General features: G+C 34.3%; 1 pseudogene; it reads left to right on the forward strand.

Moving 5' to 3' along the window:
• The first annotated feature begins 19,351 nt into the window (after positions 1–19,351).
• LOC149250519 (nematode resistance protein-like HSPRO2 pseudogene) lies at positions 19,352–19,873 on the forward strand (annotated as a pseudogene).
• Positions 19,874–72,089: the final 52,216 nt, after the last annotated feature.

Genomic DNA, 72,089 nt, shown 5'->3' on the forward strand with positions numbered 1-72,089 from the left:
TTCCCTAGATGATTATGTTGGATATTTGTGTTTAGATACTCCACAACTTTCTCTGTAACGCCTGGACAATATTGCGATTCCGACATGGAGTGTTGGGCTTCATTGGGGAATCACCCATTCCCCATGGTCATGCTATTTACCCATTGCGCCCTGATTGGTACTTGACTGGTTGGTGGATCGTTTTTCATCCTTTCCAGAATAAAATGTAATAGTTTTGAATAAGAAATCACTATGTTAATATCTAAAAACTATGATATGAATATTGCCAATGTATCTAGAAATTATAGTAGAAAATCTGTGAGGAGGTTATCCACCAACCATTGCATTTTGCAAAGTCTGCAATAAGACTTTTAAGTTATGGTCTAATCAAATAGTAAAAAAAAAAAATCCTAATAATATTGAAAAATAAATATTTTTTTTTCAAAATTTAACATTATAATCTGTTTGAATCTGCTGCGTGTAAGATTTTGCTACAACAGAAAGGCACCAAAATCAGCCACAAGTGTGCACAATGCTTTTAAAGGCTATCCAAAGTATATGCTAAAAACTTTTCCCTAATCATGGTAATACCTTCCTGTTGGTACTTTTTCTGCGATTCAAATAATAGGACATTATGGGCATTACCATTCCCTATAAGGCCTGGATATATTTTCTTATTTATGGCTCTGAAATTTGCCAATATTATACTTAAACTTCAATGGCTTTGTCATAAGCTTTCCAGTCTGAAATCAATGATTCAAATAAGATCTCAGACTCCATTGGATCGTCTAGGATTTTAGATTAAGCTAAAGATATATAGTCTGAATTCAGGCTAAACATCAGGCATCCATAAAAATACTGTTAGCAAAATGCAGTCAAAACATTAAGAATTTCACAAAACATTGTCCCCATGAATTTCAGTTAATTTTTCTTAACCATGGTAAACAAATTATGCACTCTACAATAATTTCTATAGGAAACTAAAGCGCAGAAAACTTAAAGCCACTCAAAATGGAACTCAGTAATTAATGCTAGAATCTATAAAAACGCATTGCATAAAATATCTGACAAAAACATAGTAAATTGACCGTCAAAACCTGTTACTACTACTTCTGCAAAGAAAAATCCACTACAAGGAAAACAACACACTGCTAACTGTTGCACTGAAAACTGAATTTACAGATCCATATGCTAGCCTTTCTCTTAAAGAACTAAGAAGGGCATGATTAGAGTTTTCAAGAATAAACCTATCGCATACATCTCAAGATCCACATGGGACTAGTTGAATTGCTCCAAGGAAGAAACTCAGGTTCCATTGAGATCTGTACTCTGGCTAACGGATAATCCAAAATTAGGAAAAATGCTATACATAAAACTGAGACTTTATCTAAACTTAGAAAAACACCTTATCTTTGAAACTAGAAATTGAGGAACCTGATCTTATCCTATCCTATCTATAGCAAGCACATGCATGTTTTCACGCACCCTCATTTCTGGAAGCCTAAAATTAGTGATGTAACCTCTAGCCTTCTTTGATGTTGCTCCCTCATCTATAGATTACCATACAGCTTGGAAGTAAAATATGTTTGAATCTGCTGCATGTAAGATTTTGATGCAACAAAAAGTCACCCAAATCAGCCACAAGTTTGCATAATTTTGTGGAAGGCTATCCAAAGTATATGCTCAAAAAATTTCCCTAATCATGGTAATACCTTCCCATTGGTACTTTTTCTGTGATACAAATAAGAGGACTTTATGGGCATTCCCATTCCCTGTAAGGCCTGGATATATTTGCTTATTCATGTCTCTAAAATTTTCCAATATTATACTTAAAATTCAATGGCTTTGTCATAAGTTTTCCAGTCTCAAATCAATTATCCAAATAAGATCTCGTACTATATTGGATCGTCCAGGATTTTAGATTAAGTTGAAGATCTATTTAGACTATATTAGACTAATCAATCTATTAATCTCTTAAGAAAGTTTAAAATTTGAGATCTAGGCATTGTTGATGGAATGGTTGCAAGGTACAAAAAAGAAAAAAGTCCCTATCCTAAGAAATTTACATTGAAATAAAGACCCTATTCACCATGACAGTGTTAAAATGCTTTGAGATAGCTTTAAAAAAAACTTATCCCCAATTAAAAACCTACCAATTGCATGTGTTAAACTGATTTTATAGAAAAAGAAAATCAAGTCATACTCCAAAAGCCAATTAACTTGTATTTCCTTGTTTGATGTACATTTGAAACAAACCTATTTGATTCAGTCATCACATTTGTGAATATCTTTTACATACATGTGACATTGAAATTGCATGCTCAAAAAACTTCCCTAATCATGGTAATAACTTCCCACTGGTACTTTTTCTGTGATACAAATAAGAGGAATTTATGGGCATTCCCATTCCATGTAAGCCCTGGATATATTTGCTTATTTATGGCTCTGAAATTTTCCAATATTATACTTAAACTTCAATGGCTTTGTCATAAGCTTTCCAGTCTGAAATCAATGATCCAAATAAGATCTCAAACTCCATTGGATCATCCAAGATTTTAGATTAAGCTGAAGATCTATATTATAAATTCAGGATAAACATCAAGCATCCATAAACATACTTTTAGAAAAATGTAGTCAAAACATTAAGCATTTCACAAAACATCGTCCCCATGAATTTCGGTTAATTTTTCTTAACCATGGTAAACATATTATGCACTCTACAATAATTTCTACAACAAACTAAAGAGCATAAAACTTAAAGCCACTCAAAATAGAACTCAGTAATTAATGCCAGAATCTATAAACATGTCCTGCAGAAAATATATGACAGAAACACAGTGAATTGACTGTCAAAACCTATTACTGCTACTTCTGGAAAGAAAAGTCCACTACAAGGCAAACAACAAACTGCTAACTGTTGTACTGAAAACTGAATTTACATATCCATATGCTAGCCTTTCTCTTATGGAACTGAGAAGGGCATGATTAGAGTTTTCAAAAACAAACCTATCGCATACATCTCAAGATCCACATGAGACTAGCTGAATTGCTACAAGGAAGAAACTCAAATTCCCTTGAGATCTTCACTCTGGCTAACAGATAATCCAAAATTAGGAAAACTGCTATACATAAAACTGAGACTTTATCTAAACTTAGAAAAACACCTTATCTTCAAAATTGGAAATTGAGGAACCTGATCTTAATCTGTCCTATCTATAGCAAGCACATGCATGTTTGCACGCACCCTCATTGTTGGAAGCCTAAAATTAGTGATGTAACCTCTAGCCTTATTTGATGTTGTGCCCTCATATACAGATCACCATATAGCTTGGAAGTAAAATCTGTTTGAATCTTCTACGTGTAAGATTCTGATGCAACAGAAAGGAACCCAAATTAGCCACAACTATGCACAATGCTGTGGAAGGCTATCTAAAGTATATGGTCAAAAGATTTCCCTAATCATTGTAATACCTTCCCATTGGTACTTTTTCTAGGATACAAATAAGAGGACTTTATGGGCATTCCCATTCCCTGTAAGGCCTGGATATATTTTCTTATTTATGGCTCTCAAATTTACCAATATTATAATTAAACTTCAATGGCTTTGTCATAATCTTTCCAGTCTGAAATCAATGATGCAAATAAGATCTCATACTCCATTGGATCGTTCAGGATTTTAGATTAAGCTGAAGATCTATTTAGGCTATATTAGACTAATCAAACTATTAATCTCTTACGAAAGTTTAAAATTTGAGATCTGGGCATTGTTGATGGAATAGTTGCAAGGTAAAAAAAGAAAAAAGTCCCTATCCTAAGAAATTTACACTAAAATAAAGACCCTATTCACCATGATAGTGTTAAAATGCATTGAGATAACTTTTAAAAAAACTTATCACCAATTAAAAACCTACCAATTACATGTGTTAAAAGGATTTTACACAGAAAAGAAAATCAAGTCATAATCCAAAAGTCAATTAACTTGTATTTCTTTGTTAGATGTACATTTGAAACAAACCTATTTGATTCAGTCATCACATCTGTGAATATCTTTTGTATACATGTGACATTGAAATTGCATCGTCAAAAAAATTCCCTAATCATGGTAATACCTTCCCATTGGTACCTTTTCTGGGATACAAATAAGAGGACTTTATGCGCATTCCCATTCCCTGTAAGCCCTGGATATATTTGCTTAATTATGGCTCTGAAATTTGCCAATATTATACTTAAACTTCAATGGCTTAGTCATAATCTTTCGAGTCTGAAATCAATGATCCAAGTAAGATCTTAGACTCCATTGGATCGTCCAGGATTTTAGATTAAGCTGAACATCTATATTCTGAATTCAGGGTAAACATCAGGCATCCATAAACATACTTTTAGCAAAATGCAGTGGAAACATTACGCATTTCACAAAACATTGTCCCCGTGAATTTCAGTTAATTTTTCTTAACCATGGTAAACAGATTCGATACTCTACAATAATTTCTACATGAAACTAAAGAGCAAAAAACTTAAAGCCACTCAAAATAGAACTCAATAATTAATACTAGAATCAATAAACACATGCTGCAGAAAATATATGACAGAAACAAAATAAATTGGCTGTCAAACCTGTTAGTGCTACTTCTGCAAAGAAAAATCCACTACAAGGCAAACAACAAACTACTAACTATTGTACTGAAAACTAAATTTACAGATCCATATGCTAGCCTTTCTCTTATAGAAATGAGAAGGGTATGATTAGAGTTTTCAAAAATAAACCTGTCGCATACATCTCAAGATCCACATGAGACTAGCTAAATTGCTCCAAGGAAGAAACTCAGATTCCCTTGAGATCTGCACTCTGGCTAACAGATTATCCGAAATTGGGAAAATTGTTATACATAAAACTGAGATGTTATCTAAACTTAGAAAAACGCCTTATCTTCAAAACTGGAAATTGAGAAACTTGATCTTATCCTATCCTATCTATAGCAAGCACATGCATGTTTGCATGCACCCTCATTGCTGGAAGCCTAAAATTAGTGATGTAACCTCTAGCCTTCTTTGATGTTGCGCCCTCATCTATAGATCACCATACACCTTGGAAGTAAAATCTATTTGAATCTGATGCATGTAAGATTCTTATGCAATAGAAAGGCACCCAAATCAACCACAATTGTGCACAATGTTGTGGAAGGCTATCCGAAGTATATGCTCAAAAAATTTCCCTAGTCATAGTAATGCCTTCCCATTGGTACTTTTTCTGGGATACAAATAAGAGGACTTTATGGGCATTCCCATTCCTTGTAAGGTCTGGATATACTTTCTTATTTATAGCTATGAAATTTGCCAATATTATAATTAAACTTTAATGCCTTTGTCATAATATTTCTAGTATGAAATTAGTGATCCAAATAAGATCTCATACTCCATTGGATCGTCCAGGATTTAGATTAAGCTGAAGATCTATTTAGACTATATCAAACTAATCAAATTATTAATCTCTTAAGAAAGTTTAAAATTTGAGATGTGGGCATTGTTGATGGAATGGTTGCAAGGTAAGAAAAAGGAAAAAAGTCCTTATCCTAAGAAATGTAGACTTAAATAAAGACCATATTCACCATGATAGTATTAAAATGCTTTGAGATAAATTTAAAAAAAAACTTATCCCCAATTAAAAACCTACCAATTGCATGTGTTAAAAGGATTTTATACAGAAAAGAAAATCAAGTCATAATCCAAAAGCCAATTAACTTGTATATCCTTATCCCCAATTAAAAACCTACCAATTGCATGTGTTAAAAGGATTTTATACATAAAAGAAAATCAAATCATAATCCAAAATCCAATTAACTTATATTTCCTTTTTTGATGTACATTTGAAACAAGCCTATTTGATTTAGTCATTACATCTTCGAATATCTTTTACATACATGTGACACTGAGATTGCATGCTCAAAAAATTTCCCTAATCATGGTAATACCTTCCCACTGGTAATTTTTCTGGAATACAAATAAGAGGACTTTATGGGCATTCCCATTCCATGTAAGGCTAGGATATATTTGCTTATTTATGGCTCTAAAATTTTCCAATATTATACTTAAACTTCAATGGCTTTGTCATAAGCTTTCCAGTCTGAAATCAATGATCCAAATAAGATCTTAGACTTCATTGGATCGTCCAAGATTTTAGATTAAGTTGAAGATATATATTCTAAATTCAGGATAAACATCATGCATCCATAAACATACTTTTAGCAAAATGCAGTCAAAACATTAATAATTTCACAAAACATTGTCCCCGTGAATTTCAGTTAATTTCAGGGAAAATTTTAAGAACCCCCCCTAAATTTATAAATATAATAAATGGGCAAATCTCTATGGTATATAGGAAAAATGGAAGGCGATTTTATCAATAATATAATATGTATATATAATTTTTTGGCGAATCTCTCACCAGGCATGGCGAATATTTTACTCAATTATAAAATCTTGTAAGATCTTGGCGAGTCTTTCACTAAATAATAAAACTTTGTAAAGTCCTAATGAATCTTAGCATAGGCTACATGCTGGTTTAATTCCCCCATTTAAATAGGCTACATTCCAGGTGAATACCATGGGTCAATACCATGTGCCATTTTGGTGAATACCATGGGTCAATACCATGTGCCATTTTTATTTTTATTAATTGTAATATTAGGGTTAATAATGGTTTTTTGCATGGTATTAATAACAATCTAGTCCATGGTATTTGTCCCATAGTATTTTTGCCATAGGTTTCACCTAAATATAACCCATTTTTTGAGTGTTCATAAATATAAGGTGACTTATGGAGTAAATATAAAAAAATGTTTTATTTGTTTACCATACCTCTCGTTTATTTATATTTTTATTAATTTACCATACCTCTTTTACAAATATGGTATTTGGCCCATAGGATTCACTTAAATAAAACCTCTTTCTTGAGCCTTCATAAGTAGAATGAGGGTTATGGACTAAATATAAAAAGAGGTTTTATTTATTTACGATACGTCTAGTTTATTTATATTTTTATTTATTTACCATACCTTTTGAGCAAGAATAAAAACCACTTTACCTATATTTTTATTTGTTTACACCCTTACATGTATATAAGGTGACTTATGGAGTAAATATAAAAAATGTTTTATTTATTTACCATACCTCTCATTTATTTATATTTTTATTAATTTACCATACTTGTTTTATGAATATGGTATTTGGCCCATAGGATTCACTTAAATAAAACCTATTCTTGAAAATGGGCGAATGGATTCACTTAAATAAAACCTATTCTTGAAAATGGGCGAATGGAAGGTTGTAAGGTTTAATTTCAAGGGCTAAATTTACCTTTTTCACCCTCTCCCTTAAAATAAGGTGGGCTATTTGAGGTGATTTGTAAAAATGTACTATGATACAAAATATTCGCCCACTAAAAATTTAAAACCCCTTAATTTCGCCAAAGGGCGAACATTCGCCCCTAAAATTATCCTTGGTTAATTTTTCTTAACCATGGTAAACAAATTATGCTCTGTACAGTAATTTCTACAGGAAACTAAAGAGAAAAAAACATAAAGCCACTCAAAACAGAACTCAGTAATTAATGCTAGAATCTATAAACACGCGTTGCAGAAAATATATGACATAAACAAAATAAATTGACTGTCAAAACCTGCTACTGCTACTTCTGCAAAGAAAAAACCACTACAAGGCAAATAACAAACTGCTAACTGTTGTACTGAAAACTGAATTTATAGATCCAAATGCTAGCCTTTCTCTTAGAGAACTAATAAGGGCATGATTAGAGTTTTCAAAAATAAACCTATCTCATACATCTCAAGATCCACATGAGACTAGCTGAATTGCTCCAAGGAAGAAACTCAGATTCCCTTAAGATCTGCAATCTGGCTAACAGATAATCCAAAATTAGGAAATCTGCTATACATAAAACTGAGACTTTATCTAAACTTAGAAAAACACCTTATCTTCAAAAATGGAAATTGAGGAACCTGATATTATCCTATCCTATCTATAGCAAGAACATGCATGTTTGCACACACCCTCATTGATGGAAGCCTAAAATTAGTGATGTAACCTCTAGCCTTCTTTGATGTTGCACCCTCATCTACAGATCACCATACAGCTTGGAAGTAAAATCTGTTTGAATGTGCTGCGTGTAAGATTCTGATGCAATAGAAAGGCACCCAAAGCAACCACAATTGTGCACAATGCTGCGAAGGCTATCCAAAGTATATGCTCAAAAAATTTCCCTAATCATGGTAATACTTTCCCACTAGTAATTTTTCTAGGATACAAATAAGAAGACTTTATGGGCATTCCCATTCCTTGTAAGGCTTGGATATATTTGATTATTTATGGCTCTCAAATTTGAAAATGCTATACTTAAACTTCGAAGGCTTTGCCATAAGCTTTCCAGTCTGAAATCAATGATCCACATAAGATCTCATACTCCAGTGGATCATCGAGGATTTTAGATTAAGCTGAAGATCTATTTAGACTATATTAGACTAATCAGACTATTAGTCTCTTAAGAAAGTTTAAAATTTGAGATCTCGACATTGTTAATGGAATGGTTGCAAGGTACAAAAAAGAAAAAAGTCCCTATCCTAAGAAATTTACACTGAAATAAAGACCCTATTCACCATGACAGTGTTAAAATTCTTTGAGATAGCTTTAAAAAAAAATTATCCCCAATTAAAAACCTACCAATTGCATGTGTTAAAAGGACTTTATATAGAAAACAAAATCAAGTCATAATCCAAAAGACAATTAACTTGTATTTCCTTGTTTGATGTACACTTGAAACAAACCTATTTGATTCAGTCACCACATCTGTGAATATCTTTTACATACATGTGACATTGAAATTGCATGCTCAAAAAATTTCCCAAATCATGGTAATACCTTCCCACTGGTACTTTTTCTGGGATACAAATAAGAGGAATTTATGGGCATTCCCATTCCCTGTAAGGCCTAGATATATTTTATTATTTATGGCTCTAAAATTTGCCAATACTATACTTAAACTTCAATGGCTTTGTCATAAGCTTTCCAGTCTAAAATCAATGATCCAAATAGGATCTCAGACTCCATTGGATCGTCTAGGATTTTAGATTAAGTTGAAGATCTATATTCTGACTTCAGGATAAACACTAGGCATCCATAAACATACTTTTAGAAAAATGCAGTGGAAACATTAAGCATTTCACAAAACATTGTCCCCATGAATTTCAATTAATTTTTCTTAACCATGGTAAACAGATTCTGCACTCTACAATAATTTCTATAGGAAACTAAAGAGAAAAAAACTTAAAGCCACTTAAAATAGAAAGCTTAAAGCCACTCAAAACAGAATTTAGTAATTAATTCTAGAATCTATAAACATGTGCTGCAGAAAATATATGACAGAAACACAGTAAATTGATTGTCAAAACCTGTTATTGCTACTTTTGCAAAGAAAAATCCACTACAAGGGAAACAAAAAACTGCTAACTATTGTAGTGAAAATTAAATTTATAGATCCATGTGCTAGCCTTTCTCTTATAGAACTGAGAAGGGAATGATTAGAGTTTTGAAAAATAAACCTATCGCATACATATCAAAATCCACATCAGACTAGCTGAATTGCTCCAAGGAAGAAACTCAGATTCCCTTGAGATCTGCACTCTCGCTAACAGATAATCCAAAATTAGGAAAACTGCTATACATAAAACTGAGACTTTATCTAAACTTAGAAAAACACCTTATCTTCAAAACTAGAAATTGAGGAACTTGATCTTATCCTATCCTATCTATAGCAATCACATGCATCTTTGCACGCACCCTCATTACTGGAAGCCTAAAATTAGTGATGTAACCTCTAGCCTTATTTGATGTTGCGCCCTCATCTATAGATCACTATACAGCTTGGAAGTAAAATTTGTTTGAATGTGCTGTGTGTAAGATTTTCATGCAACAGAAAGGCACCAAAATCAACCACAAGTGTGCACAATGTTGTGGAAGGCTATCCAAAGTATGTGCTCAAAAAATTTCCCGAATCATGGTAATACTTTCCCACTAGTACTTTTTCTGGGATACAAATAAGAGGACTTTATGGGCATTGCCATTGCCTATAAGGCCTGGATATATTTGCTTATTTATGGCTATGAAATTTTCCAATTTTATACTTAAACTTCAATGGCTTTGTCATAAGCTTTTCGGTATGAAATCAATGATCCAAATAAGATCTCATACTCCGTTGGATCATCGAGGATTTTAGATTAAGCTGAAGATCTATTTAGACTATATCAGACTAATCAAACTATTAATCTCTTAAGAAAGTTTAAAATTTGAGATCGGGGCATTGTTGATGGAATGGTTGCAAGGTAAAAAAAGAAAATGGTCCCTATCCTAAGAAATTTACACTGAAATAAAGACCCTATTCACCATGGTAGTGTTAAAATGCTTTGAGATAACTTTAAAACAAACTTATCCCCAATTAAAAACCTACCAATTGCATGTGTTAAAAGGATTTTATACAGAAAAGAAAATCAAGTCATAATCCAAAAGCCAATTAACTTGTATTTCCTTGTTTGATGTACATTTGAAACAAACATTTTTGATTCAGTCATCACATCTTCGAATATCTTTTACATACATGTGACATTGAAATTGAAATATTGTTTGGTTGTTCTGAAACTTTGTTTACCACCAATAATAAAACCGATACCACCTGAACACCAATATACACAATGAAAGGGGTAGTGTCAATCAGACAAGATGATCAATATTACAACACAATTGAATACGAGAAGGATCCTAAGTATACTTTAGTTGTGCAAACTAGAGATGCTCACCTTTTGAGATTAGGCAGTTCACGAGTATCAAAACTAAACTAACTTTTAGATAACAAGACTCTTTAAACCATCATCTTGGTTCTCTAGGAGGTAGACCTCAATTTCTCTTGGAGCTAGTTGTACCGAATTATTTTTTCATAACTTCTGGAGCTTTTTCTTAATCCAAAGAATTGGAGTTAGCAAGTCATAAGATATGCCCAAGAAAGTGCTCGTAATAAGGGAGGCAAGAGGAGAGACAATACCTGAAAAAGATGCACTCATATAGCGCTCAGTCTTCTTGTAGTCATTACCATCCATATAACATTGACCCATCCCAAATATGGCACCCTCCAAGGATGACTCCACCTATGCCCATAGAAAAATCAGATTGACAAGGAAAAAACAGAATGGTTTTACTAATGCGACCTGATGTTCTCCTAACACTCGAGAAAGTCAAATGGCTTTCAAAATTGGAAAGCATAGAAAGGGCTAGAGGAATGACCAAGAACATGCTCACAAAAATCCACACATTTGGCAAGAACTTGCAAATTAAAGTCGCTGCCCAGCTGGAGCTTTGCACCCAACCCAACCACAACACAACATTGTCCTTTGCCTCTGCATTGGTGATTCTCCCAACAATCCGTAATGCATATTATTGTGAGCAGTGAGCTACAAAACAAAGCGAGTATGAGAAGCCCCCACAATGACTGCCAGTCAACACAATTTCATATTAAAATTCCAATACCCAAATGGCCTCAATATATATCTGCAGCTGCTAGATCTCTCTCAACCTTCCAATGAGTTTTTTCAAGTTGAAACTCCATAATAGCTACAAATTTTTCAACTACCCTCTTTTCATTAGTTCTTGCATTCTGAAAGGCATCCTCGCGAGGTCTCCACTCTGAAAAGCACATGTAAATCCGCGTGAGGGCAAGGCCAATATCTGTTGCGTCACATTTCCCTAGAAGTAGCGACGAGCAAGGGCAAGTGCGAGATCTTCTGTTGCATTTCCCTCGAAGTAGCGGTAGCGCCGAACTAGGGCAAGGGCGAGGTCTCCACTCCAAGAAGCACCTGTAAAGCGGAGCGAGGGAAAGGGCGAGGTTTCCACTCCCATAAGAACCTAGAAAGCTGAGCGAGGGCAAGGGCGAGATCTGCTCGGTCACATTCTTATCATTTGTAATTAAATTTCTAACTAATTTAAAACTGTACTCTACCAGTCGAATCAATTAGATGGCTAAAATTATTTTAATCATCTAACTCTTAAATCAAAGGCTCAGAAATGTTCACTTAACCTAATAGGAAAGTTGATTTGAGAGGGGAATGCCTTACGACGTAATTATATTGTTAATAATGTTTAGGCGTTTAAACTTCAAATTTTTAATGTTAGTAGTTGATTCTTGGATGAATGTTGAAGTGGCTTGAATGATCAACTTCTCTTTCTTTATGATAACCCCAGATTTCGCTGATACTCCACGGACCATGCCTATTCTCTACCATCTACAACCTTTTGTCCCCGTGTCATTTAAATATATTTTTATTCATTTGATATGTTTAAATAATAGTTTGTTAGGCGCAGTGGTTAGGAGTTATTGGGATAATGTCACTTCAAATCTGGATTAGCTTTATTCAATATGCTTAGGGTTAATATAGCCAGGCATGTGATTTTTGTTGATAATACAACTATATCATCTTTAAAATAATAATTGTTTATTTTAGTTATAAATATATATTTTTTTAAATATTCCTCATCAACTTCGCTTTGTTTATGAATGATAAGCCGAGATTTAGCAAAACTTTCGCTGTACGATATCGTTTTCGCTAATTCTCCACACCTACTTTCTACCATCTATATGATCCCTATGTTTTTTAAAAATATTTTTATTCATTCGATCCGTTTAAAGAATAATTTGTTTGGCGCAGTGGTTAAGATTTATTGTGATAAGTTAGTATAGCAAGTCGTGATTTTTATTACTAATAACATTATATAATTTTTATTATAATAATATTTATATAGATCCCAAAAGAATAATATTTATATATTTTAATTATTAATATTTTTAAATATTTTTATAATTTTATGTAAAATTATTAAACTTACCCGATAAATAAACTATAAAAGAAAAATAAAAAAACAACACAGAAAGATACAACCATGAAGATTCTGATCCTCATAACCCTTCACTTCATCAAATCTAAACGAAAATCCATATCTTTATCCTTCGTATTTTGTGGATTTGCAAGCATTATATATGGATGATGGATCCTTGTGATCCTCGATGTCTTTTAATACAGGTAAATAGAATTATAAAACATTAATATGAGTAGAGTAGGGATTATTGTAAATGTATTTTTATTTTTTATTTTTAAATATTTATATTAGTATTATTTAATTATATTAAATATAATTTGATGGTTAAGTCTATAAAAGTATATACTATTTTTTTTGGTTTTGAACTTGTGATTTTTTAATGAGGAAATACATACTCTTAATCATTAGCTTTCTGAAGCTTATAAAAATAATATGAGTGCATGCCACTATTATGATAAATTTATTTTAATGTTGTATTTTTATATATTTAAAAAAATAAATATTTTTTTGTCTCATAATAAATTTGATATTAAAACAAGTGCTACATAGTAGCTAGTGCCTTTTCCATAGTTTAAATATATTTATATTAAACTAAAAATAAGGAATTCAAATTAGTGTTAAGGTTTAGAATCTAGTCAATTTTAGTTTTACTTAATTGTAATTCTGCATTGTGGGTGTGGAGAATCCTTTTTGTTGAGAAATTTGTCTAGAAAGCCTTACATTTTCTTAGGTACATTTTAAAGGATACTTGTTCTTGCTAGACATATCTAAAAAAGAATGGAAAAATATATTCAATAAAAAATGTAAATAATAAAAATGAAGTTACTTTATTTACTTAGTTATTTTTGTTTAACTATTTTAATTTATTATTAATAAAAAAATTACTAATTTTTTTTATTGATATTAAGAAAAATGATATATATATATATCTTATTGGATAAAATTCATATCAAATTTTGTAATAAACAATAAAATAAATAACTAAATAATATAAATAAGTGGTTTTTATTTTTAAAATAATTATATAATAATTAAATAAATATATATATTAATTTTTTAAGCTTTCAAAAAATTTTAATATATATTAAACAAAAATTTATAGTTAAAATCAATTTTCACTTAATTATTAATGGGTTTTTCCCATTATATGACAAAAAATATTTAATTCCACTAATAAAATTTTAAACATATTAACTAAAACGATTTATTAATTTTGAACTTATTAATTAATACTATTTATTGTCTTGATAAATAATCTCAATGGAAAACCATTATTTTAAGAATCTTCTTTAAGTGCTATATCCTAAAGCATTTGAATTAATTGTAGTATCGTATAATATTCTATGTTCTAGTTGTAGTATTGTACAATATTCTATCTTTTTAAATTTTTGGTTAATAATAACAATTAGGTTTAAAATATGAGGTGTAACATTTAGTTTTGGAGTGTGTGATTCTGTTTAGTATGTGAAACTAAAGAAAAACATATGTAAGGTTAGAATTAGGTTGTAATATTTAGTAATTTGAAAATAGAATAAATAGAATTTAAATAGCTGTGAAAATAAGGAAACTAAACTCCATTAACTACAAGTTTAGTAATTACAAATTTATAATATTTAGGTGTTTCAATAATTATTAAATGCATTAATATTATTATTACCTTATTTTGTGGACCACCCACCAAATTAAACTCTGATATAAAAGATTTAAATTTTGTTTATGTATAAAGATAAACTGTAACCATAACTCTTAATTCTAAAAATATATTATAAACATACCTTCATTTTAATCAGCTCTTCCCTCTGAAAAAATATATTATAAACATACCTTCATTTTAATCTTCTCTTTCAAGGGCGGGCGTGACTGTTGTGACATGACACTGATGGTCACAACACTGATCGGCCTCACCTTGCATAATAATGAATCTGATAGCCCACACCTTGCATAATAATAAAATGAATAGGTTCAAGGGTTATACAAAACAATTAAACCGACGAGGGTCGAGGACGAACAACCGAGGGCCGAGAATAAGTTTTGAGAGGGTCTCTCTTTGTACATGCCAACAAACAAATCAAGCCACGAAGGATAAAAAATTGACAACGACAATGATTAACTACTAGGTGTGGGTGAATGGAAACTGTAATCGTGTTCTAGCTTGTCAACCTTTAGCCTTCATTTAAGCCCACAAACAAAACCCTACAGTAAAAATTTCCTTCATGTTGTGAGCTCTCATGCACCATAGAAACTACAATTTGTAGAATTTAAAGGTCGCTAGCGCGGTCTATTGGACGGTTGTGAGATTTGTAGATCAAAACATCGAATAAAAAAAAATTGCATGGCGGGTTACAGATGACACGTATGTTGTGAACACGAGAATGATGGTTGGTGTTATGTAACATGTGGATGATGTAGTCGTTATATTCAGGCGGCGAAAGAATTGATTGAAATAAAATATCTCACCCATTTATTAATCGCGTCATTCATAAAACCACGATTATCGTTGGTAAATTTGTCGGATTTTTTATTATTTATGTATAGATGTAATAATGACAAAATAAGAACTTAGTCACTAGTTATGAAGTATGGCAGTTCTTATTTCCACCTCTATAGCAAAGTTAATACTATGTCCTTACACCCTGTGACAGTGGCAGACAGCCTTCTTAGACGCGCCCTTACATGTTCGACTATGGATCATGGCATGCATCGCTCTCCGGCTATTATAGGTCACGCAGCTCCGGCGACTCTGCCGTCTGCCGTGCTCCTACCCATCGACCCTGCCCGCCTCCACTTTGGCCTCCACTTTGGCCTATTGATGAGGCACATTTACCAACCTGAGGCACATTTACGGCATTTACAAATGGTACCAACCATCCTCCAGGCAATTCAAACTCCAAGACAATTCACGCATTGAACTCCAGCGAATAGAGGAGAGGTTACAACCATTGAACTCCGGCGAACAAAGGAGAGGTTACAGAAGGTGATTCAGTGCATGCAGCGCTTCGAGGACGGAAGATTTCAAACGCTCTTTCGACCTCTGTCTTGCGCGTATACAGGTATTATCGTATACCCCTGCATACAACCATAATATAGAATTCATGAAACAGCTACTGAAAAACGTGGGGCTTTCCCCTTTGCGGTTCTGTGAAAAGGGTTGATACAATGAAAATTATACGTTCAGGGTGTTACAGGTACTCTTGTTTGCGGTTTTATGAATTCCTATCAGATGTATTTCAGATCCCATACAGTCGAACTTTGATAGTCATGAATATAAGCACTCTTGAGTTTAAGTTACAGCAAATTGATAGCCCAGCAGATGGTTTACATAAATATATAAAGACCACAAACAAGCACAACCAAAAGGTGGTAGCATACACACCTCTGCGTGTACACACCAAAATGATGCTTTGTCGGTTCTTGCAAAAATCCAAATACTGTACATCATTATAATGACTATGGTGACTATCATTACCAAAATTAAAGAGGTTACTGATGTGAAGCCAAGAATCTTGCATTACCCCGTTTATGCTCTCAATTGTAAATCCAAATATCTATATGCTATATATCATTACAAGTATTCTATTATTGATACCAAAATTTAAGAGGTAAAAGACGTCAATATTAGGATCAGGAATTGCCATTTGCCAAATTCAAGTCACTGATCAACAATGCCTTCAATTCGGCGTCAAAAGTTTCAACCATTTTCTTCACTTCTCTGGTTACGTCAGCCAACGTATCCATGATTTCCTTCATAATTGGCGTCGATGAAACTAGGGGCTTCATAGCCATTTAATTCCTATCAGATGTATACAGCTCAGAATTTCAATAATAGAGGAGCTTTTACTGAAAGTTTGAAACTATATGCAGCTGGCCATTGGTGATCGAAAATTGCTTTTCACAAGGTTAGTGCGCATCCTTTTCATGCCTCGAAGCCGTATTTTAAAAAGCCATATGCAACGCGACAAAGCCTTAGAATTTCAAATAGATTCCCAACGGCATTTCATGTTTTATGAACTCTTCCCTGGTTAATGATCTGTAAATGATTTAGCACAGATTCCAAAACACGTTTCGATTGATTTAAAGATTTAAATATATTTTAAAGATTCAGAGATTACAGCTCGATTTTCTCACTCCGCCAAACTGTCTCGTAAAAGATAGCAAATTTATTCTGGAGCAGTAATATATGGCCAAATTTAGATCGCAAGTGGACTCACAGTTCGGAATAAATTTTATTTGACTCCTCAAGAATGCGGTGCCATGAAGAATCTTGTTCATCATTCTCACAAGCATCGGTCCTGGTCACGGTTAATTATAAGGAGTATTCCCAAGCCAAATGGCTCTGAAAATCTTATTTTGGTTGGAATTTGATTAATAAAAGGTTCAAGTTTCATTGGATTAGATGAATTTTAAAAAAATTAGGGTTTTGATGAAGTCAGCGCTCACAAAATTTTATGAGGCAATGAAGAACCGTGTTCCGGAATTTTAGTTAGGAAAATCGAAATTTCTTCCCAGTGACGGAAAGTTAAAGTTTTAAAGAATCTTTTTTCTGCATGTTTAGTCAAATATCTTGTGAGAGAAAGCATTTAAATATCATAAATGCAGTAAGCAAGCATTTAAAGATTCTAAATAGATAGAAGTTTTTCCTCTCTCAAATATTTTTATTAATTTATTTTTCCAACCTCATAAAAAAAGATTTAATTTTTTTAATATAATTATAATTTTGTTACGATTCAAATTTTTCTCCTAATGACTTGTTTTTCTCAAAAATTTGCTTTAGGATCGTAAAAATTTTCAATTAAATGTTTGATTAATAAGTATTCGTGTTTCCTATATCCGCAAAATCTTACAGCAAATCATCTATCCTCATTTCATTCAATTCTATATTATACAAATGAATTATGAATATTGTAGGTATATTATACGCAGTGGAATCAGTAGATGAATCTGGTGTCATTTGTTTGGATGGAGAAATGGAAAACCATAGTAAAAAATCACATAACAATTGCATAGTCTAATAAATGTGGAATATTGTTGTTAAGGAATCTGTTTAGTTATTAACACTGTGAGTATATATACACACTGGAAACAGTAGATAAATTTGATCTAATAAGTATATATGGAGAAATAAAGAAATGAGGTACACATGGAAACAACAGAAGGATCTGATGTCATAGGAAGAAATGGAGAAGTAAAGAAGTGAGAGTTGACATTATTTACATTAAATATTAACACTTTAGATATTCAGACTAAAATCAATTGATGAAAGCACTTACAGACTTTGTCCTTGTTGGATGTGCAACAATAATGTGCTCAGAATTTAAGTGCCAACAGACCAACCACCGTATATTTAGCTTATATCTATTCACTTTTTTAATTGGAAAAATATATATTTATGTGTTAATATTATTTAACTCTTTTCATTATTTATGTGTTGAGTTTTTATCATCTACAAAAAAAGTTGAGTTGCAACAAACAGATATGTTTTCTGTCCAGTAACATATTATATACAACTTTTTAAATATATCATGGATTTAAGAACATTTTATTCTATTCCAGTTTTCAAAATTTTAGTGTTTAAAATGGATTTTAGTGTTTATTCTATTATTATGTTGTTCTTTTTAGATTATGGTATATGGAGAGCATTAGTGTCTTTACGGAAAAAAATATGTCCTGTAAATAAATGGCATCCTATTTTGCCTTTGTTGAAGAATCCATAGAGCCCTCCCCCATGGAGTGTGCGGGTTACGAGCAGTATGTGCATCTCCCCGAGCTCAGTGCCATGTGGAAATTCAAGGAATGGCCTGGTTGGTCTAGAGAGGGGTTGGTAAAGGCTGCCTTACAGCCATTGGAGATTACTTTTTGGTTTGTTTCGTCTGTCCTCTGTGACACAAGGACTTACATTGACAAATAGGAATGGAAGAGAAGGCTTGAATCCTTAATTAGTTCCCAGATTGAGTTGATTTCAATGATTTTTGAAAATGACAAGCAAGTTCCCACTCTTGAGTTGTCAGTAAGTAGTGGTGTTCTCTCATGGAAAGTTTTCCATGAGGTATGGCAGAGACCTGGTGCTTTACTTGTGGTTAGCAGAACAAGTGAAGAGAGCTTACTTCCTCGTTTGGGTACATGGAAAAGCGCTGAAGCTATGGTTTCTAGAATATGGATTGCCATTGAAGGCCATATGCAGAGGACTCCCTTCACTTTAGGTCTGGGGGAACCAAATATGTCAGGTAAGCCTCTTCTTGAATATGATAGAATCTGCAAGCCAAGATATTTGCACTCTTTAAAACAACATAAACAGTTCCATAATCAAGAAGATGCCAAACTTTGCAATGTCCTCCAGATCTTTGAGGCCTGGGTATTTGTAGGCCAAAAATTGTTGCACAAAGTATATGAAAGAATAGACTATGGGGATTTCGTAGGAGCATCCACAGACTGTTGGATGGTTGAAAGGATGTGGAACATGCTCACAGAAATTGTGAATTTGCTTCTAGTGATGGACCCAGATGATTTCCTTTGCCTTAAACACCAGTTGGCAATTAGCAGCACTAGTACGCTTGCAGGCGCATATTGCCTTCGGTCTGCCCCCCTTAGAGACCTTACAAATGCATGCAAGGAACTAAGGCATCTGGTGCCCAAAGTCATGGGTGTTGAGGCTGATCCAAAGGGTGGACCAAGGCTCCAGGAGGCACTTATGCATTTGTTTCATTCACATGGACTTCGCTCACATAACACTTCAGGTGCTTATCATGTTGCAACAATACATGTTCTGTTGGCCTTCCAGGCAATAGAAGCCGCAGTGAAAAGGTTTTTCTTCTCATATCAGCAGCTGGTAGTAACAGCCATGGGTAGCATTGAAATGAAGGGTCCATCATATCTAGGTGCTTGTGATGCCCTGCGTCAGATATATTTTGAACCACCTTATTTCCCTAGTGTGGATGGTGCAAAGACATTTTTGGGTTACTATTGGCACTAGAAGTCTACAACTATGGTGGATGGTACACTGGAAGATCTACAGACAAATCAAGTGAAGTTTACAAGACAAAGAACAATGCGTTCAGTTTTTCAAAGTATTACCCCAAATTCATACATACACTTCTTACATTGACAGTTTTGAGTACTATACATAGAATTATATTGGATATAGGATTAGACTCATTTTTGTTCATCCCCATCAGTAGGACCGATCAAAAAAACAGTGCTAGAAATTTGGAAAAAAAAATAAATTTCCCTCTCCAACATGGATATGATACTAAGGATTCATAGTGTGAAATTCCTCCTTCGTTAGTTAAATACTGTAATCGTTAGTTAAATATTGTAAAAGATTGTCCAAAATTAAAAAGGCAATTATTAAAATTATTAAATTTTACGAGTTGTTTCTTTTTTTAATTTTTTATTTCTTTACCTAAATTCTATGATGAGTTTAATGATATTTAGATAATTCATTATAAATTTTAATATGAAATGTAGTTTAATGTTGTTATTTTTTTATTTTTTTTAAGATTTTTTAATTCAATGTGTGAAACTGAGATAATTATAATTTTAAATTGTTAAGTTTATTTAATGGAATGCATCATAATTTTTTTGATGCATTAGTTTTTTTTGTATTTAATCAGATTTTTTGTTTTTTAAGATTTTTTAATTCACCGTGTGAAATTGAGATAATTATAATTTTAGATTATTGAATTTATTGAATGGAATATATCATAAAAAATTTAATGTATTAAATCTATATCATATTTAAATATATAATTTAAATGATGGAACATTACAATTTCATTACGGGTCATACTAAATAATTATCTCTTTAAACTAGGCCTCAAAAAATATAATTCTTTTATTTGAATATTTTCTGCTTCAAAATTATGAGCACAAGCATAAGTATGCGACTCATTTCCAAAGCTTTGAGAAAAAATATTAGATAATGTAGTTTGCATTGACTAATAACATATAATTAGTATAATTTTTTATCTCTACATTTATTTTACAAAGTACTCTGATACTTCTTTATACTCTACTTTAATTTTCTTGAACATGGCCTTGTGTTATTGCTTAGGATGTCATTTAATTTAACTGAATTTATGGTAAAGGTATAAATTTTTCCTTTAGTTCTTCAACACTAATTTGTTTTAGTGAGATTGTAAATTTTAGTCAAATTATTTCTAGTATAGTATCATTTATAAAATACGTTGTTCTTTAATCATATAAGTTTAAATTTGGAACATTGATAATGCATATTGCTTATAATCATTCTCACTCTTAATATCTATAATTTGGCTTAACACTTATCATTTTCTTGCAGATTGACACACGGTTCGCTCACTTGTGCAGAGCCTAACCCCACAGTTTACAAAGAACAAAAACAATCATTGTAATTTTTCTTTCGTGGGTGACTCGCAACCTTTAGTGAATTGCCTTTACCTCTGCAATTTTTTTCCATATAGTTCAGATTTTTTTAATAATCAATATTAGAAGAGCAATTACTTAGCCTTTACTTTAAAATTTTTACATTTCACACATAGCTTAATTAAGGGGAAAAGTAAGTGGCCATAATCCACACATTTTTTCAATTTGTTTTGCTATTTTACCCAAGTCACATAGCTTAATTAGAAAAGGAGTAAGTGGCCCATAATTCACTCATATTTTTTACTAACCAAAGCATCTTTACTTCATTAGCATTGGGACTAGGAACTGGTGTTATTAAAGAAAGGGAGTAGCCCCTGCTTCCCTTGCGTCTTTTAGACGATCCTGGGCTTGCATCTGAAATCTTTCTCAAAGCACTAAGTTTTTCATATCCCTTTTTAGGCTCACATAGTGTAATAGGAAGGATGTAAGTGGCCCATCAACCACACATTATTTTATTTGCAGGTATGGAACAAACATAATTTAGTGTAAGTAGACGGATTTGAAAAGGATCATCGAATATCCACATGACTACAAACTTTGTATGTTCACTCTGTCACTTACACACACATTTCACTACACACACTAAGCTACTCTAAACTTTGAACAAAGGGAATCAAGTGTAAAAACCTTTTGTACTTAGTTTATTTAAGCTTAATTTTTCACACCATAACTAAAGGAAGACACGTAAAAGCAATCATAACTTGAACAAACTAAATTTCCCCACATGGGCCACAAAATAATTTATAGTTTAGGTTAGCACTATTGGGGGTAGGCATCCAATAAGCCGCCATGGTCATGTTACATTTTGAAACATAGAAGTTGTCTTTTAGGGTGCTTCAAATCCTTCAATCAGTCCACGGAAAAGACAACCCAGGCGGCACAGAGACTCGATTCAGAGGGGGTTTGGCTTAGGCTCAGTGCGTGCGGTACTATATGGGGCTACCCAACCTGTATAGTGCTCGGTACTGATAACTGATTACCAAGAAGCTAAAGACTCGACTGCCTTCGTGAGACGAAGGTATCCTACTGGCCAAATTTTAGGGCATCTTTCCCTATAGGTGGAGGTGTGGGAAGCACTAAAGCCTCATTCAATACCTTGGTTGATTCTTTTCGTTGCTGGAAGCGTCACCAGTTCTTTCGGGATGTAGCCCCAGTACTCGTCATTTTTTGGCTGCTCGAAGCGTCACGAGTTCTTTCGGAACGTAGCCCCAGTACCCGTCATTTTTTGGCTGCTGGAAGCGTCACCAGTTCTTTCGGGACGTAGCCCCAGTACCCGTCACAAAAGATATCTCCGCAAGGCCCAGTTACTTATAGAGTGGAAAGGACGAATAGGTCTTCATAAGACCTTTTATCATACGCAAAACAAACTAAAATATTTTGCTTGTTTGATCGATCACATAGCTTAACTTAAAGGGAAAGTAACACTTTATTTTTAATTTTGCTTTATGTATGTAATTTCTTTTTATACAAATTCCTCTCCTCACCACAAAAGTGACACACATTCCATTTTAAGAATACATAAATACTTTACTTTTTCATATTAAGAATAACAAGACAATGCTACAAAAAACATTCCAATTCTTGTTTCACCTGAATATACATTAAAATAAATTCTACAAACAAAAATTGAAATGAAACATTTTTTTTAACTGATTTAAAATGAATTATTGGATAACTTGTTATTTATTTTGATATTTTTTGGGTAGAAAAATTGGAGGAATTATATTTTGTGACATATTTTATGATATGTCTTAATTTTGAGATTTAGAATTTAAAGCCCTCTAAAGTTATTTTGGGATATGAAATGAGTGAAACCTTTGTGAGCATAGCTCTCTTCCTCTTGATGTTGTTTTACACACCAATTCTAGCTTTCAAACAATGTGAAAATCACCTTAATCAAATTTCATATGCAGAAGCTATGCCTCCCACAAGTTCAGCTAACTTGTTCATACGGTGGTACCAAGTGGACGCTGCATCAACACCATTACTTAGATATGTGGAGTTAGTCACGTGTGGACATTCAAGAAGATCCTAAAAGGTCCAAAACCGTAACACTAATAGTGGCTTGAAAAATGTGAAAACCCTAAACCTTAAATAGTTTCCAAGCTATGTTAACTACTACGTCACTAGGGAGAGAAGGGTTCCATCTTTTTAGGATTGTATTAAAACATAGTTGAGCACAAAATCTAGGAGTGGGATTTGAGATCAAAACAAAGGAGAAAGATAATTTGCAACAACCATATAGACAACAATGTCATAGGCAAATCGATCGTAAATACCCCTTTCTTTGTATTTGTATTTCCATGATTAAATAAAAAAGAGTAGAGTAAAAGCCTCACCTTCTAATTAGGTTTTCTTTTATATGATATCCCCTGAGTTATATCTTGTATTAAATTATATGATTTTTATATTCACTTACATTTTTTTTTTTTATGGGTTTAAATATCTATATGTATTTAACACTAACGAAGTGTTGAGAGATGTGAAAACCATAATCTGAAATCATTATCAAACTATGTTAAACACCAGGTCACTAGAAAGAGGGGGTTCCATCTTTCTAGCATTGTATTGTCTCGTGGTAGAGTAGAGCATCTAAGAGTTAGATTTAAGAGCATAACATAAGAACCATTTAGAATACAATGTCAAAAAAAAATCTGTAATAAATACTCTGTAAACAAAATTAAAATTCAAAAAAAATAAATAAATAATAAAAATTCAAAAATGACAATGTCGGCTATAATAAATTACTTCGGGTGAATATCTACAATAATTTATATATTGTTCACAATAACTTAAACTTAATATTACTTTTTGAAAAATTCACTCTCAACTTTCAATACCATGACATCTCATGGTGAAGACCTCTCCAATCTACTTATGTAAAATACGAAAAAACGAGGGGTATTATTAGACTCGAGAAGCCTCAACCTATGCTTTTACACTTAAAAGTTACCTTTCTCAATGACGCATTATCATCTATAACCACATACCTTGAGATCTGGTAAAGGACTCTCCATAATCTACTTAATTAAAAAAGAGGGGTGTTATTAGGCTAAATAAGCCTCTAACTTATGCTTCTAATAAAGCAAAGATGCGGGGTGCATCAGCTTATGTTAAGTTGGTTCATTGTTTAATATTAAGTATGTAAGCTAGGGTGAACAATGATATTATGGGGACGACTAACTTAAATTCTTTTTTTTGCTGAAGCAAGATTCGTACCTTCTATTCATTAGAAACAAAGAAACAAATTACATATAATACAACTACCCAAAGAGACCTGAGGGACATAGAGTCAACTATCCACTCAGGGCTTGGGTACCAAGCCAAAAGCTTAACATCCGGGCCACGGGCCCACAAATTTAACTGTGAGACCTTCAAAATACAAACAAAAGCCTAAACCGGCCAATCCGTTTGCAAAGTTCTGACAGATGAGATGCAAATCAGAGCCAAAAAAGGCATATTCTTAGATTCCAAAAACGGACCCGATGAAATAATAGAAACCACACTAAATGGATTTCGAGTCCGAATGGTGGAATAAACTTCGCGCATGTGAATCTCCCGAAATCCACCAATTCCAACCTCAAGGCTCAACATGCACGGAAGATAACAGTGAATCCGAACCCGAATTCAAAATAACCCAAAATTGCCACTCGCCCCCAGTAGCCCGCGAGATCTCCCGCAATTCTATCCCCGACAGAGTCCCTTTGACACGAACAATCTTGACTGTTGATCCACATAGAGAAGTCCAATGGAAGAGCATAATATCGCACCGAACAAGCGGACCAGATGTTACTGTGCGATGGAGGGTAGTTTTCCAAACCCTCTATCTGCCACATGTAGGTTGTTGGATGGGATCGCTACAAAATCGCTAAAACCGCCAAAAACCGATGCGAACATCCAAAAACCGCCAAGGAAGCGGTTTTACTCTACAAGGCCCAAAAATGTAAAGATTCTGGTTGCCGGTAAAACAAGGATTCCTTCCATGCCTGCTCAACTTTCTTGCCTGAACCTAGATCCCAGAAAAGAAGAGAGGCTCTCCATTAATTAAGGAACTATGGTATCCGCTGTGCTCACGCCAATGAACAATGATGTTCATCTGACTGACTCTAGGTATTTTAGTGGCGAGCCTGTGATTTCCATAGAAACAATTGTTGTATTTTATTGAGTTCTTCTTGTGGTAACGAATCTACTCCTCCCGTGGTTCCCTGTATCAAAAACCCTTCCAGATCTAGGTTTTCTTTATCAAGAATTTCTTGTAGTTCATGATCCTCCAGGTCCATCTCATTTTGGGTCATTTCCTGATCCATCTCCAGTTCTGCATCACTCATTATGGCTTCCTTCTGATAATCGATGTCCTGTGTGTTTTCCCGGTTTTCTTCAGATTCCTTGTCTGCAGGACTTCCTTCCATTGCTTGATCTTCTTTTGAGATCTCTTCATCTTCCTCAAGCACTTGGAATTTGTTCTGACTGATTTGTTGACCTTCATCTTGATGTTGTTTTGGTCCTCTTTTGTCGCCCTTTCCACGATTCACCACTTTCTGAAAGCTGTATGTTTCCTTCATTGTGTTATTTTTGCTCTTGCTTACTACTTTACTGAGTGGACAATCTCTGAGAAGGTGTCCATGTTCATGACATCTATGACATCTAAACGGAATGTGCTCATAATCTACTGTTTGCACCCATTCTTCATCAAAAACTTCCAAGATCACCTCATCTAGTAGAGCTCCCGATAAATCCATTTCCACACATATTTTGGCAAATGAAGTATATTTTTCTTTTCTTGTGGCTTCAGAAGCTTTAACAAAATGACCTAATTTATTGCCGATAGCGGCTAACAATTCATTTTGCCAGTAATCAAGAGGTAGAGAATAGAGCCTTACCCAAACCGATACTGAAGTAAAAGTTTCACGTTCTGGAACAAAATTCATCATCCATGGCCGCATGTAGAGTCTAGCTGTTGCATAGAAGTAAGGTCCTCCTTCAAAAACTCTTTGATCAATATATATGCAAATCAATGCCACCCTTTATTCTTCAAGGACGATGGTTATAGGCTTTGGCTTTTTAGCTAGAGGAACTAGATTGCAAATTGAGGTGTGGTTTAGTGAGTCTTGTATTTTCGAGCTAGTTGATCCTATTATATCCTAGTCGAGTCCCTATCCTCCTCTATAACATTACTAAGTCACCACCACTATGTATTTTTTTTCTCAAAGAATATTTAATAGAGGGGATTTCCTCTTGTCTTAATTCACAAAAAATTTTAGTGGTCTTACTCTTGATATTGGGGGGTTTGTTGGGGACAAGTTTTATGTCTCTCCCTTTCATCCCTATTTGAAGGGACCCATTAACGCACCATCTTATGTGTCAGTGTTAGGTAGTTCCCTTTCACCAATTCCAGCTCAGCGACTCATCACAAGTCGCCCCTTGACAATAACATGGTGGCCCCACCTCCAGAAAGAATTCATATGTCATACATGGGTTAGTCTAAATTTGTCAGAGATATTTAAGCTTATTAGTGACCTAATTTCTTATGATCTTAGTTATCGTACAATGTCATCTAAGATCCCCTGAATATACTTAATACCAAAGTGGTTTATGTGGAAAGTATAAAATATTTACTAAAAAATGAGACTTCCATGCTTAGTACGCTATGCATTGATCAAGACCATATTATTTACTCAAACTAAATTATTTTCAATGCAATTTGTACAGGTATTTTAAGAATGAATAAGTGGGGGAGGATTAACGAGTTGGAAGTTGAAGACCCGGAAGATATGATACAATTTTCAGCAGAAGACTTAACATGGACAGAGATTGAGGGGGACCAAGTTGCAGTTATTCCATATTGTCGACTTGATGATTTCATAAGTGGAGAGGAATCAAATGAAAGTGAACCCACTCAATTTCTTCTTAAGAATCATCGAAGTAACAAAATAGAGGATATCAAACACACCAATTACTCAACATTCCTGGAGTACAGTGTGTGAGTCTCTATATGCTTTTTCAAGATACGTATAATTTTTTCAATATGCATAAATATTATATCTAATTTGTAGTAATTTTTTTACGTACAGTTATTGGTGTTCATATGGTCCACAGTCGACAAGGAGAATTAGGAGTGCATCATCAGATCCAAAGACAACCCGCAATCGACATGAAATTATTAAAGTTGGTTGCCAATGTCACTTCTTTGTGCGACGACTTCAAATGAGACTAGATGATGCTGTAATAATATGTACTGCATGTAGACATATTGATAAATCCAATGTTATTTGTCATGGGAAAGATGCAATCGATAGGTCCATGAGATTCAATTATGCACCACATTTAAGTTGGAATATGCGATCTAGTGTCCAACATTTCGTTAAAAGAGGTTTTAATGTTACAATGTTATGGGACAAGTTCATATCTGATGTGAAGGATGGATCTGGTGAGTTATACACAGGGATACCTCGAGATACCTACATGACAAAAAAAAATATAAGTAACATTTACAATGATATCATAAGGCTAGAGTATGTTAAAGATCACAGTGATCTAAAGAGTGTGGAGTGCTGGTATAAGGAAAACCCAGAGAGTTTTTTCTTCTACCAAAAACAAGATCTTGTTGAAAATATCCCTTTTATCATAGGCATACAAACAAAGTGGATGTGGTCAATGATGCTGAAATACTCTCACAATAATATTATCTCAATGGATTCAACCTTTAGTACAAATAAGTACGGGGTGAGTACATATTTATCCTAAATCCGACTCATTTATTTAACCTCATATTAATGCATGTATCTTATATAAATATAGTTATGCACATTTCTTGTAATGCAGTATCAACTTTACACCTTAATGGTTTTCGACGAACATCATAATGGGGTTCCAATAGCTTGGGTGATATCATCACGGAATACTATAGCTGATCTTTCTAAATGGATGTTGGTCTTACTTGCAATTGGAAACAAAGAGCGACCAGATTGGCATGTTCTTGCCTTCATCACATATGATGCTACTGCTGAAACTGAAGCATTGAGGTGATGTGTTTATTATTTTTATAAGAGGCATAAAAAATATTGTTAATTTATAATCTCTCTAAAAATTACGTTATTGCAGGTCTTCAATCAAGTGCAAAGTATTATTATGTGTGTGGCATGTTCGCCGTGCATGGTTGAAAAATGTTGGAAACAAGGTCAAAGGGAGGCAAAACCAAATATGCATTTTTCGCGGTTTAGGAGAAATCATGCACATGTGTAAAGATGATGAATCTGTGAGAAAGAAAGTTGAAAGCTTATTTGAAGAACTCAGTGAACAAAAAAGATTTTTGGAATATTTTAGAAATACTTGGTTGTCCAACAACAAAATATGTAAGCTTCTTATTGGTGGTTTTAATGACTCTATTTTTCATGTCATATGTATACTTATTGATATATAACTAATAAATTTCTTTCTACAGATATGTGGGAAAAAGCATACATAAATTTTCCACATTCAAATCAAGATACGAACAATGCCATTGAATCTTACCATCGGTATATCAAGGAAAGGTACCTATGTGAGAAGAAAAATGCATGCCACAGAAGGGTTGATTGGTTAATGTATGTTTTCTTGACAAAGGTTGTATTATTTTACAATCATATGCACCGTTTAAAAGAAGCTGGTTTTGTACGACCCAGAAAAATACAGGAACAATTGAATTCATCCAAGTGTAGAGCTAAGAAAATCCCAAATGAAGATTGTGTGCCTGATGAAAAGAGTAATGACTACTGGGTTCGTAGCCAAAATAAGGATACTCGTGGCATTTGGTACAATGTCATATATAAGGATTCTAATCTACACTTCTGCAATTGCAATTGGGCCCTAAATGGAAATATCTGTAAACATGTATTGAAAGTTGAGATGTTAGTGAGTAACACTATTTTGGGTTAAAATGTAGCACCTGGTGTCACTGATCCCATGACAGAAAGGCCTAGAATTTTATTTGATTTGAATGAAACACCTATATTGGTCCCAGAAATCCAAACAGAGCTTTCGCCATGCTTTGATTCTCCTCCCAATCTGAGTTATCATAATGAAACAAGCATTGATAATTTAGAGAATTTCTCATACAATGTTGAATCGACCAATGTACGACAAGATAGTGCATTCTCTGAACATGATGAGATGAAACGTGTTAACTCATCAACTCTTGAGAAATTGAGATCCATAATACCTACAAATTTGGAACAGGCATATGCATTGAACAACTTGGTAGACAAAGCATCTCAAGAATACAAAAAAATGTTTTTCAATGCTATAACTCCATCCGAGATCACTACCAAGAGAAAACATAGTTTCTTGAGTCCAGTAAATAAAAAGAGGCGATGTGGTCGCAAGTCAAAATCAGGGACAAATATACTACAATTTGAAAGGGTTGGACGAGTTCATGCAAGGAAAAAAAGAATGGATGAACAATTGGAGTCGTCTTCTCAAAAACAAAGAAATGTGGACCACGCGCCTGAGATAATGCAAGATTTTATTATACCCAATATTGGTATGGAAATTTTATGCTATGCATTGTTTTACTTTAAATGCGATATATTAGCATGTTCAACACATTTGCATGACTATATGAACTATTTTTATTGTTACAGTTGAGGGACACACATCTCACAACATTCCAAATTGTCGAATTCGTTTATTTGATGAAGATGCTATTGAAAAAATATCCAGCATTGGGAACACTGCTTCAGCCATTAACACCCCAATATCCTCCCAAAGGGTGCTCCCCCTATTGTTGAACCAATTAGGATGTATCATCGCCCACACCCACCACCTTTTTCCTCCATAAATTCTTCCATGCCTATAACCACCTCTGTAATACCTTCCCAATGCTCACCCCTACCCTTCAATCATCCACCATTCTCATTTTTTCAATCGTCCACCCTTAACATTCCAATTTCCCCCCCAGGTTAATCCCCCGGCCTACAGTGATTCCCACTATCATACAACCGGTGGGGGTGTATCATCGCCCGCACCCACTACCTCTTCCCTATTTCACATCCACCATGCCTTTATCCAGCCCCCCTGAACCATGCCTATATCCATCACCAAGTGCTCCGCCATCTACCCAGGAAGGGTTGTCTTCTCCATTGCCTCAAATCCTCACAATGAGAATGAGTATTTGATCAAAATATCATCATGAATATCAATTTGGAAATCCACCTGGGAGTGCCAAGAGGGACGAGGGTGACTTATAGACCCATACTTTAGATCGATCATGATGTTGTTTTTCCATTATGTCATTTATGGGCATGATATTCCATTATTTATGTTGGAAATGAAGTTCTATTTTGTAAAAAAGAAACATGTATAGTTGGACCTATTTTGAATAAAAATACATAAATTTATATTTGTGTTTATGACAACATATTCATTGAATTTTAAATCCTTATGTGGATGCGATGTTGTATTCTATCAATGTTACATTACTTTTGATGAATAGTTGTAATGGATTTTGTTTTTATTATTTACAAATTATCAAGTTTATAAGTTAAGTTACTTTTATATTTATATATTATTTGATGTTTAAAATGTAATCTTAAGACTTATACCTCGCACCTCAAGATTAATCTGTCTAAAAATACATATGCCTTTCAAACTTGATACTAGATAAAAAAAAAAATAACCACACATTACAATCCAATATCACTTTAAAAATATTCTTACCAAGTCTCTTAACAAATATGTAACCGTAGATATTTTTATCATAAGCTACCATACAACAACGACTCTTAAGTATAAACAAAATATATATAAAAAAAAATATGAAAGCTTAAATATATTTTCACATCCTCAGCCCTAGAATATTCATTTATTTCTTTACTTATGAATTATAGTTTATAGTTTATGTTCATATTCCATAGATTTTACATGTGAGAATCAACCCATTTAATAAACATGTACTTGTTATTTAACCTCTTTAACCTTTATTGATTTTTCTTTGTTTTATGGGGTTAAGGGTGTGATTGGAGAAGAGGGAATATTAAGATTACCAAAATAAAATTGCAATTGAAATAGTAAGGAAGTATAAAGTTAAAAGTTTTAAATTTAAATTTTGAAATGGTTAATATTCTAAAGTGAAATGTTGATTTTTGAGAGTGGAAATATCGATGGATAAAAGTATGTATTTGGAATCCAAAAATGTGAATTCCATTAATTTCAAACCTCCAAACTGTGAATTTTGATTTCTAAAGCGTTAAGTGTCATGTTTTGGTTTCAAAAATATAAATTTTGATTTCAAAGTTGTTAATTTAAATTAAAAAATAGTGAATTTCACTATCAAAAATAAGTTTTTCAATTCCAAAAGTGTCCATGGTAATTATGAAGTTGTGAATTTTGATTTAAAAATATTTATTAATTTCCAAAATTTAATTATGAAGTTGTGAATTTTGATTTCAAAAATAATTATTAATTTTAAAACTTTAATTTTATTAAATTTGAAATAATAAGTAAAATCTAAAGTAAAACATTGTGAGTTTTTATTTTAAATGTTAATATTAGCTGTTTTGAAGTGTAAATTTGGATTTTCAAAGTAGTGATATTGGTTTTCAAAATGCCAATTTTTAAAATAATTCCATATACAAAAATTGTGCATATACGGAAGATATGCGCATATACGGAAAATGCGCATATACGGAAGATATGCGCATGTCTTCCGTATATCCCTAACTTTCCTGTATGTGCATATCTTCCGAATATGCACGTCGTTCATGTATCTGCATCGCAGATGCACAGATTCCGTATACAAGAATTGCGTATATATAGAAACTGTGCATATACGGAAGATGTGCGCATATACGGAAGATGTGCGCATATACAAAAGATATGCGCATGTCTTCCATATATCGCTAACTTTCCTGTATGTGCATATCTTCCATATATGCACGTCGTTCATGTATCTGCATCGAAGATGCGCAGATTCCGTATACAGGAATTGCGCATATACGGAAATTGTGGATATAAGGAAGATGTGTGCATATACGGAAATTGGGCATATACGGAAGATATGCGCATGTCTTCCATATATGCCTAACATTCTTGTATGTGCACATATTCCGTATATGCACGTCGTTCATGTATCTGCATCGCAGATGTGCAGATTCCATATACAGGAATTGCGCATATACGGAAATTGGGCATATACGGAAGATATGCGCATATACGGAAATTGGGCATATACGGAAAGACATGCGCATATCTTCCGTATATCCCTAACTTTCTTGTATGTGCATATCTTCCGTATATGCACGTCGTTCATGTATCTGCATCGCAGATGCGCAGATTCCATATACAGAAATTGCGCATATACGGAAATTGGGCATATACGGAAGATATGCGCATATCTTCCGTATATGCCCAATTTCCGTATATGCGCAATTTCTGTATATGGAATCTGTGCATTTGCGATGCAGATACATGAACGACATGCATATACGGAAGATGTGCACATACAAGAAAGTTAGGCATATACGGAAGACATGCGCATATCTTCCGTATATGCCCAATTTCCGTATATGCGCACATCTTCCGTATATGCACAGTTTCCGTATATGCGCAATTCCTATATATGGAATCTACGCATATGCGTTGCAGATACATGAACGACGTGCACATAAAGGAAAGTTAGGCATATACGGAAGACATGCGCATATTTTCCGTATATGTCCAATTTTTGTATATGCGCACAGCTTCCGTATATGCACAGTTTCTGTATATGCGCAATTCCTGTATACGGAAATTGGGCATATACGGAAATTGTGTATATACGGAGGATATGCGCATATACAGAAATTGGGCATATACGGGAGATATGTGCATATCTTCCGTATATGCCCAGTTTCCGTATATGCACAATTTCTATATATAGAATCTGCACATATACGATGCAGATACATGAACGACGTGCATATACAAAAGTTATACACATACAAGAAAGTTAGGAATATATAGAAGATATGCACATATCTTCCATATATGCGCAATTTCTGTATATGTGCATATCTTCCGTATATGCGCAATTTCCGTATATGCGCAGATCTTACGTATATGCACAGTTTTCATATATGCACAATTCATGTATATAGAAATTGTATATATCTTCGTTTATATATCTACACATATACGAAAACTGTGCATATACGGAAGATGTGCGCATATACGGAAATTGGGCATATACGGAAGATATGCGCATGTCTTCCGTATATACCTAACTTTTCTGTATGTGCACATCTTCCGTATATGCACGTCGTTCATGTATCCGCATCGTAGATGCGCAAATTCCATATACATGAATTGCGCATATACGGAAACTGTGCATACATGGAAGATGTGTCCATATACAGAAATTGGGCATATACGGAATATATGTGCATGTCTTCCGTATATGCCTAACTTTCCTGTATGTGCAGATCTTCCGTATATGCACGTCGTTCATGTATCTGCATCACAGATGCGCAGATTTCGTATACAGAAATTGCACATATATGGAAATTCGGCATATACGGAAGATATGCGCATATACGGAAATTGGGCATATACGGAAGATATGCGCATATCTTTCATATATCCCTAACTTTCATGTATGTGCATATCTTCCATATATGCACGTCGTTTATTTATCTCAATCGCAGATGTGCAGATTCCATATACAGAAATTGTGCATATACGGAAATTGGGAATATATGGAAGATATGTGCATATCTTCCGTATATGCACAGTTTCCGTATATGTGCAATTCATGTATATGGAATCTGCGTATCTACGATACAGATACATGAACAACGTGCATATACGAAAGATGTGGACATACAAAAAAGTTAAGCATATACGGAAGACATGCGCATATCTTCCGTATATGCCCAATTTCCGTATATGCGCACAGTTTCCGTATATGCACAGTTTCCGTATATGCGCAATCCCTGTATATGGAATTCGCGCATCTGCGATGCAGATACATGAACGACGTGCATATACGGAAGATGTGCACATACAGGAAAGTTAGACATATACGGAAGACATTCGCATATCTTCCGTATATGCCCAATTTCCGTATATGTACACATCTTCCGTATATGCACAGTTTTCGTATATGCGCAATTCCTGTATACAGAATCTACACATCTGCGATGTAAATACATGAACGAAGTGCATATATGGAAGATATGCACATACAAGAAAGTTAGGGATATATGGAAGACATGCGCATATCTTCCATATATGTCCAATTTCCGTATATGCGCACATCCTCCGTATAGGCACAGTTTCCGTATATGGGCAATTCCTGTATATGGAAATTGGGAATATACGGAAGATATGCGCATGTCTTCCGTATATCACTAACTTTCCTGTATGTGCATATCTTCCATATATGCACTTCGTTCATGTATCTGCATTGCAGATGCACAGATTCCGTATACAGGAATTGCGCATATATTAAAACTGTGCATATACGCAAGATGTGCACATATACGAAAATTGGGCATATACGGAAGATATGCCCATGTCTTCCGTATATGCCTAATTTTCCTGTATGTGCACATCTTCCGTGTATGCACGTCGTTCATATACAGAAACTGTGCATATATGGAACATGTGTGCATATACAGAAATTTGGCATATACGGAAGATATGCGCATGTCTTCTGTATATGCCTAACTTTCCTATATGTGCACATCTTCCATATATGCACAATTTCCGTATACAGGAATTGCACATATACGCAAAACTGTGCATATACGGAAATTGGGCATATACGGAAGATATGCGCATGTCTTTCGTATATCCCTAACTTTCCTGTGTGTGCATATCTTTCGTCTATGCAGGTCGTTCATGTATCTGCATCGCAGATGCGCAGATTTCATATACAGGAATATGCGCATATCTTTCGTATATGCCCAATTTCCGTATATGCGCATATCCTCCATATATACACAATTTCCGTATATGCCCAATTTCCCTATACAGTAATTGCGCATATACAAGAATTGTGCATATATGGAAGCCGTGCGCATATACCGAAATTGGGCATATACGGAAGATATGCGCATGTCTTCGGTATATGCCTAACTTTCCTGTATGTGCACATCTTCCGTATATGCACGTCGTTCATGTATCTGCATCGCAGATGCGCAGATTCCATATACAGGATTGCGCATATACAGAAACTGTGCATATACGGAAGATGTGCGCATATATGGAAATTGGGCATATACAGAAGATATGCGCATGCCTTCCATATATGCTGAACTTTCCTGTATGTGCACATCTTCCGTATATGCACGTCGTTCATGTATCTGCATCGCAATTGCGCAGATTCCGTATACGGAAATTGCACATATACGGAAATTGGGCATATACGGAAGATATGTGCATATCTTCCGTATATGCCTAATAGTCGTATATCTGCATATCCTCCGTATATACACAATTTTCATTTATGCCCAATTTTTGAATACAGGAATTGCGCATATACGGAAACTGTGCATATACAGAAGCTGTGTGCATATACGGAAATTTGGCATATACGGAAGATATGCGCATGTCTTCTGTATATGCCTAACTTTTCTGTATGTCCACATCTTCCGTATATGCACGTCGTTCATGTATCTGCATCGCAGATGCGCAGATTCCATATACAGGAATTGCACATATACGTAAACTCTGCATATACGGAAGATGTACGCCTATACGGAAATTGGGCATATATGGGAGATATGCGCATCTCTTCCGTATATCCCTAACTTTCCTGTATGTGCATATCTTCCGTATATGCACGTCATTCATGTATCTGCATCGCAGATGCGCAGATTCCATATACAAGAATTGCGCATATACGGAAATTGAACATATATGGAAGATATGTGCATATACGGAAATTGGGCATATATGGAAAGACATGCGCATATATTTCGTATTTCCCTAACTTTCCTGTATGTGCATATCTTCCGTATATGCAAAATTTCTGTATACAGAATTGCGCATATACGAAAACTGTGCAATTACGGAAGATGTGTGCATATACGGAAATTGAGCATATACGAAAGATATGCGCATATTTTCCGTATATCCCTAACTTTCTTTAATGTGCATATCTTCCATATATGCACATCGTTCATGTATCTACATCGCAGATGCGCAGATTCCAGATACAGGAATTGCGCATATACGAAAACTATGCATATACGGAAGATGTGCGCATGTACGGAAATTGGACATATACGAAAGATATGCGCATGTCTTCCGTATATTCCTAACTTTCTTGTATGTGCACATCTTCCGTATATGCATGTCGTTCATGTATCTGCATCGCATATGCACAAATTCCATATACAAGAATTGCGCATATACAGAAACTGTGCATATACGGAAGCTGTGCGCATATACGGAAATTGGGCATATACGGAAGATGTGCGCATATCTTCCGTATATGCGTAACTTTCCTGTATGTGCACATCTTCCGTATATGCACGTTGTTAATGTATCTGCATCGCAGATGCGCAGATTCCATATACAGGAATTGCGCATATAAGGAAACTATGCATATACGGAAGATGTGCGCATATACGGAAATTGGGCATATACGGAAGATATGCGCATGTCTTGCGTATATCCCTAACTTTCATGTATGTGCATATTTTCCATATATGCACATCGTTCATGTATCTGCATCGTATATGCGTAGATTCCATATACAAAAATTGTGCATATACGGAAACTGGTCATATATGGAAAATATGCGCATATCTTTCGTATATGCCCAATTTCCGTATATGCGCATATCCTCCGTATATACACAATTTTCGTATATGCCCAATTTCCGTATACAGGAATTGCGCATATACGGAAACTGTGCATATACGGAAGCTGTGCGCATATACAGAAATTGGGCATATACGGAAGATATGCGCATGTCTTCCGTATATGCCTAACTTTCATGTATGTGCACATCTTCCGTATATGCACGTCGTTCATGTATTTGCATCGCAGATGCGCAGATTCCATATACAGGAATCGCGCATATACGGAAACTGTGCATATACGGAAATTGGGCATATATGGAAGATATGCGCATGTCTTCCGTATATCCCTAACTTTTCTGTATGTGCATATCTTCCGTATATGCACGTCGTTCATGTATCCGCATCGCAGATGCGCAGATTCTATATACAGGGATTGCGCATATACGGAAATTGGGCATATATGGAAGATATGCGTATATATGGAAATTGGGCATATACGGAAGATATGCGCATATACGGAAATTGTGCATATACGGAAAGACAAGCACATATCTTCCGTATATCTCTAACTTTCCTGTATGTGCATATCTTCCATATATGCATAATTTCAGTATACAAGAATTGCGCATATACGAAAACTGTGCATATACGGAAGATGTGTGCATATACAGAAATTGGGCATATATGGAAGATATGCGCATGTCTTCCGTATATCCGAAACTTTCCTGTATGTGCATATCTTCCGTATATGCACGTTGTTCATGTATCTGCATCGTAGATCCGTAGATTCGGTACACAGGAATTGCGCATATACGAAAACTGTGCATATACGGAAGATGTGCGCATATACGGAAATTGGGCATATACGGAAGATATGCGCATTTCTTCGGTATATGCCTAACTTTCCTATAAGTGCACATCTTCCGTATATGCACATCGTTCATGTATCTGTATCGCAGATGCGTAAATTCCATATATAAGAATTGCGCATATACAGAAACTGTGCATATACGTAAGATGTGCGCATATACGGAAATTGGGCATATACCGAAGATATGCGCATATCTTCCGTATATGCCTAACTTTCCTGTATGTGCACATCTTCTGTATATGAACGTCGTTCATGTATCTGCATCGTAGATGCGCAGATTCCATATACAAGAATATGCGCATATCTTCCGTATATGCCCAATTTCTGAATATGCGCATATCCTCCATATATACACAATTTTCGTATATGTCCAATTTCCATATACAGGAATTGCACATATACGGAAACTGTGCATATACAGAAGATGTGCACATATAGGGAAATTGGGCATATACGGAAGATATGCACATGTCTTCCATATATGCCTAACTTTCCTGTATGTGCACATCTTCAGTATATGCACGTCGTTCATGTATCTACATCGCAGATGCGCACATTCCATATACAGGAATTGCGCATATACGAAAACTGTGCATATACGGAAGATGTGCGCCTATACGAAAATTGAGCATATACAGAAGATATGCGCATGTCTTCCGTATATCCCTAACTTTCCTGTATGTGCATATCTTCCATATATGCATGTCATTCATGTATCTTTATCGTATATGCGCAGATTCCATATACAAAAATTGTGCATATATGGAAACTGGGCATATACGGAAGATATGCACATATCTTCCGTATATGCGCATATCCTCCGCATATACACAATTTCCGTATATGTCCAATTTCTGTATACAGGAATTGCGCATATACGGAAACTGTGCATATATGGAAGCTGTGCGCATATACGAAAATTTAGCATATATAGAAGATATGCGCATGTCTTTCGTATATGCCTAACTTTCCTGTATGTGCACATCTTCCATATATACACGTCGTTCATTTATATGCATCGCAAATGCGCAGATTCCATATACAGGAATTGTGCATATACGGAAACTGTGCATATACGGAAGATGTGCGCATATACGGAAGATATGCGGATGTCTTCCATATATCACTAACTTTCCTGTATGTGCATATCTTCCATATATGCACGTCGTTCATGTATCTGCATCGAAGATGCGCAGATTCCGTATCCAGGAATTGCGCATATACGGAAGATGTGTGCATGTACGGAAATTGGGCATATACGGAAGATATGCGCATGTCTTCCATATATGCCTAACTTTCTTGGATGTGCACATATTCCGTATATGCACGTCGTTCATGTATCTGCATCGCAGATGTGCAGATTCCATATACAGGAATTGCGCATATACGAAAATTGCGCATATACGGAAGATATGCGTATATACAAAAATTGGACATATACGTAAAGACATGCGCATATCTTCCATATATCCCTAACTTTCCTGTATGTGCATATCTGCCGTATATGCACGTCGTTCATGTATCTTCATCGTAGATGCGCAGATTCCATATACAGAAATTGTGTATATACGGAAATTGGGCATATACGGAAGATATGCGCATATCTTCCGTATATGCCCAATTTCCGTATATGTGCAATTTCTGTATACGGAATCTGTGCATTTGCGATGCAGATACATGAACGACATGCATGTACGGAAGATGTGCACATACAGGAAAGTTAGGCATATACGGAAGACATGCGCATATCTTCCGTATATGCCCAATTTCCGTATATGCGCACATCTTCCGTATATGCACAGTTTCCGTATATGCGCAATTCCTGCATATGGAATCTACGCATCTGCGTTTTTAGATACATGAACGACGTGCACATAAAGGAAAGTTAGGCATATACGGAAGACATGCGCATATTTTCCGTATATGCCCAATTTATGTATATGTGCACAACTTCCGTATATGCACAGTTTCCGTATATGCACAATTCCTGTATACGGAAATTGAGCATATACGGAAATTGTGTATATACGGAGGATATGCACATATACAGAAATTGGGCATATATGAAAGATATGTGCATATATTCCGTATATGCCCAGTTTCCGTATATGCACAATTTCTGTATATAGAATCTGCACATATACGATGTAGATACATGAACGACGTGCATATACAAAAGATATACACATACAAGAAAGTTAGGAATATATAGAAGATATGCACATATCTTCTATATATGCGCAATTTCTGTATATGCGCATATCTTCCGTATATGCGCAGATCTTACGTATATGCACAGTTTTCATATATGCGCAATTCCTGTATATAGAAATTGTATATATCTTCGTTTATATATCTACACATATACGAAAACTGTGCATATACGGAAGATGTGCGCATATATGGAAATTGGGCATATACGGAAGATATGCGCATGTCTTTCGTATATACCTAACTTTTCTGTATGTGCACATCTTCCGTATATGCACGTCGTTCATGTATCCGCATCGCAGATGCGCAAATTCCATATACATAAATTGCACATATACGGAAACTGTGCATACACGGAAGATGTGTCCATATACAGAAATTGGGCATATACGAAATATATGCGCATGTCTTCCGTATATGCCTAACTTTCTTGTATGTGCAGATCTTCCGTATATGCACGTCGTTCATGTATCTGCATCACAGATGCGCAGATTCCGTATACATAAATTGCACATATATGGAAATTCGGCATATACGGAAGATATGCGCATATACGGAAATTGGGCATATACGGAAGATATGCGCATATCTTTCGTATATCCCTAACTTTCATGTATGTGCATATCTTCCATATATGCACGTCGTTTATTTATCTGAATCGCAGATGTGCAGATTCCATATACAGAAATTGTAAATATACGGAAATTGGGAATATATGGAAGATATGTGCATATCTTCCGTATATGCACAGTTTCCCTATATGTGCAATTCCTGTATATGGAATCTACGTATCTACGATACAGATACATGAACGACGTGCATATACGAAATATGTGGACATACAGGAAAGTTAAGCATATACGGAAGACATGCGCATATCTTCCGTATATGCCCAATTTCCGTATATGCGCACAGTTTCCGTATATGCGCAATATCTGTATATGGAATTCTCGCATCTGCGATGCAGATACATGAACGACGTGCATATACGGAAGATGTGCACATACAGGAAAGTTAGACATATACGGAAGACATGCGCATATCTTCCGTATATGCCGAATTTCCGTATATGCACACATCTTCTGTATATGCACAGTTTTCGTATATGCGCAATTTCTGTATACGGAATCTACACATCTGCGATGCAAATACATGAATGAAGTGTATATATGGAAGATATGCACATACAAGAAAGTTAGGGATATATGGAAGACATGCGCATATCTTCCATATATGCCCAATTTCCGTATATGCGCACATCTTCCGTATAGGCACAGTTTCCGTATATGCGCAATTCCTGTATATGGAAATTGGTAATATACGGAAGATATGCGCATGTCTTCCGTATATCACTAACATTCCTGTATGTGCATATCTTCCATATATGCACTTCGTTCATGTATCTGCATTGCAGATGTGTAGATTCCGTATACAGGAATTGCGCATATATTAAAACTGTGCATATACGGAAGATGTGCACATATACGGAAATTGGGCATATACGGAAGATATGCCCATGTATGTGCACATTTTCCGTATATGCACGTCGTTCATATACAAAAACTGTGCATATATGGAACATGTGCGCATATACAGAAATTTGGCATATACGGAAGATATGCACATGCCTTATGTATATGCCTAACTTTCCTATATGTGCACATCTTTCATATATGCACAATTTCCGTATACAGGAATTGCACATATACGCAAAACTATGCATATACGGAAATTGGGCATATACGGAAGATATGCGCATGTCTTTCGTATATACCTAACTTTCCTGTGTGTCCATATCTTTCGTCTATGCAAGTCGTTCATGTATCTGCATCGCAGATGCGCAGATTTCATATACAGGAATATGCGCATATCTTTCGTATATGCCCAATTTTCGTATATGCGCATATCCTCCATATATACACAATTTCCGTATATGCCCAATTTCCGTATACAAGAATTGCGCATATACGAGAATTGTGCATATATGGAAGTTGTGCGCATATACTGAAATTGGGCATATACGGAAGATATGCGCATGTCTTCGGTATATGCCTAACTTTCCTGTATGTGCCCATCTTCCGTATATGCACGTCGTTCATGTATCTGCATCGCAGATGGGCAGATTCCATATACAGGATTGCGCATATACGGAAACTGTGCATATACGGAAGATGTGCGCATATACGAAAATTGGGCATATACAGAAGATATGCGCATGCCTTCCGTATATGCCGAACTTTCCTGTATGTACACATCTTCCGTATATGCACGTCGTTCATGTATCTGGATCGCAGTTGCGCAGATTCCGTATACGGAAATTTCACATATACGGAAATTGGGCATATACGGAAGATATACGCATATCTTCCGTATATGCCCAATAGTCGTATATCCGCATATCCTCCGTATATGCACGTCTTTCATGTATCTACATCGCAGATGCGCAGATTCCAGATACAGGAATTGCGCATATACGAAAACTATGCATATACGGAAGATGTGCGCATGTACGGAAATTGGGCATATACGGAAGATATGCGCATGTCTTCCGTATATTCCTAACTTTCCTGTATGTGCACATCTGCCGTATATGCATGTCGTTCATGTATCTGCATCGCAGATGCACAAATTCCATATACAAGAATTGCGCATATACAGAAACTGTGCATATACGGAAGCTGTGCGCATATACGGAAGATGTGCGCATATCTTCCGTATATGCGTAACTTTCCTGTATGTGCACATCTTCCGTATATGCACGTTGTTAATGTATCTGCATCGCAGATGCGCAGATTCCATATACAGGAATTGCGCATATACGGAAACTGTGCATATACGGAAGATGTGCGCATATACGGAAATTGGGCATATACGGAAGATATGCGCAATCTTGCGTATATCCCTAACTTTCATGTATGTGCATATTTTCCATATATGCACGTCGTTCATGTATCTGCATCGTATATGCGTAGATTCCATATACAAAAATTGTGCATATACGGAAACTGGGCATATATGGAAGATATGCGCATATCTTTCGTATATGCCCAATTTCCGTATACAGGAATTGCGCATATACGGAAACTGTGCATATACGGAAGCTGTGCGCATATACGGAAATTGGGCATATACGGAAGATATGCGCATGTCTTCCGTATATGCCTAACTTTCCTGTATGTGCACATCTTCCGTATATGCACGTCGTTCATGTATCTGCATCGCAGATGCGCAGATTCCATATACAGGAATTGCGCATATACGGAAACTGTGCATATACGGAAATTTGGCATATATGGAAGATATGCGCATGTCTTCCGTATATCCCTAACTTTCCTGTATGTGCATATCTTCCTTATATGCACGTCGTTCATGTATCCGCATCGCAGATGCGCAGATTCCATATACAGGGATTGCGCATATACGGAAATTGGGCATATATGGAAGATATGCGCATATACGGAAATTGGGAATATACGGAAGATATGCGCATATACAGAAATTGTGCATATACGGAAAGACAAGCACATATCTTCCGTATATCCCTAACTTTCCTGTATGTGCGTATCTTCCATATATGCACAATTTCAGTATACAAGAATTCCGCATATACAAAAACTGTGCATATATGGAAGATGTGTGCATATACAGAAATTGGGCATATATGGAAGATATGCGCATGTCTTCCGTATATCCCAAACTTTCCTGTATGTGCATATCTTCCGTATATGCATGTCGTTCATGTATCTGCATCGCAGATCCGCAGATTCCGTATACAGGAATTGCGCATATACAAAAACTGTGCGCATATGGAAGATGTGCGCATATACGGAAATTGGGCATATACGGAAGATATGCGCATTTCTTCCGTATATGCCTAACTTTCCTGTATGTGCACATCTTCCATATATGCACGTCGTTCATGTATCTGTATCGCAGATGCGTAAATTCCATATATAAGAATTGCGCATATACAGAAACTGTGCATATACGTAAGATGTGCGCATATACGGAAATTGGGCATATACCGAAGATATGCGCATATCTTCCGTATATGCCTAACTTTCCTGTATGTGCACATCTTCTGTATATGAACGTCGTTAATGTATCTACATCGTAGATGTGCAGATTCCATATACATGAATTGCGCATATACGGAAACTGTGCATATACGGAAGATGTGCGCATATACGGAAATTGGGCATATACGGAAGATATGCGCATATACGGAAATTGGGCATATACGGAAGATATGCGCATGTCTTCCGTATATCCCTAACTTTCTTGTATGTGCATATCTTCTGTATATACACGTCGTTCATGTATCTGCATCGTAGATGCACAGATTCCATATACAAGAATATGCGCATATCTTCCGTATATGCCCAATTTCTGAATATGCGCATATCCTCCATATATACACAATTTCCGTATATGTCCAATTTCCATATACAGGAATTGCACATATACGGAAACTGCGCATATACGGAAGATGTGCACATATACGGAAATTGGGCATATACAGAAGATATGCACATGTCTTCCATATATGCCTAACTTTCCTGTATGTGCACATCTTCAGTATATGCACGTCGTTCATGTATCTACATCGCAGATGCGCACATTCCATATACAGGAATTGCGCATATACGAAAACTGTGCATATATGGAAGATGTGCGCCTATACGGAAATTGGGCATATACAGAAGATATGCGCATGTCTTCCGTATATCCCTAACTTTCCTGTATGTGCATATCTTCCATATATGCACGTCATTCATGTATCTTTATCGTATATGCGCAGATTCCATATACAGAAATTGTGCATATATGGAAACTGGGCATATACGGAAGATATGCACATATCTTCCGTATATGCCCAATTTCCGTATATGCGCATATCCTCCGTATATACACAATTTCCGTATATGCCCAATTTCTGTATACAGGAATTGCGCATATGCGGAAACTGTGCATATATGGAAGCTGTGCGCATATACGAAAATTTAGCATATATAGAAGATATGCGCATGTTTTCCATATATGCCTAACTTTCCTGTATGTGCACATCTTCCGTATATACACGTCGTTCATTTATATGCATCGCAAATGCACAGATTCCATATACAGGAATTGTGCATATACGGAAACTGTGCATATACGGAAGATGTGCGCATATACAGAAATTGAGCATATACGAAAGATATGCGCATGTCTTCCGTATATCCCTAACTTTCCTGTATGTGCATATCTTCCGTATATGCACGTCATTCATGTATCTGCATCCCAGATGCGCAGATTCCATATACAGGAATTGCGCATATACGAAAACCGTGTATATCCGGAAAATGTGCGCATATACGGAAATTGGGCATATACGAAAGATATGCGCATGTATTCCGTATATCCCTAACTTTCCTTTATGTGCATATCTTCCGTATATGCACGTCGTTCATGTATCTGCATCGCGAATGCGTAGATTCTATATACGGGAATTGTGCATATACAGAAATTGGGCATATACGGAAGATATGCGCATATACGAAAATTGGGCATATACGGAAATACATGCGCATATCTTATGAAAATAATACTGAGAGGGGGGGGGGTGAATCAGTATTATCAAGTTCTTTTAACAAATCTTCCTTATTTACACTTTGAATTATTTTTGCATATCAGTACCATAAAATAATGAGCATGAACAAGAAAAACAGATAGTCACACCAAAGAACACCAGATATAAGGTGGAAACCCAATGTGGGTGAAAACCACCTGCTGCAATATGTCTCTGCATAAAAGTGCGGGAAATTTTCTCTACATGAAATAAACTTTTCTCTGCATATAAGTGAGTGAACTTTTCTGTACATAGAATAAGCTTTTCTCTGCATATAAGTGCGTGAACTTTTCTGCACTATAATTTATCATCTGAGATGAGTGGGTTGCCATCAAGTACAACATATGTATCATAAATCCATACCAGAATCATAATGCCTACAATCTCCCCCTTTGGACTTGATGGCAACCTCAAAATCTTCAGCTCATTCTCCCCCTTTGACATCAAGGGCAAAGGGTTATGCTCCCCCTAAGAGCATGCTCCCCATGAATATGAACCAGATATGTAAAGAAGAAACATAATCCACCAAACACCATAAATGACCATGAAAGAGATAGAGGAATATTGCAGTAATATTCAGATCAGCATCCATGATCGCCTTCTGTACATCCTCCATAATGCCAACAATGCATTATAAGCCCCCTCTGAACCAGTGCTATTTGATCTTCAACCAATCCGCAACCCAGCACATGTACGCATATTCCCATACAACCAACAATCAGAAGAGATTCAACAAAAAGATGATGCATCAACAACCCCCAGATTTTGCCTGAGGTATTCAAAAGTCTCCCTGGGCAATGGTTTGGTGAGTATATCAGCAACTTGTTCCTTAGAAGGAACATACTCCAACTTGACCTTCTGTTCAAGCACTTGTTCCCGAAGAAAATGATACTTGATTGGTATGTGCTTGGTTTTTGAATGCATGACTGGGTTCTTTGAGATGCTGATTGCACTTGTGTTATCACATAAGATGGAGATAGGTGGTGTACAAGTGATTTGAAAATCCTGCAAGGTCTGCATCATCCAAAGGAGTTGAGTGCAGCAAGATGCAGCAGCAACATATTCTGCTTCAGCTGTAGATAAGGCAATCGAACTCTGTTTCTTGCTGAACCAAGATACTAGTCTGGAACCCATAAAGAATGTGCCACCACTTGTGCTCTTCCTGTCATCCACGCTTCCGGCCCAATCGGCATCTGTATAAGCATGAAGTGTGAGATTTGTATCTCTAGGATACCATAAACCATAATTTTGAGTCCCTTGAAGATATTTCAAAATTCTCTTCATTGCCTGAAGATGAGTCTCCTTCGGATTTGCCTGAAATCTTCCAACTATTCCAACTGCATGCATGATGTCCGGTCGGGTACCTGTCAGATAAAGTAGACTTCCAATCATAGATCTGTAGGTTGGTTGATGTACTGCTGCAGATTCATCATTTGCACTGAGGCTACATCCTGTGACCATGGGTGTACATACTGGTTTTTCATCTTCCATGCCATATCTCTTCAAAATCTGTTTGAGATACTTGGTTTGAGACAAAAAGATTCCTCCTTCCTTTTGTTGGATTTGCAAACCAAGGAAATATGTCAGTTCTCCCAGCAAGGACATTTCAAATTCTTTCTGCATGACCAAGGCAAAGCTTTGACTCATAGCTTCTTCATTGCTGCCAAAGATAATGTCATCTACATACACAACAAGTATTAGCAATTTGTCATTTTCAACTTTTATATAAAGATTGCTATCTGCTGATCCTTTTGAAAAACCTTGTTGATGAAGATATTTGTCCAAACGATAGTACCAAGCCCTTGGAGCTTGTTTGAGACCATAGAGAGCCTTTTTCAATATGCATACAAGATTGGGATCATTTCCAAGAATGAACCCATCTCGCTGCTCAATGTATACTTCTTCTTCCAAGTCTCCATTCAGAAAGGCTGATTTCACGTCCATTTGAAATACTTTGAAGTTTTGAAAACATGAGAGAGCAAGGAACATTCAGATGGCCTCAAGTCTTCTAACAGGATCAAAGGTTTCTTCAAAGTCTATTCCTTCTTGCTGCGCATACCCTTTACAAACAAGTCTCGCCTTGTTTCTAATTACTTCTCCATTTTCATTCAATTTATTTTTGAAGACCCATTTTGTTCCGATAACATTCTTATCCTTTGGTCTAGGAACCAGCTCCCAAGTGTTGTTCTTTTCGATCTGCTCAAGTTCTTCATCCATTGCTTTCACCCAACATTCATCTTTGCATGCCTCTTTCACATTTTGTGGTTCAGTAGAGGAGAGTAATGCCAAATAGCTTGAAGCTTCTGCAACTGTTCTTCTTGTTTGTACACCTGCTTCTTTCTGCCCCATAATCTGAGATTCTGGATGATTCTTCTGAACATATCTGTATGGAGTCTTTTCTTCTATTCTTGTCTGCTCCTCTAGTTCTTCTTGAGGTTCTTCTTCTCATCATTCTGTCGTTGAGGGTAGCCTTCATCTTGTTCGATGTCTTCATGATGTACTTGCCTAGGAATGTATCCCTTCTCATCAACCACTACATCAATGCTATCAACAATTCTGCCAAGTATTTTATTGTAGCATTTGTATGCTTTGCTATGTGGAGAGTAACCAAGAAGAATGCCTTCATCTGCTCTAGGTTCAAGTTTGCCAAGCTGCTCATCAGTATTCTTGATATAGCATTTGCTCCCAAAGATTTTGAAGTGCTTTACCGAAGGAGTCTTACCACTCCAGAGCTCATGAGGGGTTTGAGTGCTGTTCACCCGAACATTTGTCTTATTGAGAATAACAACCGCATCATGTGCAGCTTCACCCCAAAAGGTTGCGGGAGTTCCTGACTCATCAAGCATAGCACGAGCCATTTGTTGGACTATTCTGTTCATTCTTTCCACAACTCCATTTTTTTGAGGAGTTCTAGCTGTAGAGAATTCTCTTCTTATCCCATGTTCTTCATAGAAATCGAAAAATTCATTTGAGGTAAACTCCCCACCTCTGTCGGATCTGAGGCAGTTAATTTTGTGACCTGATTCATTTTCAACCAAGGCTTTGAAAGATTTGAATTTTTCGAATGCTTCATCTTTGTGCTTCATAAGTCCTAACCAGACAAACCTGGAGAAATCATCAATGAATAATATCAAGTATTCTTCTCCTCGAGGTGTTCTTTTCCTGAATGGACCGCATGTATCTGTATGTACTAGCTCAAGGCGCATGCTAGTTGATCCTTCCTTCTCTGGAAAGTTAGTTCTGGTTTGATTTCCAAACTGACATGATTTGCATATGGTGTTGTCAGGAATTTTGATATCTGGAAGATCGCGAACTGCCTGATATTTGCATGCTTTCCTTATTTGTGAAAAGCTTAGATGCCCCAATCTCCGATGCCATAACCAGTGCTCATCATCCTTGCTCATATAGCATTGTTGTTGTCCTTCTTCAAATATGTACAGATTATTTGGAGTTATTTTACCTTTGATCACTGTTTTACCTGTATCAAGATCACGAACAAGACATCCATTTGATCTGAATATCACCTCGGTTCTTTGATCACACATCTGGCTGACACTTAGAAGATCATGCTTCAATCCATCTACATACAAAACATTTCCAGCCTTGACCTTTTCTTTTAACTGAGCAATGCCTTTTCCTTTTATAGTTGCAGGAGTATCATTTCCGAAAGAAACTTTCTTTCCTTTTTCTAGAGTAGAATATGACTCCAGTTTTTCTTTATCACCTGTCATATGCTTCGAACATCCACTGTCAATGTACCATAGATTTTCCTGTCCCTCTGCATAAAATACTATCCCACATCTTTCTGTTTGTGGTTCCTTTATTCTCCATGTTTTGGTGCTTGAGGCTTGTCCCTTTTTCTGCTGAAACCTGCTCCTGCATTCAGAATCTTTATGACCAAAGTTATTGCAAATAGAACATTCAACTTCATTTTCAAGAACCGAAAAGTTGTTATAGGTCCTTTTTGTAATCTTGGTCATACTTCTTTGTTTTTGAGCTTCTCTCATTATGATCGTTTTATACGCAACACATTGAGCTGCTTTGTGGCCAAAGTTATGGCAAGAAAAGCATTGTCCATTGAAGAAACTTCTGCGGTTATCAAATCTACCAGCCAAATGATTGTAATTTCTATTGTCATCCATTCTTGAACCAAATTGAGAAGATTTTACCTGTGGCTGGTTGTAGCTTTTGTTCACCCTTAAGACGAATTGCCCCTGATAGTCTCTGTTTGCAATTCGTCCCTGCTTTACCTGATGGTCTTCATTGTGCTTTTGCTCATTTCTTCTTGCTGCATCAAGATAACTTTTTGAGGTGGATGCTTGAGAAGCTTCTCCATTATAGCCCAGACCTATCTTGTTTAGTGGAGACCGTTGCACATTGATAATCTCATCCAAAGTTTCAAATCCTTTGACAAACTTAAGATTAATAGCTTTTTTTTTCTCAATCTCTTTTCTAAGACCAACAATTTCACCTTCTAATTTTTCAAGATGTTTTTCCTTTCCATCAATTTGAAATTGTAGAGTATCAATGATCATATTCTTTTCTTCTATACATCTCTCGAGTCTAGTAATTTCTTCATAAAGGTTATCCACATCTATAGCATCCATATAATCATCATCTTCAAATGCCATTAACAATTTATATTCATTACCTCATTCATCTTCATCACTGTTCGATAGACCATGACTATCTTCATGAGTGTAGTAGCTTTTCTTATTTGCACTCTGTTTCTTGTTCCATCTAGCAGGTTCCTTTCCTTTATCCTTATAAGGACATTTTGCAGCATAATGACCTACTCTTCCACAAGCAAAGCATTTAAAAGGTAACTTACCTTTGAACCTTCCAGAACCCCTTTGAAGATTTCTGACAAAATTTGATTCTTCTTCTTCTTCTTCTAGGGCGTGACTTGCTTCATAATAATCTCCTTTGCCTGAAGCCTTGAAAGCAGCTTCTCTTCTGTCTGAAGGACCTCCCTTTCTTATTTCATAAGTAGTTAGAATTTCGTGAAGCTGAGACATAGTAAGAATTCGTAGATTTTCCTTTTCTTCTATTGCAGATACTTTAGATTCAAACTTGGGGGACAATGATCTTAGAACTTTTTCAACCACAATAGCCTCTTTTATTTCTTCACCCAAATTTTTCATACAATTAACAATCTCATCTACCCGAAGAAAATAGTTAGCCACACTTCCATCATTATACATCCTGAGATTCTCATACTGAATCCTGAGGGTTTGAAGTTTAGCACGCTTTACCTGTTCATCTCCTTCGTAGCTCAAGACAATCTTGTCCCATATTTCTTTTGCGGATTTATATTGCATAACCTTTACGAATTCTGTTTGAGATAAGCATCCCAACAAAGTATTGACTGCTTTAGCATTTGTTTCATATTTCTTCTTTTCGGCCGCATTTGTGGGAGTAGCTGAAGGAAAAGCATAGCCTGTTTCTATGATATCCAAAACTTCTGTACCAAGAGATTGAAGATAGGCAGTAACTCTTGCCTTCCAATAATTGAAGTTTGTCCCATCAAAAATTGGTGGCCTGATTGATGCTTCCCTCTCGTAGTTGCTCATGATGAATGATCTTCCTTCAAGCGATCAAGCTTCTCTGAAGAACCTGCTCTGATACCAATTGTTGAAAATAATACTGAGAGGGGGGGGGGTGAATCAGTATTATCAAGTTCTTTTAACAAATCTTCCTTATTTACACTTTGAATTATTTTTGCATATCAGTACCATAAAATAATGAGCATGAACAAGAAAAACAGATAGTCACACCAAAGAACACCAGATATAAGGTGGAAACCCAATGTGGGTGAAAACCACCTGCTGCAATATGTCTCTGCATAAAAGTGCATGAACTTTTCTCTACATGAAATAAACTTTTCTCTACATATAAGTGCGTGAACTTTTCTCTACATAGAATAAGCTTTTCTCTGCATATAAGTGCGTGAACTTTTCTGCACTATAATTTATCATCTGAGATGAGTGGGTTGCCATCAAGTACAACATATGTATCATAAAGCCATACCAGAATCATAATGCCAACAATATCTTCCGTATATCCCTAACTTTCCTGTATGTGCATATCTTTCGTATATGCACAATTTCCGTATACAGGAATTGCGCATATACGGAAACTGTGCATTTACGGAAGATGTGCGCATATACGGAAATTGAGCATATACGGAAGATATGCGCATGTCTTCCATATATCCCTAACTTTCATGTATGTGCATATCTTCCGTATATGCACGTCGTTCATGTATCTGCATCGCAGATGCGCAGATTCCGTATACAGGAATTGCGCATATACGAAAATTGGGCATATACGGAAGATGTGCGCATATACGGAAATTGGGCATATACGGAAGATATGCGCATGTCTTCCGTATATGCCTAACTTTCCTGTATGTGCACATCTTCCGTATATGCACGTCGTTCATGTATCTGCATCGTATATGCGCAAATTCCATATACAGAAATTGCGCATATACGGAAATTGTGCATATACGGAAGATATCTTCCGTATATGCGCAATTTCTGTATATGTGTAATTTCTGTAATGGAATTTTCACATATACGATGTAGATACATGAACGACGTGCATATATGGAAGATATGCACATATAGGAAAGTTAGGGATATACAGAAAATATGCGCATATCTTCCGTATATGCGCAATTTCTGTATATGCACAATTTCCGTATATGGAATTTGTACATATTTTCGTTCATGTATCTACATCGTATATGCACAAATTCCATATACAGAAATTACATATATACGGAAATTGTGCATATACGGAAGATATGCGCATATACGGAAATTGTGCATATACGGAAGATATGCGCATATCTTCTGTATATCCCTAAATTTCCTGTATGTGCATATCTTCCGTATATCCACGTCGTTCATGTATTCTTCATGCTCGGTATGTATGCATTCCAAACTTTTGAAAAAATAATAAATCCACATTAATTGCATGCTCCTAAGTGCAAGTTACTAGGTTGTTACACTACACAACCCTAATTTCTATTCCCAATGAACTAAACAACTTATGAGAGTATAAATAAGGTTTCTGTGATGGAGAAGGGGGAATTGACCATTTTTGTACCTTTGTTTTGGAGCATTATATTCAAAATTTAACCTTGGATTTTATGGTTCTCTTCTACACAAACCTTTGTTTATAAAGTTGACTCTCTTACTCAAATTTGATATGTAATCCCTTATTGGTTTTCCTTTTCACATATAATGAGGAGTTGTAATTAAAGTTGAAGTCTATAAGTGTTCTAGGTTAGGAGGAAGACAACCTTTGTTGATGAAGGCATTGGAATTATATCAAGTATTGCCCACACGCATTAACACACGTGCACACACACACGCATGAAGCGATCTCTTCTCTCCCAAAAGAAACTATGTTGTAATTCATTTAATTATTAATTACATGATTTAGAAGAGAAATTAATTACTTGATATTAACTAATATTAGTTAGAACTACAAGTTTTCTTGTTTTCATATCATTAATAATTTATATTGTAAATGGTTTGAGCAATGTCGTGATGATTTTGAGCATTTCTCTATAGAAGTTTGGAGCATGCAAGACTTTTTCTATACAATTACAAATCCAACCAAGGGACTAACTAATTGGTGAAAGGTATTCTTCTCTATCCATTATTTATCTCTTTGGCATAATAACTTAATCTTAAAAGTTGAGTAATGAGTCTTCTTATTTTCTTTGTCATTAACTTGACCCTGATAAACTAGGGATCATTCTCTGTCAACCACCCCGGACTTTCCCAAGAAAAGTTTCTTTGTATTTTGATTTGTTTGTTATATATATATATATATATATATATATATATATGCTAACTTTCATTCTAATGTCGTTTTTTAGTTCTTCAATGTATCTATGTGAATGAGAAGCACCATTAATGACACACTTAGCCATCCATAGTAACACTAAAAGAGGTGCTACTATTACATGACAATGCATTACATGACTTACAAAAAGAAAAAAATCGGATGGTGGTGTGTTTCTCTAGTAAAGTAGCAACACTTACTGTGTTATACCCTAATTATCCCATGTCCATCGATATGCACTTCTCATTCACTTAGCGTAGTTATCAAATATGTGTGATACACATTATCATATGGGAGTATTGCAATAAGTGCTCCCATCCATTTGTTAATGTACCAAAGAGCATAGTAAATTTATGCACATTTCATATATGACTATTTGATGAACTTCAAACGATAGTAAGTTTTGTTAATTGATGTGACCTGTGTACATGCTTAGAGTTAGCATGGTTTGAATTCCAAGGTGACACTATTAAGAACTTTTTAAAAGAAAAAGAAAGAAAATAGAAATGTAGGCTAATTTTAAATTTTGAGCTAGTTAAAACAACTATCAATATATGGTATCTATGTAGATGAAAACTATAGATTTATATGTTTGCCAAAATTCTAAAAATAAATCAAATATATTATGGAATAGAAGGAATAATGAAATATAACAATTCAATAACACAAGACAAAGAAGTGCTCATACTAGAATATAAAGCATCGGTGCTTGTATGTGTGTGGTGCATTATATACAATTTAAAATGAAAAGTTCAATGCGATATATCTTTTTAAACCCTACCATGGTGCCCCACTTATTATATTGAAGGTACAATAAATATTATTTTATAAAATAACTTAACCTACCTTAGTGCACATAGGAGGGTAATACATGGCTATGATGGTATCTTTCATATATAACATTGGCCAAATTTTTTGAAACCTTTACAACATACCATAGAACAATCTACATTAATATAACTCTATTTAACACATTGAAAATAATTTATTAAAAAAAATTGTTGATATTAACATGAATAAGCACTAACAAAAATATATTTAGTAAAACTTTTACCTAAATTTATTTATTAAAAATATAATATAAATAAACTAATTTTATTAAAACATTTTAAAATTAATATTTAATATTTTTTGAATAAATTATGTATTAAATTTGAAACAAAACATTATTTAAATCTAAATTGAAATTGTTGTAAACTTACATTTTAATAATAATTAAGTTTTCACAATTATCAAATTTACCTTAATCTTAACTAAAGTATTTGATTTCAATTTTGTTAAAATTGGTGAAAAGTGCATATGTAAATAAATGACAGATACACAAAATGCTTTAGATAATTGTTATTATTATAATATACGGAATCGAATATACATGAGTTTGGATTGTATTAAAGTTCATTATCGCCCTTACATCGAGGTGTCAATGTACCAAAGAGCATAGTAAATTTATGCACATTTCATATATTTAGGTGTCAATGTACCAAAGAGCATAGTTGATATTAACATGAATAAGCACCAACAAAAATATATTTAGTAAAACTTTTACCTAAATTTATTATTTAAAAATATAATATAAATAAACTAATTTTATTAAAACATTTTAAAATTAATATTTAATGTTTTTTGAATAAATTATGTATTAAATTTGAAACAAAACATTATTTAAATCTAAATTGAAATTGTTGTAAACTTACATTTGATAATAATTAAGTTTTCACAATTATCAAATTTACCTTAATCTTAACTAAAGTATTTGATTTCAATTTTGTTAAAATTGGTGAAAAGTGTATATGTAAATAAATGACAGATACACAAAATGCTTTAGATAATTGTCATTATTATAATATACAGAATCAAATATACATGAGTTTGGATTGTATTAAAGTTCATTATCGCCCTTACATCGAGGTTTTAATGTACCAAAGAGCATAGTAAATTTATGCACACTTCATATATGACTATTTGATGCACTTCAAACGATAGTGAGTTTTGTTAATTGATGTGACCTGTGTACATGCTTAGAGTTAGCATGGTTTGAATTCCAAGGTGACACTATTAAGAACTTTTTAAAAGAAAAAGAAAGAAAATAGAAATGTAGGCTAATTTTAAATGTCATATATGTACCAAAGAGCATAGTTGATATTAACATGAATAAGCACCAACAAAAATATATTTAGTAAAACTTTTACCTAAATTTATTATTTAAAAATATAGTATAAATAAACTAATTTTATTAAAACATTTTAAAATTAATATTTAATATTTTTTTAATAAATTATGTATTAAATTTGAAACAAAACATTATTTAAATCTAAATTGAAATTGTTGTAAACTTAAATTTGATAATAATTAAGTTTTCACAATTATCAAATTTACCTTAATCTTAACTAAAGTATTTGATTTCAATTTTGTTAAAATTGGTGAAAAGTGCATATGTAAATAAATGACAGATACACAAAATGCTTTAGATAATTGTCATTATTATAATATACGGAATCGAATATACATGAGTTTGGATTGTATTAAAGTTCATTATCGCCCTTACATCGAGGTGTTAATGTACCAAAGAGCATAGTAAATTTATGCACATTTCATATATGACTATTTGATGCACTTCAAACGATAGTGAGTTTTGTTAATTGATGTGACCTGTGTACATGCTTAGAGTTAGCATGGTCTGAATTCCAAGTTGACACTATTAAGAACTTTTTAAAAGAAAAAGAAAGAAAATAGAAATGTAGGCTAATTTTAAATGTCATATATGTACCAAAGAGCATAGTTGATATTAACATGAATAAGCACCAACAAAAATATATTTAGTAAAACTTTAACCTAATTTATTATTTAAAAATATAATATAAATAAACTAATTTTATTAAAACATTTTAAAATTAATTTAATATTTTTTTAATAAATTATGTATTAAATTTGAAACAAAACATTATTTAAATCTAAATTGAAATTGTTGTAAACTTACATTTGATAATGATTAAGTTTTCACAATTATCAAATTTACCTTAATCTTAACTAAAGTATTTGATTTCAATTTTGTTAAAATTGGTGAAAAGTGCATATGTAAATAAATGACAGATACACAAAATGCTTTAGATAATTGTCATTATTATAATATACGAAATCGAATATACATGAATTTGGATTGTATTAAAGTTCATTATCGCCCTTACATCGAGATGTTAATGTACCAAAGGGCATAGTAAATTTATGCACATTTCATATATGACTATTTGATGCACTTCAAACGATAGTGAGTTTTGTTAATTGATGTGACCTGTGTACATGCTTAGAGCTAGCATGGTTTGAATTCCAAGGTGACACTATTAAGAACTTTTTAAAAGAAAAAGAAAGAAAATAGAAATGTAGGCTAATTTTAAATGTCATATATGTACCAAAGAGCATAGTTGATATTAACATGAATAAGCACCAACAAAAATATATTTAGTAAAACTTTTACCTAAATTTATTATTTAAAAATATAATATAAATAAACTAATTTTAATAAAACATTTTAAAATTAATATTTAATATTTTTTAATAAATTATGTATTAAATTTGAAACAAAACATTATTTAAATCTAAATTGAAATTGTTGTAAACTTACATTTGATAATAATTAAGTTTTCACAATTATCAAATTTACCTTAATCTTAACTAAAGTATTTGATTTCAATTTTGTTAAAATTGGTGAAAAGTGCATATGTAAATAAATGACAGATACACAAAATGCTTTAGATAATTGTCATTATTATAATATACGGAATCGAATATACATGAGTTTGGATTGTATTAAAGTTCATTGTCGCCCTTACATCGAGGTGTTAATGTACCAAAGAGCATAGTAAATTTATGCACACTTCATATATGACTATTTGATGCACTTCAAACAATAGTGAGTTTTGTTAATTGATGTGACCTGTGTACATGCTTAGAGTTAGCATGGTTTGAATTCCAATGTGACACTATTAAGAACTTTTTAAAAGAAAAAGAAAGAAAATAGAAATGTAGGCTAATTTTAAATGTCATATATGTACCAAAGAGCATAGTTGATATTAACATGAATAAGCACCAACAAAAATATATTTAGTAAAACTTTTACCTAAATTTATTATTTAAAAACATCATATAAATAAACTAATTTTATTAAAACATTTTAAAATTAATATTTAATATTTTTTTAATAAATTATGTATTAGATTTGAAACAAAGCATTTGAGTTTTGTTAATTGATGTGACCTGTGTACATGCTTAGAGTTAGCATGGTCTGAATTCCAAGGTGACGCTATTAAGAACTTTTTAAAATAAAAAGAAAGAAAATAGAAATGTAGGCTAATTTTAAATGTCATATATGTATCAAATAGCATAGTTGATATTAACATGAATAAGCACCAAAAAAAATATATTTAGTAAAACTTTTACCTAAATTTATTATTTAAAAATATAATATAAATAAACTAATTTTATTAAAACATTTTAAAATTAATATTTAATATTTTTTAATAAATTATGTATCAAATTTTAAACAAAACATTATTTAAATCTAAATTTTGAAACGTTGATTCTGAGATAAATAATACTTATTGACATAACTATAAATTACTCTGAAATAAACCACACCTATTGACATAACCAAAAATTATATGTATAGAAGTTTTTTGCCATTTGATAGCTATATGATTTTTCCTTACCGGTTGCATCACTGAGCTATATAAATGATATATTATGTATTTATTATTATTATTTTTACTTGAATAACTAAAAAGAATGGTCTATTTTTGGTAGAAAAAAAAGAGTTGTATTTAGTGCTACTTTTTGCAAGATTTTATGGTGGGTTTTTCTAATCAAATGTCTCTAAAATCTAGGAGGAATTTATTGAAATCACAAGCTTCAGGTTAATCCTGTGCAATAGAAGTGCCCTAGGGTTTTTCCGTCAAATTTCTCTAAAATCTAGCAGAAATTTATTGAAATCACAAGCTAGATGGGTAATCTTGTGCAAACGAAGTTCCCTAGGGGTTTTCCAGGGTGCTAAGTCCCTATATACAGTGAAAAAAACTAGTTTAAATAGCACAAATCAAGATTTCACCTCAGATTTTTCCACTGGATTTCACACTAGAAAATCCAAAAAATTGCACTAAAACCAACTACGAAAAAAAGGGAAAAAAAAGAAGAAAAAGAAAGATAATATCGAAATCTGCAACATCTTTATGAAGTATTTATATTTTTTTCTTTAAAAAATAAAAATTTTGAAAGATGTATTCTAAAATAAACCAAATAAAACACTAAAAATTTGAAGTAGAAATAAATCACACCTATTCATATAACTAGATTAAACTACACCTATTCATATAACTAGATTAATGTGAACAGAGATATCGTTGAAATCTATAACATTCATAATTTTTCTTTAAAGAATGAAAATTCAGGAAAAGCTTATTCTAAAATAAACCACTAAAAATTAACAGATATATAGTTGAAATCTACAACATTATTATTTTCCTTTTTTAAAACTAAAATTATGAAGACCTATCACACCTATTAACATAACCAGAAACTATCTACGTGAGCAGAGGGATGATTGAAATGGGTGCTCAGAAATGCGTTCACATATGGAGATAATGACGTCTTGGAGCGGTTTACTGCATTAATAATTAATAACATTAGATTTTGTTAATTATGCTTTGATAAGGATGCCAGGAGACTGACCACTGAATCGTTCAGGAATATATTATCATGTTTTTATTCCTTTGTATATATTTGTGTGCATTATTTCGCCTTTAAAGTCACGGATTCACTATTTCTTGGATTGATGCGATAGCAGCTGGGATAAAGTTGGACAGATAAGGGCAAACGTAGCTAGTGAAGGGCAGTACTTCAGAGGAATATCATGCAAATATATTTAAAATCTTTATGATGTTGGCACTTTAAAGACATACTTAGCACCTGGAAACAATTTTTGGAAAAAAAAATGATGTATTGAAAAGTCTAAAGAATACAGAGATTACATATATTGAAACTGTCCTTGTAGCTCCTTTATAGACAAAACAATGGCTAAAGTTATATTATTGTAGCCTAAGTCATTTAAACTTGCTAGAATGTTTAGCCTTCAAAGTAGCAAACCTAGTGGGTTTAGTGAGCGCAATGGTAGTTGAGCATATATGCTCTATGTATTGTTTGCGTGACTTGAACCCACGTGCTTTCAAGTCCTTTGGCGTGATTTTGGTCCTTTTAACCACAACATCAACATTTATCTTTCTTGTTTTCTGTGGAAATTAAAACATTATCAATAAATATCAAAATCCACATAGATATAATGAAAATATCCTGACCATGTAACGAATATGAAAAGACAATTCATTGACTAGCTATCAATAAATATCAAAATCTATATAGATATAATGAGAATATGGTGAACATGTAATGAATATGAAAAGAAAATGCATTAACTAGTCATAAAAAAATATGTCAATGTTATTATGAGCTAAGATATGTAGTATATAACTTACCTCGCTTAATTTATCTTGAAGTCTAGGTGAATGCCGCAATGGTTGAGGAGAATGTGATTTTTGCTGAGTATCATGTCCACCATCATACATGTGCAAAGGTGTTTTAGGATATGTATATTCATTACTCTGAACATTAGATTATACATAGATATAAGTATGTGACTCAAAAAGAATTAAATGTAAAAATATGATAAAATTATAAGAGTATAAAATAATATAATCTTACCTTGCATTGTGACATTGGACGTGAAGATGGTTGTAGCATTTGAACCATTTCATTTCCATTCTTCTTAAGGCTTCGACAAGGGGTTTTCATTGATTGTGATGGTTCCAAAGGGAACACATGCACCATAAATAAGAAATAACACACACACACACAATAAAAAAAAAATCAAAGATAACGATATATAATACAGAACATCCATTTCTCATCCCATCATTATGGTAAAACATAACAATTTATATATTAATGTTTTTAGTGGAATAGGTTATATGGATTAAAAACTTACTGGCCCAGTAACCCCTTGAAAACCTTGAAATCTAGGTGAGCATCGTAATGGTTGGTGGCTTGAATTTGGGGAATTTTGTTGATTAGGCTATGCATATCAATAACAATGAGAAATTAGTATACAATTATAATAAATATAAATATTATTTAATGTTAAAATGTCTAAAAAAATAATATATGAAAAAAAATGGACTCAACTGCCTTGTCATTGTCCTGATTAGTTTCATCAAAGTTTAATATATGGTTGTGCCCATCTAATCCTTCTTTCCCCACATCATCGGGAACCTCAATGCTTTCTTTCTCTTTTAAAGCAATATCTATGCGCTTCATTGTCTCCATGCGTCTACGAGGTAGACTCTGATCCCAACGTTGAATTTTTTCACAAATCCTTTGCTTTGAAGTATCATTAAGCTGATCAAATGTAACAACTGACTGTGAAAACAAGTTTCAATGAATTTAGTCCACAACAATAAATTAATATTAATAGAAAACATATACAGATAAATACTAATAAATACTTACAGCTGAAAGAATTTATTCATTGACAATATTAATAAAAAATCATATACAAATAAATACTAATAAATACTTACAACAGAAAGAATTTCTTCATTGACAAATCTTTTATATGCTTTTTGTTGTGCACGACATAGCCTTGCATCTAAATCATATTGTATTTTGGAATTTTGCCTTTTAACTGCGCTTGTTGATTTGACTGCCCATGTAACATTTTCATCTCTTACTCGACCTCTTTGACGTGGAGGAATTGGTGGGAGATTGTGGGTGGTAGCGCGATGATGATTAAGGCCAGATAGCTTAGATCGACTCAAATTCCCTGCACAACCACCAACAAGACAAGTGAACACTTGCTTGGTGCCTTTGATAGTTACCTCCCATTCATGTCTAATTTCCTCCATTTTGTTACTTCCTTATAAATGAATATGTAAACAACAATGTTGTTAAAAACATCATAAAAACACATTAAAGTAAAAATCAATATTCATATCTATTTTTTGGTGGTTATCATAACTATCCAACTTATCCCAGCATCATCATTCCACTTAAAATTAGAAAGGAAAAGAAAAGCTTGGACAGCCAAGGCTTGTAAGCCTCCGGCAATTCTGAGCACATTACTGTTGCACATCCGGCAAGGACAAAGTCTGTAAGTGCTTTCATCAACTGATTTTAGTCTGAATATCTAAAGTGTTAATATTTATTGTAAATAATGTCAACTCTCATTTCTTTACTTCTCCATTTCTTCCTATGACATCAGATCCTTCTGCTGTTTCCATGTGTACCTCATTTCTTTATTTCTCCATTTATACTTATTAGATCAAATTTATCTACTGTTTCCACTGTGTATATATACTCACAGTGTTAATAACTAAACAGATTCCTTAACAACAATATTCCACATTTATTAGACTATGCAATTGTTTTGTGATTTTTTACTATGGTTTTCCATTTCTCCATCCAAACAGATGACACCAGATTCATCTACCGATTCCACTGCGTATAATATACCTACAGTATTCATAATTCATTTGTATAATATAAAATTGAATGAAATGAGGATAGATGATTTGCTGTAAGATTTTGCGGATATAGGAAACACGAATACTTATTAATCAAACATTTAATTGAAAATTTTTACGATCCTAAAGCAGATTTTTGAGAAAAACAAGTCATTAGGAGAAAAATTTGAATCGTAACAAAATTATAATTATATTCAAAAATTTAAATCTTTTTTTATCAGGTTGGAAAAAATAAATTAATAAAAATATTTGAGCGAGGAAAAACTTCTATCTATTTAGAATCTTTAAATGCTTGCTTACTGCATTTACGATATTTAAATGCTTTCGGTCACAAGATATTTGACTAAACATGCAGAAAAAAGATTCTTTAAAACTTTAACTTTCTGTCACTGGGAAGAAATTTCGATTTTCCTAACTAAAATTCCGGAACACGGTTCTTCATTGCCTCATAAAATTTTGCGAGCACTGACTTCATCAAAACCCTAATTTTTTAAAAATTCATCTAATCCAATGAAACTTGAACCTTTTATTAATCAAATTCCAACCAAAATAAGATTTTCAGAGCCATTTGGCTTGGGAATACTCCTTATAATTAACCGTGACCAGGACCGATGCTTGTGAGAATGATGAACAAGATTCTTCATGGCACCGCATTCTTGAGGAGTCAAATAAAATTTATTCCGAACTGTGAGTCCAGTTGCGATCTAAATTTGGCCATATATTACTGCTCCAGAATAAATTTGCTATCTTTTACGAGACAGTTTGGCGGAGTGAGCAAATCAAGCTTTAATCTTTGAATATTTAAAACATATTTAAATCTTTAAATCAATCGAAACGTGTTTTGGAATCTGTGCTAAATCATTTACAGATCATTAACCAGGGAAGAGTTCATAAAACATGAAATGCCATTGGGAATCTATTCGAAATGCTAGGGCTTTGTCGCGTTGCATATGGATTTTTAAAATACGGCTTCGAGGCATGAAAAGAATGCACACTAACCTTGCGAAAATCAATTTTCGATCACCAATGGCCAGCTGCATATAGTTTCAAACTTTCAGTAAAAGATCCTCTATTATTGAAATTCTGAGTTGTATACATCTGATAGGAATTCAATCGCTATCAAGCCCCCAGTTTCATCGACGCCAATTATGAAGGAAATCATGGATACATTGGCTGAGGTCACCAGAGAAGTGAAGAAAATGGATGAAACTTTTGACGCCGAATTGAAGGCATTGTTGATCAGTGACTTGAATTTGGCAAATGGCAATTCCTGATCCTAATATTGACGTCTTTTACCTCTTAAATTTTGGTATCAATAATAGAATACTTGTAATGATATATAGCATATAGATATTTGGATTTACAATTGAGAGCATAAACAGGGTAATGCAAGATTCTTCGCTTCACATCAGTAACCTCTTTAATTTTGGTAATGGTAGTCACCATAGTCATTATAATGTTGTACAGTATTTGGATTTTTGCAAGAACCAACAAAGCATCATTTTGGTGTGTACACGCAGAGGTGTGTATGCTACCACCTTTTGGTTGTGCTTGTTTGTGGTCTTTATATATTTATGTAAACCATCTGCTGGGCTATCAATTTGCTGTAACTTAAACTCAAGAGTGCTTATATTCATGACTATCACAGTTCAACTGTATGGGATCTGAAATACATATGATAGGAATTCATAAAACCACAAACAAGGGTACCTATAACACCCTAAATGTATAATTTTCATTGTATCAACCCTTTTCACAGAACCGCAAAGGGGAAAGCCCCGCGTTTTTCAGTAGCTGTTTCAAGAACTCTATATTATGGTTGTATGCAGGGGTATACGATAATACCTGTATACGCGCAAGACAGAGGTCGAAAGAGCATTTGAAATATTCCATCCTCGAAGCGCTGCATGCACTGAATCACCTTCTGTAACCTCTCCTCTGTTCGCCGGAGTTCAATGGTTGTAACCTCTCCTCTGTTCGCCGGAGTTCAATGCGTGAATTGTCTTGGAGTTTGAATTGCCGGGAGTTTGAATTGCCTGGAGGATGGTTGGTACCATTCGTAAATGTCGTAAATGTGCCTCAGGTTGGTAAATGTGCCTCATCAATACGCCAGAGTGGAGGCCAAAGTGGAGGCGGGCAGGGTCGATGGGCAGGAGCACGGCAGACGGCAGAGTCGCCGGAGCTGCGTGACCTGTAATCGCCAGAGAGGGATGCATGCCATGATCCATGGTCGAGCATGTAAGGGCGCCATGACGTCAAGGAGGTTGTCTGCCGCTGTCAGAGGGTGTAAGGACATAGCATTAACTTTTCTATGGAGGTGGAAATAGGAACTGCCGTGAAGTATGGAGAAATAAAATGTTTAAAATTATAGCTAATAACATTAAATATATGATAAAAATTTGTAATAAATAAAAAAATAAATTGTAAAATTTTATTTTGGAAAATTGAAAATAATTTAACATCTTTGACCAAAATAATAGGTGGTCAACCCAAAACATAATGCATAATACCTACTAGCAGCATGCATAATAAGTATATGTATTTCTCTTTTTATGTTGATATATTCATTTTAGCATTAAACATAAAGTTCTCACATGTCCCTCTTAAAACAAAATTAAATTGTTCCCTACATAGAAAAGAAATGTATGTTATAATAATAACAACAACGCATCCCCAATTTCAAGTCTAAATTAGTTCATACTTAGAGATGCAATTAAAATTATTATACAACATTAACAATTCCAAGCTCACTATGTTTACTCGATTTACGTTTATATTACAACCCAACATCATAAGAATGTTTCACTCACTCTCAGTCATAAATAAAATATTTTGATGTCCATGTGTTGTAATATAATTTTAATGTATTAACCTTAAAAACAAAAACAAAAACAAAAAACAAAAAATCAGAAAAGAAGAAGAAGAAAGTGTGAATTATATGTTAAGTCTTAAAATTTTAAAAAATATTTCAACACTCAATAAATAAACTATTATAAGATTTATGTTAAGTAATTTTTTATTAGAAAGAAAGGTGTTAGAAGAAAATATTTTAATGTTATATATAATAAAATATTGAATATCCAAAGGAAAAATGTAATTGAAAGTTAAAAAATAAAATAAAAAATATCAAGTACTTCCTAATGAGAACAATAATAGAGATAATGGCAGAAGTGTCCTCAGACACGTAATTTTATTGATTAGAAAAAAAACAATTACATATTTGATTTTGCAAGAGTTTACACCCGAACAACCAAACACTCTTGCAATGAGCTATTTATAAGCTCAGTGTCCTAACTACCTCTAATTATGGATCACTTATTAAATAACAAGTGTCCATTTACAATAAATGATATTCAAAAGAACTAGCTAACAAATCTCCTAAAATAGAGCCTAAGATACGACACATTTGGAGAGTCATATTTTGTTACAACAATATACTAATTCTAAATGTCTCCATTAAATAATTAAACATTCTAGAATAATGATTATTAATTTAATATCTTAAATTATTAATTATTAATTCCAACTTTATAACCTATGATAATATTTTATTTTTGGATCATCTAACATTCTCCCCTATGATCTAAAGATACATTACAATAGATACCAAGTTCATCCCTGAACTTAGTAAATTTTATTCTGCCAAGCGGTTTCGTGAAAATGTCAGAGATCTGATCTTCAGAGGGACAATAAACTGGCTTGAGGACATCTTTGGCAATGAGAGATCTGATATGATGATACTTGGTGTCCACATGCTTTGTATTTGAATGAAAAACTAGGTTCTTGGCAAGTTTGATGGCTGACTGGCTGTCAATGAATAATGATATAGCTTCTGCCTGAGAAATGCCCAAGTCTTGCAAAATTATGCACAACCAAACAATTTCACATGCAACTTCCCGTGCTAAAATGTACTCTGCTTCTGCTGAAGAAGTTGCCACTGTAGCTTGTTTCTTACAACTCCAAGATGCTGTTGCTAACCCCATGTTCATTAAATAATCTGATGTTGATGCTCGATCATCAATACTTCTAGCAAAGTCAGCAACAGAATATCCACCAAGTACAAAGTTTTTAGTCTTTGTGTAAAGAAGACCAAAACTTTTGTTCCTTGGATATATCAAAGAACTCTTTTGGCTGCATTCTAGTGGTTGTCTCGTGGTTCCTGCATAAAACGTGAAAGAATACTGACTGCATAAGATAGATCAAGGCAAGTATTTTTCAAATAAATCAAGTTGCCAATCAACTGTCTGTAAGTAGTATTGTCCACCTTCCCCCCCCCTTCAAATTTTGAAAGTTTCAAGTTTTGCTCCATGGGGGTGAAAACGGGCTTGCAATCCTACATGCCAAATCGTCGAAGAACCTCTGCTGCATACTTACTCTGAGAAATAAAAATATGATGTGGACATTGGAAGACTTCAACTCCAAGATAGTAGTGAAGTAATCTCAAATCTGTCATCTTAAAACCTGCATGTAACTCCATTTTCACCTGTGCAATATGATCATCATGGTTTCCAGCAATGATCAAATCATCTACAAACATAACAAGAATGACCAGATATTTTCCCTATTGTCATACATACAATGTATCATCAGATTCACTTCGATGAAAACCAACTTTCTTAAGGTATTCATCCATCTTTGCATACCAAGCTCGGGGAGCTTGTTTTAATCCATATAAAGCCTTAATCAATTTGCAAACTTTATGTTCTTGTCCTTCAATTTCAAAACCTGGTGGTTGTGTCATATACACTTCTTCCTGTAAATCCCTGTTGAGAAAAGCACTTTTCACATCCATTTGATGAATTTTCCATCCTTCCTGAGCAACCAATGCAAGTGTTAATCAGATGGTGTTCCACTTAGCTGTAGGAGCAAAAGTTTCCTCATAATCAATACATTCCTACTGCACAAAACCTTTTGCGACAAGTCATGCTTTATACTTTTCAAGTTATCCCTTTTGATTATACTTAATTCTGCCATTTTCATCCTATGGGTTTAACATTTGATGAACAATCAAAAAGTTTCCAAGTGTTGTTATCGATTACTGCTTGATATTCTTCAACCATAGCCTGTTGCCATTCTTTATGTTTTACTGCTTCTTTCTATGTGGAAGGTTCAGTAAAATCATTTGCTAACAAGGCAAAGTTGCCTTCACTTCTATGTGCCCTTCTGGTGCCTATTTTATTATGCTCATTAGGCTTTACATCTTCCAAAAGTTGAACTACCCATTTTGGTAGTTGGTGCTCATTTGTTTGCGATTCTAAAAAGTCTCCATCATTGTAAAGAGGATTATATAAACTGATGTTCTTCGCTCAGGTGAAGAGTCTGGAGAATCAATATCAGAAGAACTGCTGCTGCTTGGAGATGCAGATGAACTACTAGAAGACCCAGATGATGTTGTTGAAGTATATGGATTAGATGACTCATCTTTATAGGAAGGAAAGTCAAGTTCATACCAATTTGGTGAAGTTGGTTGACTTTGCATTTTTCCTTTTCTTTTACTGCCCTTAGTTTCTAAATTTTGAAGAAGACTTTCGATTTCGTCATCCCTCTTACTTTCTGTTTCATCAAAGATTACATCCCTGCTCACAATAAATTTTCCATTGGTCAAAAGATGGTACCCTTTCTTCTCATTAGAATAGCCAATCATTGTGCATTTTAAACTTCTTGAGTCAAGCTTAGTTCGTTTTTCTTTCAGAACTAAGGCATAACCTACTAATCCAAAAACTCAAAGATGTTTAACTCAAGGTTTGAAACCAAACCATGCTTCATAAGGTGTGATTTCATCTAAAGAAGCAGTTGGAGATCTGTTTCTTAAATAGACAGTTGTATGTATTGCTTCTGCCCAATATGTTGGACTTAATCTCTTGAAAGTTGACATGGATCTCGCCATTCCTAACAAGGTGCGATTCATTCTTTCGACTACTCCATTTTGCTGTGGAGTATAAACATTAGTAAGATGTCGTCTTATGTCATTTTCACTGCAATAATTTTTGAATTCATTTGAAGTGAATTCTCCTCCATTATCTATCTTGAGAGTACCTATCTTTTCTTTGATTTCATTTTCAACAAGTTGGTGAAAAAATTTAAACTTCTCAAATGCTTCTGACTTGTTCTTCAAGAAGTAAACCCAATTCATTCTACTGAAATCATCAATGAATAGTAATAAATACTTGCAACCACCAAATGAAGTTTGTAGTGGTCCACAAACATCACTGTGAACTAGTTGTAGCTGCTTGTTTGCACGCCATGAACTTGTTGGAAAACTTTCTCGACTTTGTTTGCCATAAATGCAAGCTTCACATTTTGCATTTTCCCTTTTGAAAGTGGGAAGTCCTTTAACCATTCCTTGTTTCTATAATTGAGAAAGACTCTCAAAATTTAAATTTCCATATCTTACATGCCATAGTCTTACAGGTGAAATACCTGTAGTCATTGACCCTGTAAAATCAGAATGCCTTGGAATAATTGTCCCTTTCATCCGTAACAGTTTTCCATCTTCATAACTGTCATGACAATTTTCAAGCTCTGTTTGATTGAATTAATCTTGACTAAACCATCTTCCATAATCACCTGATGTCCTGCTTGTCGAATCGTGACTAAAGAGAGCAAATTTTTCTTAAAAGTTGGTATATACCATACATTGGAAATCATTTTTTCTCCAATGCCAGGGAGAAAAACTTTAACTGCTCCTTTTCCATAAGGAGTATGTTTTGTATCATCAGCAAGAAAAATGGAATTAAGTTGGTAATCTTGAAAATTCCAAAACAATCACGTTGACAAGTCATGTGCTGAGTTGCCCCTAAATCCAAGATCCAGGCATCTTAATAATCACTTCTAAGATGGGATGAAAGTTGTGATGCTTGTGAGGAAGTAAAAACATATTCTGAGTTATCATCATCTTGATCACTTGCAAATTTCGCTGAGTGCTGCTGAAACTTGGGAATTTTATTAAGATAAGTTCGACAATCTTCAGCAAACGTCCAACTTTGTTACATCTTTGACACACAATTTTCTTTAAGTCTCTTCCTCTTCTTGAAGATTGTCCTCTACCTCTGCTTTGACTTGTATGTTGAGATTGTCCTCTACCATGATTATTATTTCCTTTTCCTTAAAAATTGCCTCTTCCTTGGTTGTTTCCTCTACCTTGAAAATTACTTCTTCCTAAATTGTTGCCTCTATTAAAGTTGTTTCCTCTTCTTTGGCTTCGACCTCGACTTTGCACATTATGTGCTACTTGATTCTGATTGAAATTCCCTCTGCCTCTGCCTAGAGAACTGTCTGCTGATGATTCACTAGTGCTGGCCTCTGTGTAAAAAACATCTTCACCAACTTTCTTCTTCTTCCCAAAGGTTTTATCATTTTGGGTCAACATTTCACCGAGCTCATCAAACTTTAGTTTCTCTAATTTCCCAGTTAATTGTAAAGTCTCCAAAAAATGCGTGTAGGAAGAAGGAAGTCTAGCAATTACAATTGTGACCATAAAGCTATCATCTATTGTTGGAAAACCAGCATTAATGATTTCCTGCCTAATATTCTTAAGTCTTGAGATATATTCAAGAACATCACCTCCTTCAGTCAATTTTTGTTGCAACAATTTTAATCGTAGATCAACTTTCTTTGATTCAAGCTGAGTATCAAATAGGTCTTAAAAAGTTTACAAAGCAGACCATGCATTTGTAGCATTTTCTATATGGACATACATTTCATCATTAATAGAAGATTTAATAAGAGCTAAGGTTTTGGCATTCTTAACTTCCCATTTTGCTAGTGTAGCTGCATCTGTGGGTTTATTTGGCTTATTATCACCATCACATATACCCTTCCATAATTCATTATAAATGAGAGTGCTTTCGATGAGACGGAGCCATGTTTTATAAGATTTTGTGCCTTCAAGTTTGTCGGAATCAGAAAACAAATTACTTAACTTGGACATTGTAGTGTTGAAGCTTCGCACTAAGAATCAAAACAAAAATGTCATGATGAGCAACACAACATGCAACACACCACGCAAAAAACGCGATCTATTGGGGCTTGGCCTTGACCCTCATATAGTCGTTGAAACAGGAGAAAAATGAATGAGCTTTGCACTTGGCTCTAGTCATTTTCTCAAAAATTACAATGTAACTTTCAAAATTTGACTTTTACAACGATGCTCTTGCAAAACTTGGTAAAAAAACGTTACCCCCCCCCCCCCCCCCCCCCCAAGTAAAATTACTTTAAGTTAAAATGTCACACTTATCTCTCCAGAAAGAAATTATAAAGAAAAATCTTCTTATTACTCCAAAAAATTACAAATAACCTTATTACTCCACAAATATTACAAAATCCTTATTACTCCCATAAAACATTAAATAAAAAATATATACTTTATATCTTCCAAAATAAAATATGCCTTATCTCTCCAAATATTTACAAAATTAAAAATATTCCTTATCTCTCCAGCAAAGACTTTTTAGATTCACCTTTTTCTAAAAATTGTCAAACGCTGGATCTTTTTACTTGTCAAACGTTGGTTGGCTGGTTGTTACGCTGGTTCGCTGATCATCTCACATCACACATAACAAAGCACATAGCTATCCAAGAGAAGAGGGCCTTCCTAGCAACAAACTTTAGATAATTGTCTTGAAGAATTGTCAATGCCTTTTTGGTAAATTGTCACAAACCTCGCTTTAGAGGACCAAGCATGTTCTTAAGATTGGTAATTTGAACCATTGAATTTATGCCCCTAGGATTGAAGCTCAGCTATTGTATTTCCTTTTCTAATAATATTTCCAAAATGTTTCCTCCCGAGAATTGTGTTTTTCATCATAGTAAAAGCTTCAGAAACCTTAAAAGTCTCATGCTTGGAGAAACTTCAACAGAATCACGTCAGTAAATTCATCACCCAACTGCATCAAAACTGTCAGGATAAGTTGGTTTATGCATCATATATAACTGAAAAAAATTAAAGAATTTGCATATTGTATTGAAAACATTGCATGTAACCGCTACAACCAAAGCTCAAATCGAAGTTGAAATCCAAGGTGAGGAAAATTGATCGAAACAAATTGATTTAAGCACATCACCATTCTTCACTTCTAATGTGCATTCTGAAATTCCTGCAGTGGGTTTCTCGGCTCATTTGGCATGTACCAATATGCATCGATAACCTTGACATCGGATGTGATTACCAACGAGATTCCAACGCAGCATCACCAGCGTAGACCTCCATATTAAAGCCAGTTGAGCGTTGTATAATTCTTTGTAAACATAACTGCAAAACCATGCTGCGCAGGTGTTTTTTCATGGTGGCTGCCCTCATACCAGATCTCTTGATTTGATAGGCTTATTTTTGTTGGGTTTGCCTATACTGAAAAAGAAGCAACTGCATCCAGAAAATCAACTGCGTCCGAAACAACTAGATGCTGATTGTCAGTGTTAATGAATTTTGACCAACAACGCTTTCATTATTACACTTTCTTCAACGCTTTCAATATTACACTCAATAAAAAAATACCATCCAACTTTGCATTAAATTCCAGCAAGGGTGTATGTTCCAGCATCAAAGAATTAACAGAATCAATTTGCAGATTAAAAATCTAAAATTAGTAAGAATTTTTTTGTTTGTTTGTTTGTTGAACACAAAACTAGACAATTTCATACCAATCATTCGCTGATCAATTCAATGGAGTTTTCCAAAAACTTGTAGAGCTGGAATCTTCTCCTCACATAAACTGCAGCATTACTGGAGCTCTGATACCACAATAATGGCATAGGTGTCCTCAGACATGTAATTTTATTAATCAGAAAAAAGCAATTACATATTTGATTTTGCAAGAGTTTACACCCGAACAACCAAACACTCTTGCAGTGAGCTATTTATAAGCTCAATGTCCTAACTAAATCTAATTATGGATCACTTATTAAAT

This window comes from Pinus tabuliformis, chromosome 7, assembly GCF_031772625.1.
Source record: "Pinus tabuliformis cultivar Carrire ecotype Pingquan chromosome 7, CPIR1, whole genome shotgun sequence".
NCBI classification, from domain to species: domain Eukaryota; kingdom Viridiplantae; phylum Streptophyta; class Pinopsida; order Pinales; family Pinaceae; genus Pinus; species Pinus tabuliformis.